The sequence below is a fragment of the Scyliorhinus canicula genome, chromosome 14, assembly GCF_902713615.1.
Source record: "Scyliorhinus canicula chromosome 14, sScyCan1.1, whole genome shotgun sequence".
Classification (NCBI taxonomy): domain Eukaryota; kingdom Metazoa; phylum Chordata; class Chondrichthyes; order Carcharhiniformes; family Scyliorhinidae; genus Scyliorhinus; species Scyliorhinus canicula.
In genome coordinates this window covers 137,163,376-137,235,464 of record NC_052159.1, presented here as the reverse complement: position 1 = coordinate 137,235,464, position 72,089 = coordinate 137,163,376, and the positions used below count along the sequence as shown (strand labels likewise).

At 45.0% G+C, this 72,089-nt stretch overlaps 1 protein-coding gene across 1 annotated transcript; it reads right to left on the bottom strand.

Moving 5' to 3' along the window:
• Positions 1-54,372: 54,372 nt before the first annotated feature.
• Positions 54,373-59,006, bottom strand: LOC119977515 (SLIT and NTRK-like protein 1). The gene is made up of 2 exons (XM_038818552.1): positions 57,711-59,006; positions 54,373-56,895 (listed from the first exon to the last, which is right to left on the bottom strand). Exons 1-2 carry the CDS (start codon positions 58,405-58,407, stop codon positions 55,511-55,513), a joined length of 2,082 nt encoding a protein of 693 aa, XP_038674480.1. The 5' UTR covers positions 58,408-59,006; the 3' UTR covers positions 54,373-55,510.
• Between the last annotated feature and the right edge of the window lie 13,083 nt (positions 59,007-72,089).

Genomic DNA, 72,089 nt, shown 5'->3' with positions numbered 1-72,089 from the left:
TGATTGGAAATAATAGTACGCTTCTCAACTTTTGAGCATCCAAACTGCGCTGTTACTAAATCTTTCAATGTACCGATTGTAAAATCTGGTACTCTTCTCATCTCTGCCTGGATTCTATTGAGGATTCAATAGCCTGAAGATAATGATGATGTTTGTCTTTGTGACAGTAATACCTGATCCTGGCCTCTACGTATTTGGTTTTAATAGATAGATAAGCTGAGCTCATTAATCATTATGCAAAACATTAGCTCACACTAAATATTTTCATTACCTCTTCATATGTAAAATACATCATTACATATACACATCCCTTACAATATATTTAGCCAGAAAATCTGCAATATGATGGAATAGCATGTAAATGTTTCATGATGCATAGTTTATACTTGGGTTATTAAGCTACACCAACTCAGTATGTGCCTATTAATTGATCATTTATAAACAGAGATTGGATGGACAAAATTATGTGATATTTTCTGGAATTATAGTACATGTTTTACTAAAAGTGTAACTGTTAAACAGGTTATTGAACAGTAAATGGATAATTGAAGCACAGTAATGGCACACATTAATTTTTGCTCTCGTTATAGATGTAACAATCTCTCCTCAAATTGGTAGAACATAGCTATTGTGGCTCCTGGGTTAAACCACACCGTAAACTTCCATTTATCTGGAGTTTTTGTTTGTTAGCTTTGCATGGGGTCTGTTTGGTTTTTGCTCGTGTAAATATTTTATTCTTTCATGAGATGTGGGCAATGCTGGCAAGGACAGCAAATGAAATGAAATGAAATGAAAATGAAAATCGCTTATTGTCATGAGTAGGCTTCAATGAAGTTATTGTGAAAAGCCCCTAGTCGCCACATTCCGGCGCCTGTCCGAGAAGGCTGGTACGGGAATCGAACCGTGCTGCTGGCCTGCTTGGTCTGCTTTAAAAGCCAGCGATTTAGCCTGGTGAGCTAAACCAGCCCCTATGTTGTCCATCGCTAATCCTTCTTGAACTGACTGGCTTGTCAGGGCATTTAGGAGTCCATCATGTTGCTCAGGATACCGAGTCACGTGTAGACCAGACCAGTTAAGGACAGCTGGGTCTGAACATTTTGCCCGTTGACACACTCGGCAGGCCCAAGAGGCGGGCATGAAACGCATTTTTGGCCGTGATGGGCTCCACAGCACGATTTCATGCTGGTTGGCCAGTTAACGGTCAGCCAGCATAAATCATGCATTCTGAAAGGCTGAGCGATGCCGGGGTGGGCAAGATAAGTGATGGTGCAGGCGGGTGTTTCCAACGAGCTCTCTGAAGGCTGACAGCTGCCTCAGGGATCTGCAGTACTGTTGCAATGACATTTGCACCTCAAAGAAAATCCTGCAAACTCTCTCTACCATGCTGAATCAAGCAACTGTCAGTCTAATACATAACACCTCACGCCTCAAACATTTTCTTTTCTTTTGTTTCATCCCACACATTTGACCTCACCCTAGAAGGAGAAATCTGAAAACAACATGAAAACTGTTTGCTGATTGTCCTCTCTGCATGGGCCATGTAAAGTTAGGACCAATTGCTTCTTTCATGGGCTTTACTGGCCTTTCAATTGTCAGTGGACGCACTTCTGACTGTCCCACATACCTGCCGACTAAAATATTGCACCAGGGCACAATGACGTCCGGACATGCGTCCAATGTACATAGAACATAGAACAGTACAGGCCCTTCGGCCCTCGATGTTGTGCCGAGCCATGATCACCCTACTCAAACCCACGTATCCACCCTATACCCGTAACCCAAACAACCCCCCCTTAACCTTACTTTTTAGGACACTACGGGCAATTTAGCATGGCCAATCCACCTAACCCGCACATCTTTGGACTGTGGGAGGAAACCGGAGCACCCGGAGGAAACCCATGCACACACGGGGAGGACGTGCAGACTCCGCACAGACAGTGACCCAAGCCGGAATCGAACCTGGGGCCCTGGAGCTGTGAAGCATTTATGCTAACCACCATGCTACCGTACTGCCCGTGCCGTACTGCTACGTACATCTGCATGATATCACGTGAGTTCCGGACAGGTACTCACCCGCTCTGTAAAATTCTGTCCCAGATTTCTTTTTCTAAAGGACATTAGTGAAACAGGTGGGATTTTACAACAATTCATAATAGCTTCAAGGTCATCATCATTGAGGCTAGTTTTTTTAATTCCAGATTTATTCTTGAATTTAAATTCCACCAGCTGTCATGGTGGGATTTGAATCAATACCCTCAGAGCATCTGGATTACGAGAGCAATAACATTCCCAATATAAGTGTGAGGTGGTTCACTTTGGAAGGAGTAACAGAAATGCAGAGTACTGGGCTAATGGCACGATTCTTGGTAGTGTAGATGAACAGAGAGATCTCGGCATCCAGGTACATAAATCCCTGAAAGTTGCCACCCAGGTTAATAGGGCTGTTAAGAAGGCATATGGTGTGCTAGACTTTATCAGTAGGGGGATTGAGTTTTGGAGCCACAAGGTCATGCTGCAGCTGTACAAAACTCTGGTGCGGCCGCACCTGGAGTACTGCGTGCAGTTCTGGTCACCACATTATAGGAAGGATGTAGAAGCTTTGGAAAGGGTTCAGAGGAGATTTACTAGGATGTTGGGGCAGCACGGTAGCATGGTGGTTAGCATAAATGCTTCACAGCTCCAGGGTCCCAGGTTCAGTTCCCGGCTGGGTCACTGTCTGTGCGGAGTCTGCACGTCCTCCCCGTGTGTGCGTGGGTTTCCTCCGGGTGCTCCGGTTTCCTCCCACAGTCCAAAGATGTGCAGGTTAGATGGATTGGCCATGCTAAATTGCCCGTAGTGTCCTAAAAAGTAAGGTTAGGGGGGGGGGGGGGATTGTTGGGTTACGGGTATAGGGTGGATACGTGGGTTTGAGTAGGGTGATCATTTGCTCGGCACAACATCGAGGGCCGAAGGGCCTGTTCTGTGCTGTACTGTTCTATGTTCTATGTTGCCTGGTATGGAGGGAAGGTCTTACGAGGAAAGGCTGAGGGACTTGAGGTTGTTTTCGTTAGAGAGGGGAAGGCTGAGAGGTGACTTAATAGAGACATATAAGATAGTCAGAGGGTTAGATAGGGTGGACTGTGAGAGTCTTTTTCCTCGGATGGTGATGACCAACACGAGGGGACATAGCTTTAAATTGAGGGGTGATAGATATAGGATAGATGTCAGAGGCAGTTTCTTTACTCAGAGAGTAGTAGGTGTGTGGAACGCCCTGCCTGCAACAGTAGTAGACTTGCTAAATTTAAGGGCATTTAAGTGGTCACTGGATAGACATATGGATGAAAATGGAATAGTGTAGGTCAGATAGGCTTCAGATGGTTTCACAGGTCGGCGCAACATCGAGGGCTGAAGGGCCCGTACTGCGCTGTAATGTTCTATGTTCTATGTTCTATGTTCTATGCCACCGCATCTCCCTTATTGTCCAGTGGCTCCAGGACAGTGCTATTGAGGCAGGGAACACTTTCCTTCGTGTGATATAACTTCCTATTTTTCACTGTTTTGCATTTTGTGTTCTCTCGCCGGCTTAACTTGAAGGAGTTTTGTGGTTTCAGTTTACTGGCGGCATTTAATACTTTAATAAATTCAACTCGTGGCAATCCATTTTGTACCTGGCAAACAGACAGTTTGGAGTTTGATGTGAAGGAGGAGACGTCTCAGTCTCTTTAGTTGATTTGGGCAGCAGGCTGACACATGAAATAATTACTCGACTGGCAAATCGCCTGCTTCTGGCTCAAACCCAACTTCTACCTCTTTATATTTGATGAGTGCCGCCTCCAAACTTTTCTGCAGGCTGCAGTGTTTAAACCTTCCCCTTTTATTCACCAGAAGCCACCCTATTTTCACACTCGACCATTGCTATGCCTTTCCCACACATCAACTCGAATGCATGCGCATCGCTTTGGAAATGTGAAGAATGGAGTTGCACTCGGAAATGTAGGCTGGGATTTTTCGGCCCCATTATGGGGGGACCTGCTGTGGGAAATTCAGCAGCCCAGCCAAATGTCCATTGATGTTTCGTGGGACAGGATGATCCTAGTAGAGGGCTGGAATGGAAAATCCCGCCCATTGTCTCGCCAATGCATTGTAAATAAAAAAGAGAAAACGCTGGATAAAGGTAGCAGCTCTGGCAGCTGTGTCGAGAGAGAAGCAGAGTTAACGTTTCGAGTCCTCATGGCTCTTCTTCAGAGCTGAAGAGAGCTATGAATGTGAAGGATTTTAGACTGTTGAAGATAGGGTGGAGCAAAATAGAAGGTCCATACATTGTAAAGATCATTAATCAGAGAAGGGACAGTGCAGGTGGGCATTTCCTTAGCTTCCTACTGATTAATGTTACATTTTAGTGTTTTTAGCTGGTGTCACATGATCGAGTATGTTGGGGCTTCATGCACTGAGGCTAGTGTCCAATACACAATTGCCATCTATTGATTTTAATTTACAAACTTTTCTCAGGAGAGCTGATCTCTATGTATGAATTCCCAAGTTTGTTAAATCAGAATATTATCCAAAACATCTACTGTTCTGGCTATGCATCCCAGCTCTTTACCATGATTGCACCCTGCACACTTCTCACATTCGGATGTACCACATCCCAATCAGTCAGGACTCACACTTACCATCCTTACACAACACCTACCAATGCTGGGAGCTACAGAGCCGCCTTCTTTCCAGTTATTCAGCCATTGAAGGCACATCATCCAAACACGCTGAAATAGTTACTGACATGCTTCTCTCACTCTTGCAGGAGAAGGTCAGTCACAATAGTTGTGAGAGAGACAGATGACTCGCAGAGGACCACCAAGAATCCATACCCTTCACACTCTTGAGCGGAAGGTTCCCAGCATCATAAGAGTCACGAAGGTATAGTCACCAGACGCTGATATGGCCTGAATGAGAGCGGGTTGCTGCCTTTTGCAACCTCTTTACTCACTCCCCACGCTCATGCTGAAAGGTGCCGTGAAATGGAGCTGCAGATGAAGTGACCCTGACTCTTCAACTTTCTTCCCGAAATCCCTTCCTTCAGCCCCACCATGTTCTTTTATTTTTGTGCTTTTAGATGGTCAAGAGGTCCCAGTTGTTCAACCCCCGCAGCCTCGCCTAGAACAAGAGGATGAAGAGGTCTCTGAGGAAGAAGCATTATCACTCACCTTAACATATTGTGGGCATTTGCTCAGACATTTGCCCTGTATGCACATTTAAACTAGTTGAGAGTTGGGTATTAGTGGGTCACCAGGCATGAATGGAATAGAACCAAGCTATGGCAAAAATGTGTATGTGTAACAACCTGGGGAGCGAGGTGACAGACCAATTCTGCTGCATGGGAGTCAGATGAAGACTTCATTGTGGTGGGGTACAGGAGAACATTGATGAACATACACACCAAAGTGTTCGGTGCATTATTGGTGGCCTGATAGATAACCTCCGGCCACTGGCTCAGGGTATAGAGACCAGCTTCAAAGTGGCTGCATGCTTCACACAGAACTTGGAGGACATCCTTTCCACTGTGAAGATAGTGCCACCTCCATTGCCAGCATCACCAAAATACCCCTTACTAGTGCATCTAATGGCTGTTACCTCAGCCTCCACTCCAGCACAAGTGGAGTCCTGTCAATGTATCGGTGGCCCAGTGAAAGTTAAGACAGAGGTTATGAGATCTCTGGCTTATTCCATCCTGGAAGTCTATCTCAATGCTTGAACGGACATGCTAGCTCTCATTACAGAGCTTCCTCTCCAGCAGATTTCGAGGATTGCAGAGGTGCTGTCCCATGGGAGTGGCAGTGGTACTGTCGAGCACAAACCTGCGGTCCTCCCTCAGGACGACATCACTCATACTCCCATCACTGCCCCTCAGCCCGTCAGCTGAGACTGCTGTTGTCCATGCTGAGGTGGTGCAGTCTGCAGTCAGGCCCCCAGGATACAGGGCTGCTAACAGACATCTTCCAACGCCAGCTATAGTCAGTGTTACGTTCTTGTGCTTGGCCGGTAGGAATGATGCACAGAAGAATGTCTGGTTCTTGACTTGTTAAAGTGTTTTGTTATAAAATAAATGTGTGCTAAAGATAACTATAAGAAATATATTACAAACTAATAATACTGATACATTATCCACGAACTACTGCAAGTATAACCATCCATTAACACGACTAACTCCCAACTCCTCGAGGTACAGAGTCATGTGGTAGACTTGCATTGCCACCTGCTGGTCGGAGGTCATTTCCATCATTATATACATGAGTGCTTGTGCATATCATTGCACTCAGAACCTTTCACTTGCCAGTCAAAGGGTGGCATTGCATTGGAACACTGGACTAGATAGGGACACCTGCAAGAAAGTAATTAGAAGGCACCACGAGGCTGATGAGATCATTTCTTTAATAGTTGATATATTGCTGGGCAAATATATGGCAGATGCAGTATAATGTGAAGTCATCCACTTCAGACAGAGAAACGGAAAGGCAGAGTATTATTTAAACAATGATAGATTCAGAAGTGTTGACATACAAATGGACCTCGGGACCCTTGTACCCAGTTACAGAAAGCAAGCATGCAGATATCGCAAGCAGTTAGGGTCAGTTGGCCTTTATTGCAAAAGGACTTGCGTACAGGAGCAAGGATGTCTTACTGCAGCTGTACAGGGCCGTAGAATTTACAGTGTAGAAGGAGGCCATTCGGCCCATTGTGTCTGCCCCAGCCCTTGGAAACAGCACCTCACCCAAGCCCACACATCCACCCTGTCCACGTAACCCAGTAACCCCACCCAACCTTTTTGGACACTTAGGGCAATTTAGCATGGTCAATCTACCTAACCTGCACATCTTTGGACTGTGGGAGGAAACCGGAGCACCCGGAGGAAACCCATGCAGGCACGGGGAGAACATGCAGACTCTGCACAGACAGTGACCCAAGCAGGGAATCGAACCTGGCACCCTGGAGCTGCGAAGCAACTGTGCTAACCACTGTGCTACCATGCCGCCACAGTGGGACCACGTCTGGGGTATTCTGTGCAGTTTTGCCCTCCTTGTCTGAGAAAACATGTACTTGCCACAAAGGGAGCGCAGTAAAGGTTCGCCAGACTGATTCCAGAGATGGCAGGATTGCCATATTGTATCGACTGGGTTTGTATTCACTGGAGTTTAGAAGAATGAGAGGGGATCTCATTGAAATGTATAAAATTCTGACAGAGCTGGACAGGATGGATGCAGGAATGTTGGTTCGTCTGGGTGGGGGTTGTCCGGAACAAGGGGTCACAATCTGAGGATAAGGGGTAGGTCATTTAGGACTGAGAGGAGAAACCTCTTAACTCAGATGGCAGCGAACCAATGGGATTTTCTGCCACAGAAAGCTGTGGAGGCCAATTCACTGATTATACTTAAGAAGGAAATAGATAGATTTCTAGGTATTCAACAACTATGAGGAGAGTGAGGAGTGCAGTTTTGAGATAGAGGGACAGCCATGATCATGTTGAATGGTGGAGAGGGCTGAAGCACCAAATGGTCTACACCTGCTCCTGTTTTCTATGAGCCTATCCTGTTTAAGGTTATTGTGTGAAGGATTTTGCTGATAATCTCTTGAGTGATGTATGCCTATATATGGGACTATATGATGTGATATCTGAAACTAATGCACCATAAATTAATTATGAGTTCATGTTGTGGGTGGGATAGTTCCTTTTAATTGAAGCAAAGCCTCGGCCATCATCCAATTGCCTGTGATGCAGGTGGCCTCCTCCCTTCCTCCTCATTGTTGAGCTCCCTGGAAGTAGTGCCTGGGCGCTCATACATGTAGAGGCTGCATCACACAACCACAAACACCAGGACCCTCTGATGTGTATGCGGTAGGGACTCTCGCTGACCAATCTAAACAGTGAAATCTCTTAGGAGCCCAATGGCTTGCTCCGTGGTTATTTGCGTGAGTCCAGAGCTCCCATTCTAGGGCCTCAAACCTTGTGTGGTGGGAAGGTGGAAGTTGTTCATGAGGAATGTGTGGAGGGAGTATTGCTCCCTGCCCGAGCCACCACCATGTTGTCTGCCTTGGAGGCTTCAAGGTGGCGGGACTGTTGCGGGATAAAAGCATTGTGGGCACTGCCAGGAAGGAGGGCATTAGCTAAAATTAATTTTTCGTGTGGTCCCACACCAACTGAATGTCGACTTAGTAATTGACCTCACAGTTGGAATATTGCTAACTGTTGACGTAAGGGACCAGCAGAACCACATGTGTGCAGTCAGTGGTACCCTGCTTTATCCAAAGGCCACTCTCCGAGTGAAAGCATGAGATTTATCACCTTAATCTTTCCTTCTCTTGGAGAAGAGAATTGCCCTTTTATCCTTGTTATGGGCCAGGGCTTAGAAACTCCAAAGTGTATCATGGAGTTCATCTGACCGACAACCTTTATGTTGAATTTGGTTAGGATGAGCACAAAAGCCTTTGCCTCAGGTGTGATTCATCAGACTCTTAGACACTTCAATCGAAACCTGGAGCTGGATTCTCCGATTCTGAGATTATGTCCCTAAGCCAGCATGGGAACGGTGGCGTTTTCCGACAGAAAATATGGCGTAAAACGGCCATCGATCCTCCCTTTGGCCGGTGGCTTGCATGCCAGCAGCGTAGAGCTCCCGGCTCTAGCTGCCGATATGGCCTAGAGAATTTCCGGGTCCATGGCCACGCATGCGCACGCCGGCGGCCTGCAGCGTCTGTGCCCTGCTACATGGCGGAGGCAGCTCGCGGACCCGGCCCGCAAAATAATCCGCCCCTTCAACCGGCTTGCGTCCCCCAGACCACCTCCCCCACACAGTGCCCCCAACCCCTGCAGATGTCTCTCCATGCCTGAGGACTGAGTCCGCAGCCGCCACGCCGAGATCCCGACAGATGAGACCACATGCGACCGACGCCGTGAGAACACAGCCAGTCAGGGGCAGAACATCAGGGGACGGGCCTCAGGCAATTTCCTGAGGCCGTCGATACATCGCGCTGCTTACTCTCCGAGTATGCCGTTTTGGAGAGGGCGAGCATTGCAAAAGCAGCGCAACCCCCGACTTGGTCGGAATCTTTGATTCTGCGGCCGATCGCTGAACGCAATATAGGCATCAGCGACCGGAGAATCCAGCACAAGGTTTATTCTAAGAATATAGTTAACATTATATATATATAAACACACAAGAATTGTTATCAATTACAAACATAACGACCCCAGTAATCTATGTATAATACTTCAGGAATTCCCCCTTAACTGTTCCAATTCAACAAAACAATCCCAAAAAACAAAATCCCTATTCAAGGGCGTGGCCCAGCACACTGCATTCTCACTTGAATGGGACCGGTCCTTTCCCCAAGTTTCTGATCCAGTCTCAACCAGCAGATTCAAACTCCTTTCGGAAAGCAAACTATATCTTTAAAGTTCCCAAAGCAGATAGCCACAACCAATGTTTTTCACTGGAACAGTTTTTACAATGAAAATAGAGAAAGACAGGGAAAAACACTTCGTACTTCTTCTGAGTCCAAAACTGAAACTGAAACCCAAAAACCTCAGATTCCATCTCCACCCACAAAAATAACATCACTGAAGCCGTGTGATAAGCCGAAAACCTTTCTTCAAGGGACAGTCACATGACATCCTATAGAGGGAGTGCCTCACTTTCCTGAAGCTTCTGTGGACCACAAATTGAGACACATTGCTTATCCACTGCCAGGAAGGGAGGTTGAAAGGATGACTCTAATCTTCACAGTCACTGGGCAGGCCGCCCTCATCCTAATTTGAGGCTCCAGGACCTTGTGAAGAAGTTGACACAACTCTGTCATTCCTTCCTTACTACAATGCAGCCTCCTTAGGCATTGCTCCTAGCTCATCAACAGCTTTAAGACTATTGCTGTGAGGAAACCTTCTCTAGCTGGGGTGCTTTAAAGAGGGTCCTCATTCTCCTCCCTTCTTCCAGAAGTTTCTCTCTCTCCATGTTTACTCATCTTGCGGTGCAAATGGCGTCGCAACGTTTGGGTCCGAAACGATACAATGTAATGTTATTTTTTTAGTGATCTGCAGTAACCTGCAAAATCCATCAGCAACTCACCACAGCGTTCTGCCCAACTGAGCCTGAGCACACCAATTCAAAAGCACCTCAGTTGCAAATTGTTGAATGGCCCTTTTAAACAGCCCAGAACCAGCTGATTTTGGACGGGATTCTCCAGTCCCCCAGCCACGTGTCTCATTGGCTAGTGACATGATTCTCTCTTCCCGTCACTTGTCAATGGGAGTTCCCAGTGACGCCACGTCATGCCACTGGGAAGCCTGTGGGGGGGGGGGGGGGGGCGGTGCTGCCGGTGGGAACAGAGGATCTCAATAACTGGAGAATTCCCACGTTTGTTTCCTGACCCTTGTTATTTCAGGAGTGATTAAGGAAGGTACTTTCATATTCATTGGCCAGTTTTGTTACCGTAGCATTGCATGAGCCTGTTTGAGTATGTTCAGCAACTTTGATGGCCGGACGGGAGGCTAAAATCAGATCTCTGCAGATGAATTCAATAAACGAAGAGTTTTATCTAAATAACCAAGATGATTCAGCTTTAACCGTCGACTTGTTTGGCTTTGTGACTGCACTTTATATTCCTGGCAGTGGCTGTTATTCGATTTTCATGCACAAAAAAACACAGAGGCACAGCGTCTCGGAGTTCAGCATGCTGTGAGATGGAATATTTCAATGTCAGTTTGTTCTTACGGATTCCCACAAAGTGCATTCCAGATCACAGCTGGCGAGGTGGTTGAGAAGAAGCCAGTTACTTTATAAAGTGATGAGATCAGGCAAGGGGTGAAGTGAAAGACACATTTGGACCATTCTTTTGCCTCTGCCAGTAGCTTGTTGATATTGCCAAAGGCGCACTAACAGAAAGCTTACCGGTCACCTCAGGCTTCAGTGGTGTAAAGAATATGAAAACGAGGAAAGACAAATAAAGGAGCAAAATGAAGGAATAACATTTAAAACCCACAAAACAAAATAATATTGTGGCAAAGTTGTGAATTAAATGTAAAGATGCAGATACGCGGAACTGCATAAATGGGTGAACGTATGACCAGTCAACAAATGTGCCAATTGCTTCATATTAATTCTATTCTATTATTTTATAACTTGCTCAGCATTGATAAATCCGATCCCAAAGTGCAATTCTTTAAAACGCTACCACAGGCAGCCTTGTTAGAACCGGGGCCTACTTTTCGTTATTTTTAATGATTATTTTCCGACTCATTTTCCTCATACATTTATTGATTTTGCCATTGATTTATTTTACAAGATCAATTTTCAATTTATTTATCTTTTTGGCTGCCAGGATCTGTGTTTGAAACCGTTGTTTTGCCTTCCCTTCATTTAAAAAAATAAATTTAGAGTACCCAATTCATTTTTTCCAATTAAGGGGCAATTTAGTGTGGCCAATCCACCTAGCCTGCACATCTTTGGGCTGTGGGGGGGGGGGGGGGGGGGGGGGGGCAAAACCCATGCAGACACGGGGAGAATGTGCAAACTCCACGCAGACAGTGACCCAGAGCCGGGATCGAACCTGAGACCTCGGTGCCATGAGGCAGCAGGGCTAACCCACTGCGCCACCGTGCTGCCTTCCTTCCCTTCATTTTATTACCTTCTCTTCCCTCGTTAGGCCTTGATTTATTCATACCATAAACCCGAGACGCTATTGTAATGAATTTTTCAACTTCAGTACTATCTCGCGCTGAGGTGGAGGATTTGGTTGTCTCCATTCCCCAGGGAGCCCCAAACAAACTCTCTATTAACCTTTAGTCAGTAGATCCAAGGCCTCCCTCACTCTTTATACTTTGCGAATGTTGGAACCATATGAAAAGTAGCATTCATTTAATTTGGTCTGTGGTAACGTGCCCCTTTAAGGGGCAACACCTCGGAGGGTCATGTGACCCATTCGGCCTATCGGGCCAGAGGGCGCGTTTCCTGGGGCTGAGTGCGGGTTTTCCCTGGCAGTTTGGAGTCTGGAGTCGTGGAGTACAGTATCCCTTGTCGCACTCTTTGTAAATAGTCTCTTGCCTTAATAAACTGTGATGTACCATCGATTGCACGCGAGGCGAGTGATTTACCAAAGTCTGGCTTTAATTAACTAGAACACAGCTCTGCGATCGTCTACAGTGGAAAGGGACGATCGTCAGGCGTTTGAGCATTTATACCTCGTTAATAGAGGCGTGGTTAACTCAGCCTCTCGGCCAATCGGTCGAGAGGCACATGACCGACCAGGGCCAATGGTAAGCCGACGTTCTGGCCCAATGGCAGACGAGTATGCAGATCATATCATCACAAACTGTTTAATCATTGATCTACTTGGTGGTCACCAGTCTTTCAAGATAATACAAGGTCACTTGATGTTTTTGACAACATGGTAGTAGGGACAAGTGATATTAACAATGACAGTGTATATATGTATATATATATATATATATATCAGCCAGCACACAGAAGTCAGATACTACAGAGTCATTATTGTTAGTCGAGGTGGGCATTTGGGCTGGAAACCTATCCCAGCGTTTTATTGGCAGGAGGCATAACTATTGCATGATAAATTTACATTGGAAAATCCAGATTAAAAAATGGACATTGTAAGGTTGACACAAACAGCAGTACACAAATGTGAAACAGAAAGCCAAATGGTGCTAAAATGAAGGGCTTGCCACGTAATCTTTCAATATGATAAATATTCTCCCCTAATTAAATATGGCAGAGTAGTAAAACATGGAGAATACAATGTGACAAACAAGAAATGTCTATTCATGTTCCACATTTAATAGCTTGTTCACGGTGGTTGACCCTCCTTCATTAGCATAACAAAATGGTTCCTTCATCTGCAGAATAAATGAAAGCAAAACACATTGAACATAAAAGCGAGACTGTTAATCAAACCAAAAATAAAGCAGAGCAACAGCAGGAAGAGAATAAAAAACAAAATACTCAACGATCTAAGAATGGACTGAAAATATAGAATTATTCATTATCTAACCTTGACAGATTGCAAGCCATGGAATAATCACCATCTAAGGGCAATGGACTGTGAGTTCAGAATAATTCATTACCTCAGAGTGGATTTTAAATATAGAATAATTTGTTATCTAACTGTTACAGACTGTAACTATGCAATAAATTATCTGAGAATAGACTTGTCTTTGATGTGAACTCCCCAATGCCTTTTATTTAGATATACAAATTATCAGCAGCACTCCCTCCAATCCAAGGTTAAAATGTAATTCTTGTTTCTACTTCAAAGGGAGAGAAACTGACGAGTTCTGTTAATGAGATTAAAAAGTACAAAGTCTAAATGCCAGACCCCCAATATAACTGGGTTTTGTGAGGTCCTCTGGGAACTTGGTGACAGGCAGGTCTGTAAATAGGACAAGCGATCCATTGTCCACTGCAATTTGTGATGTGTGATTATGGAGCACAGAAAGAGCTCTGCGCAAGTCTGATTGACATGCAAGATGACATAGCTACAAAGTAAACTCGTTTGCAGGTGCACATCGTGTCTATGTAAAATGGGTACACTGGGAGTCTTGGGAGCTGGCCTGCTAAGCAGATTTCTTTCGAGCAAGATGACAGGTTGAAGAACAAATGGCTCGGGTAAAATCTCTGCAGTCGTTTCCTGATCTCCCGCCAGAACCTTGGCAGAGGGTTGGTGAAAATCCCTCGAGTAACAGCGTCATTGATCTTGGATTCTGCACACTTGCCTCTCAAGCTAAGGCAGGTGATTGGAACATCCAACATGGAAATTGCTAGCATTTGTTAAAATGAAATACTACTGCGCTTCACTGAACTTTGCTTGAAGTATTGTTTGATTTTGCTGTTTGTGTTTCACCTTGATTTCCTTTGTTACGTTTGTCTGCTATATTCACTTACATGGCATCATACTAAGTGTGGAAGATGAGAATTCCTTTGGATAATGGGTAACATGGAGTCACAGGACAAAATATTCCATCTTGGTTTGCCGCTGGGATTATCCAGTGCTGCTGAGAGTGAATGGAGCTTTTGACTGCAATGCCAAATTTTCCATTCTTGCTCGCAACGGGTTCCGCCAAGGACGAGGCTAGGGCATTCCGCCCATAGAATCATGAAATTATCGAACAATATCGCACAGGAGGCCATTCGATCCATTGTGCCTGTGCCTGCCCTTTGGGAAAATCTTTCAATCAGTCCAATTCCCTTGCTCATTCTTCATGGCCCTGTGATATTTGCTCCTATTCAGTTATTTTTCCAGATTGTCATTTCAGTGTTACGACTGAATTTTCTGCAATTGTCCTTTTAAGGTAGTGCATCCCAGGTCATAACAGCTCACTGTATAAAAATCATCTATTTGGATTTTGTCAATCAACTTAAATCTGTGTCCTCTGGTTACTGACGTCTTTGCCGTTTTATTTCTTCCATCCGAACTATTCATTATTTTGAACACCTCACTGAAATCCCCTCATAGCATTCTCTTTTCTAAGGAGAATAACTTTAACTTCTCTTGTATCTTCACATAACGGAAGCACTTTACCTCTGCCAAATCTCTTCTGCTCTCTCAGTAAGGACTTGGGAGGTGGAGGGAGAGTTTGTGTAGGGTGGGATGGGAAGGAAGGGTGGTGTTGGAATGTAAGTCAAGAGTGGGATCACTTTGACCAGAGATCCCACTTCCATATCCCCATTCCCCATATTCCCTCTCATAGCCCACCCACGCCTCCCTGATAGCAAAGAGTCTGGGAGAACTTTGAGATTTTGAATGGCCAAAACAAGGTTTTGCTCCATCCTATTTAAATGACAGACTGAGGTCCAGCATGCATCTGGTGGCTGGCCACAGGAAATGGCCACTCGTTCATTAGAGCTGGACACCAATGCAAAGGCCTGAAACACAGGATGGCGGGGGATTCCTCCAATCCCTCGCCGAAGGGACATAGTGCCTCTGACGATGCTGTGATCTGCTCACACAATTCCTGTTGCTGCACCCAGCGTTGTGCCATTGGTTTAGGTGACTTCCCACTCACCCCATGGCCGATGCTCAGCATCTGCATCCAGCTGAACAGCAGGGACACTCAGGTACTATCCCGGTCTCCTCCACCTCCTCCTGCTCACTTTGGGTGTGTGGCTCACCATGTGACTAATCCACTCCCTGCCTTGCATGGCCAATGGAAATGTACCTGAGCTGGGGAAGGATGCGCATGGGTCATGTGGCAGTGCATCCTTAGAGCGCGTGACCTCCTCTTAGGAATCCTCCATTACCACTAGCACCAACTCCTGCATTATTCTTGAAGGAGTTGAGTTAGAGCTAACAAGGGGAAAATATTTCAAAGTCATCATTGTGCTTATGATAATCACTTGCAGAAGACACCACATCAACATGAGTAATTGCAAAAACATTAAATTGTGGATACTCAGCAGATCAGGCAGCAGCTGTGGAGAGAGAAACAGAGTTAACATTTGATGACGCTCCTGACAGAAAGAGAAAAGTTTAGAAATATGATAGATCTTAAGCAGGAGAAAGGGAAGAGAGTGGGAAAGGAAAGAGCGAAAGACAAGAGACATTACATGACAAAAGGATTAATGTGCAGAATTTGCTCACAATGTATTCCAAAGATGTGCAAGTTAGTTGGATTGCCCATGCTAAATTGCCCCTTAGTGTTCAAAAAAGGTTAGGTGGGGTAACTGGGTTATGGGGACAGGGTGGAGTTGTGGGCTTAAGTAGGGTGTTCTTTCCAGGGTTTGATGCAGACTCGATGGGCCGAATGTCCTCCTCCTGCACTGTAAATTCGATGATGATTCTATGCTATGCACAGGGAGCGACCACATGCAAATTGAGCGACTGCTTTGCGGAACACCTTCATTCATTCGACATAAAATGACTTTCACCATCTCTTCAGTCATGCAGAAGAAAAAAATGATAGATGAGACAGCAAACAGGGGGTTGGGAAAGGATAGGATTGGGCTCACCTCTCTTATTTTGGTTAACAAAATAGCATGTTGACAGTCTTGGGTCACACTTGAAAGGTGGTCACCTTTGAGAGGTACTGGAAGCTGCAGGAACAATGTTGCTTTAAGGCTGTCATGAGTTATGTTCAGGAGATGAAAGAAGCAAAGGTGGAAGAAAGATTTAAAAATTTGTTTGAAGTCAACTTGGCAGTACACATTCATTGGTTCCACTGTCATCCAGTAATTGCTCTGTGAGAGCATGTGGATTTTTCATACGTCCATTGGCTGCTTCTGAGATCTGCTCATTGATTTCTTAAGAGACTGATTGCCAAATTTATCATGGACAATTTTGAGGTGTTGCCTTCTGTTCTCCATAATTGTTTGTATGTGTACGTGACCATGGATATTTTTATTACCCTTGGAGTGAGAGAGTCCATTTTAAATAATCCAGCAGCAAGCCTTTTGTATCTTAAAAAGAAAGAAAGGTTCGTTTTTTTTCTTCCACACCTGCAAATTTTAAACAAAACTTAAGAGCCGGACTCACCCCGGCGTGTTTTACGCTGGTGGTCTGCCATTGGCCAGCGGCGGGAACATGCAGTGTCACCATTCCGATCCCGCCAACAGGAAGGGTCGGAAAATTTCGGCTCAGGTCGCACTCACTCTCTCACTCACACACACACATGTCATGACACCCTGGGCTAGTGGATGGTCAATTTCATCCCCACTTCACCCAGAGTCACAAACAGAGGTGAAATTAGATTTTATTTGAAATACCCAAGTTCCTTGGTTGAGCCCAATTAACTATTCACCAGGTTTCTGACTTTAAAACACAGGTAACCTTCTATTATGTGTACAATTACAATTAAACGGACAGAAAATGTAACTGACTATCTAATACACCTTTTCATATACAAACACACACATTCAGTCAAACAACACCGAGGGAAAAGGGTGGTGGAAAGGGAAAAAAATATTTTTTTAAAGAAAAAGAATAAGGACACTTGATAAACTGGGATGACTTACAGTTGTCATGGGAGAGGTGTTTTCACAACCCCAAAATGTATCATGGAGTCCAAGCAACCCCCCCCCTCCCCCCCCATTTAATGGGTTGTTGCTTTTGAAGTACACGGCTTCTTCCCTAGGTGTGGCATTACAATTATGGACAAGTGGTTTTTAAAACAAAACAATGTTTATTCCATGAACTCAACTTAACCTTTTAAAATAAACATTGGATCTCTCAGCACCCCTTACTTCAAAGATAACCCCAAAAATAATACATCACTACCCAATCCTGCAAACTGTTCTTTTAAACCTCTAAAAGACTTCAACCCTTCAAAAATAGGAGCACAACAGGTTACATTCAATATATTTATAGTCTTTGGATTTGCAGAAATCACCAGACCAGCTCTTTTCCTTAGAACATAGAACATAGAACAGTACAGCACAGAACAGGCCCTTCAGCCCTCGATGTTGTGCCGAGCAATGATCACCCTGCTCAAACCCATGTATCCACCCTATACCCGTAACCCAACAACCCCCCCCCCCCCCCCTAACCTTACTTTTTAGGACACTACGGGCAATTTATCAGGGCCAATCCACCTAACCCACACATCTTTGGACTGTGGGAGGAAACCGGAGCACCTGGAGGAAACCCACGCACACACGGGGAGGACGTGCAGACTCCGCACAGACAGTGACCCAGCCGGGAACCGAACCTGGGACCCTGGAGCTGTGAAGCATTTATGCTAGCCACCATGCTACTGTCCTGCAGCTCTCAGCAAACCAGCCAGGCACATTTCAGCTGCTCTCTCAAAACTGAAACTAAAAATGGCTGAGCTAAAGGCCCAGCTCCACCCACACTCTAACCTCACTGCATTTCTTAAAGATACATTGCTTAAACATCCATTTCTTAAAGGCACTCTCACATGACACATTCAATGTCTTTCTGATGTTCAGGCTTTTGTTTCGGTACTTCTTCCTTCTAGGCTTGAGATGATTTTCTCTGGCAAGGTTGTCTACCTTCTCTTCAGACTCAGTATCGTTTCAGGTTCACAGCAAAGGATGTGCCAACACTCAGTGCTTTCAGAACAATGGAGCAGTTCTTTCACTTAAGCAAGCAGAAGAGAGAGACTTCCTTTCACATCCACGGCTAAACACTTTTCCTAAGTTCTCGAAGAAAGCATCACGCAGGAACCAATCACTGAATGTTGTCAGGGAGAACACTGTCCCTGGCCAACCCTCCCGTTGCCAGATGATCAATCGAACCGAGTCCCTCGAAAGTTGGTTCCCAAGATTCATTCGGTGTTGAGGACTCTGGTTTCCACTCTGCAAAATACAGAACACAGTATCCTGGCAAGCAAGCTGTTTTAACTTCATCTCCTGGTAAAAGGCACATCCTGATTATGGGTCCACGGACCAAAAATAATAAAATAAAATAAATGGGAATGACTCCTACACACAAACAAAACTAGGTATGGGGGAAAATAAAACAACACTTTTAAAAATGGAATCAACTTCTCTGTCTACTTTGGAGCAGACTGGTTTTGCAGGCTAGTTGTTAGACAAAGTGAAGGCTTTGAAATTGCAGGGATGGCTCAGCAGATGCACTGATTTCTTTAGTCAACCTGCTAGAGGTTTGTTGCACAGGTAAGCTTGAAGATGGGATGAAATATGGGAAAGAGAGATTGCTTCTTTCCTTTCCAAAGTGACGAACCTTAGCTACGGAATCAACGATAGAAGGGGCTTTTTACTGAACACCTCCCTTCCCGTCATATGGAGTGTGAAGAAAGTCTCCAATTTTCTCACAGGTGGCCTTTCTTGCTATGTTACTGCAGGGAGCAAAGATAGACGCTGTATAATGTGACCTGGACGAAAGTGGCAAGTCATCTTCCAAATAAGGCAGTGTGAGTAATTTAATTACATTCTGAAATCTTATCCCAACTGTTGTGGTGGTTTTGCACAATTTAAGATGCCTCATCAGCGAACTTATTCTGAGTTTGGAGGATGACATTCAGTCAATCGCAACACCAAAGGAAGATTCACTGAATTCTGAGTTGTCTTTCATGTCTGGGAATTTCACTTTCTCTCCTCAGGAAGAAAAGGAAAGTGGTCCAATCCATAGAGCATCTGGTGATCTCCCTGAGTCTATGTTGTCTCACAGTTCATTTTTGGAACATAACTGTATTAGCCTGTCCCTTTAAGGGGCGGGTTCTCGGAGGGCCATGTGACCCGTTTGGCCAACCACGTTGCAGTGCGAAAAGCTTGGGGCTGAGCACAGGTTTTCCTTGCCAGTTTGGAGTCTGGAGTCATGGGAAACCTGAGCTATTCAACCGCAACATGGATCAGTGGGTGCTTTCTGTCAAATACCTGTATTATTTTCTTAAGACCAATGAACATTTGGGGGAAGAGAAGCAGCAGGGAATCCTATTAACAGTCTGCAGGGCTCTGATCTATAACCTGATGAACATAGAACATAGAACATAGAACAGTACAGCACAGAACAGGCCCTTCGGCCCTCAATGTTGTGCCGAGCCATGATCACCCTACTCAAACCCACGTATCCACCCTATACCCGTAACCCAACAACACCCCCCTTAACCTTACTTTTATTAGGACACTACGGGCAATTTAGCATGGCCAATCCACCTAACCCGCACATCTTTGGACTGTGGGAGGAAACCGGAGCACCCGGAGGAAACCCACGCACACACGGGGAGGACGTGCAGACTCCACACAGACAGTGACCCAGCCAGGAATTGAACCTGGGACCCTGGAGCTGTGAAGCATTTATGCTAACCACCATGCTACCGTGCTGCCCCAATGATGAAGGGTTTGACTTCTCCAAATGCCCATAAGTCCAAAACATTTGAGGAGCTTCTGGAATTAGTCAAGGGGCATTATCACCTGAAGCCCTCGATGACAATGTAACATTCCAAATTTTTTGTTGACGACAGAAACCCAGAGAAGATGATAGCGGCGTTGTGGTGCACCTAATACAAATGGCTGAAAAATTTGAGTTCAGGTTTGCACTCAACGACATGTTGAAAGACAGGCTATCTATGTTGTTAACAACAAGGCCATACAAAATATATTATTAGCAGAGGTAGAGATTAGCTTAAAGTAGGCATAGATATCGTCCAGGCTATGGGAAGTGCCAAAAGGGGTGTGTGTGTGGGGGGGGGGGGGGGGGGGGGGGGGTTGGTGGTGGCAATGGAACTGCAAAGGGGGCAAGCAGGCGAGGTCCACCATGTTTGGTCGGAAGCCCCTTGTAGTCATGATGCCAGGGATGAGGGTGCAGAAAGTAATGAACAAAGAGGCTTGGAGCAAAAGAGAGTGCTTGGAGGTACAGAGAAATTGGTCCACAGACCCGGGGCAATGAAGAATACTGCCAGTTTGGGGGAGATCGCCCACAGGAGAGGTCTGCATTCGGGGAAGTTGTATGTGATGCCTGCAATAGGAGGGTGTGCATTAGGAGCAAGTGAAAGACTAAGCTAAGCCTGTCGGAGTCCATCAAAAAAAATTCCGACTCCAGTGCACAGTGTTGTGAATAACCCTGCAAATGGATATGAAGTATAGAGGTTAAACAACATTACAGTAGGCAATCACAACTAAGTTGATGGCAAATGTTCAGTCACTCAGAATGAAGATGGACACTGGTGCCTCCACGACAGTTTTAAGAGAATAAACATATTGGGCGCGATTCTCCCAAAACGGGAGAAATCGTAAAGCTGGCGTCAAACCCGGGCGGGTTTGACGCCAGCGCGCCCCTTCCCGACCGGGAACCGATTCTGGTCCCCGGTCGGGGCTAGCAGCCCGACGCCGTAGGCTCGGCATGACGGGCTTAACGAATATCGTTAAGCCCGCTTGCCGGAGTTAGCGCCGGCTGACGCGTCATATGACGTCAGCCGCGCATGCGCGGATTGGAAGACTCCACTCCAACCCGCGCATGCGCGGATGACGTCATCGCGTATTTGCGCGAAACCCGCACATGCGCGGGCCGGGTTGCCCCTCAGCCGCCCCGTGAATGGATACTGCGGGGCGGCGGAAGGAGAAAGAGTGCGCGGGCATCGGGCCCGCTGCCCGCGATCGGTGGGCACCGATCGCGGGCCCATGGCACCCTTGGCACGGCCGTGGTACTGCCGTGCCAATCGGTGCCATGGTTATAAAAAGCGAGTTTGTGACGCCGTTTTTACGAACGGCCAGACCAGGTGTGTTTGCCGTTCGTAAAAACGGCGTAAAGGGCTGGGACTTCGGCCCATCGAACAGCTGTGAATCGCTGCCGGCCGTAAAAAAACGGCGGCAGCGATTCGGGTCGGGAGTTGGGCGGGGGGTGGGGGAGAATAGCGGGAGGGCGGGAAAAATGTCGGGAAGGCCCTCCCGCTATTCTCCGACCCGTCGTGGGGGTCGGAGAATTTCGCCCATTGTTGTTTGCAAGGAAGTGGGGGGTTCCAGCCACTGAAGTTAAAAAGCATGACAGCCAGGCATGCCACATGCACTGGGGAAGCTTTAAGTATCTTAGGAAGAACAACAACAATGCCCCGAATGCTGCTGGCATGAGTCAGCTCAACTGCCTATAATAGTAGTGGGATAGTGGGATGGGGGTGTGGGGGGGGGGGGGGGTTCAGATTTGGTGGGCCAAGATTGGTTTCACTAAATTAGATTAAATTGGCTAGAATTTTTAAACATTAACACAGGGGATTTTTGTGACATCTTAAAAAGTACCAGCAGGTGTTCCAGAATAAGTTAGGCAAGGTACAGGACCTCAAAGCAAAACGTTGCATGGATGCTGAGGCCAAAGCCAGGTTTTACAGAGCCTGACATGTGCCCAATGCTTTACATGAGATGACTGAGTTTGAATTCAAACCATTGGGAAAATTACGCATCATTAGGCTTTATAGTTTTTAGAGTGGGTGACTCCCATTGTGCCAGTGGTTAAGCCAGATAGAACCAAGATGATATGCAGGGACTATAAATTAACTATGAATCAAGCAGCTAAATTGAACTGATACCCAATACCAAGAATTGAAGATTTATATGCTAAATTAGCAGGAGGATTAATTTACAGAAAACCTGATGTGAGCCATGTGTACCAAAAAATAGAATTAGATGAGGAATCAAGAGAATGTGTTACTATAAAGACCCACAACAACTTATATAGAACATAGAACATTACAGCGCAGTGCGGGCCCCTCGGCCCTCGATGTTGCGCTGACCCGTGAAACCAGCTGAAGCCTATCTGACCTACACTATTCCATTTTCATCCATACTAGTATACCTGGCCAATTTATTAGGGTCTCGTTGGGGTATGCGATTTTCCAGCGCATGATGGAAAACTTAACACAGGACCTACCGAAGGTGGTTTTCTATCTGGGTGATGGACTGATTACAGGAGCATCCAAAGAGGAACACCGAGAAAACCTCAAATAAGTTTGAAGAAGATTTAAGAAAGGTGGAGTAAAGCTAAAAAAGGAAAAGTTTATGTTCTAGGCTCATAAAGTGATGTGCTTGAGGTTTAGAGTAGATGCCCAAGAGGAGAAAATAAACACAATTGAGAAAGTACCGGCCCCCAATAATATGTCAGAATTTAAATATTTTATAGGGATGGTGAATTACTAGGAAAATTTATTTCTAATCCTTCTACAACGTTGGCACACCAACAGACACTTCTTAAGAAGCACCCGAGCTGGCATTGGAGACAGCAGCAGAAAGAAGCCTTTGAACGGGTTCAACACGCTATGCAGTAATCCAGTCTCTTGGTTCATTTTGACTCCTCAGAAGAGATAAGAACATAAGAACTAGGAGCAGGGGTCTGGCCCCTTGAGCCTGCTCCGCCATTCAATGAGATCATGGCTGATCTTTTTTTGGACTCAGCTCCACTTTCCGGCCCGAACACCATACCCCTTAATCCCTGTATTCTTCAAAAAACTATCTATCTTTATCTTAAAAACATTTCATGAAGAAGCCTCAACTGCTTCACTGGGCAAGGAATTCCATAGATTCACAACCCTTTGGGTGAAGAAGTTCCTCCTAAGGTCAAGCCTAAATTTACTTCCCCTTATTTTGAGGCTATGCCCCCTAGTTCTGCTTTCACCCGCCAGTGGAAACAACCTGTCCACATCTATTCTATCTATTCCCTTCATAACTTTATATGTTTCTATAACATCCTCCCGCATCCTTCTAAATTCCAACGAGTACAGTCCCAGTCTACACAACCTCTCCTCGTAATCCAACCCCTTCAGCTCTGGGATTAACCTCGTGAAACTCCTCTGCACACCTTCCAGCGCCAGTACGTCCTTCCTCAGGTAAGGAGACCAATACTGAAGACAATACTCCAGGTGTAGCCTCACTAACACTTTATACAATTGCAGCATAACCTCGCAAGTCTTAAACTGCATCCCTCTTGCAGTGCAGGACAAAACTCCATTTGCCTTCTTAAATCACCTGTTGCACCTGTAAATCAACTTTTTGCGACTTATGCACTAGCACACCCAGGTCTCTCTGCACAGCAGTATGTTTTAATATTTTATCATTTAAATAATAATCCCTTTTGCTATTATCCCCACCAAAATGGATAACCTCACATTTGTCAACATTTTATTCCATCTGCCAGACCCTAGCCCATTCACTTAACCTATCCAAATCCCTCTGCAAACTTCCGGTATACTCTGCACTTTTTGCTTTACTACTCATCTTAGTGTCGTCTGCAAACTTGGACACATTGCACTTGGTCCCCAACTCCAAATCATCTCTGTGAATTGTGAACAATTGTGGGCCCAACACTGATCCCTGAGGGACACCACTAGCTACTGATTGCCAATCAGACAAATACGCATTAATCCCCACTCTTTGCTTTCTATTAATTAACCAATCTTCTATCCATGCTACTACGTTACCCAGAATGCCATGCATCTTTAACTTATGCAGCAATCTTTTGTGTGGCACCTTGTCAAAAGCTTTCTGGAAATCGAGATATACGACATCCATTGACTCCCCGTTATCTACCGCACTGGTAATGTCCTCAAAAAATTCCACTAAATTCGTTAGGCATGACATGCCCTTTATGAACCCATGCTGCGTCTGCCCAATGGGACAATTTCCATCCAGATGCCTCGCTATTTCTTCCTTGATGATCGATTCCAGCATCTTCCCTACTACTGAAGTTAAGCTAACTGGCCTATAATTTCTTGCTTTCTGCCAACCTCCTTTTTTAAACAGTGGTGTCATGTTTGCTAATTTCCAATCCGCCGGGACCACCCCAGAGTCTTGTGATTTTTGGTAAATTATCATGAGTGCATTTGCAATTTCCCTAGCCATCTCTTTGAGCACTCTGGGATGCATTCCATCGGGGCCAGGAGACTTGTCTACCTTTGGCCCCATTAGTTTACCCATCACTACTTCCTTAGTGATAACAATCATCTCAAGATCCTCACCTGTCATAGCCTCATTTTCATCAGTCACTGGCATGTTATTTGTGTCTTCCGCTGTGAAGACCGACCCAAAAAACCTGTTCAGTTCCTCAGCCATTTCCTCATCTCCCATTATTAAATCTCCCGTCTCATCCTCTAAAGGACCAATATTTCCCTTAGCCACTCTTTCTTGTTTTATATATTTGTAGAAACTTTTACTGTCTGTTTTTATATTCTGAGCAAGTTTACTGTCATAATCTATCCTACTCTTCTTTATAGCTTTTTTTAGTAGCTTTCTGTTGCCCCCTAAAGATATCCCAGTCCTCTAGTCTCCCACCAATCTTTGTCATTTTGTATCCTTTTTCCTTCAATTTGGTACTCTCCCTTATTTCCTTAGATATCCACGGTCGATTTTCCCTCTTTCTACCATCCTTCTTGTTTGTTGGTATCAACCTTTGCTGAGCACTGTGAAAAATCGCTTGGAAGGTTCTCCACTGTTCCTCAACTGTTTCACCATAAAGTCTTTGCTCCCAGTCTACTTTAGCTAGCTATTCTCTCATCCCATTGTAATCTCCTTTGTTTAAGCACAAAACACTTGTGTTTGATTTTACCTTCTCACCCTCCACCTGTGCTTTAAATTCCATCATATTATGATCGCTCCTTCCAAGAGGATCCCTAACTATGAGATAATTCTTATCTGCATTGCACGAGATGTAAGATGGTGCAGAAAGACCTATCGCCTAGGCCTCAAGAGCTCTGACCAATGCTGAAAAAGCTTATATTCAAATTGAAAAAGAGGGGCTAGCCATAATCTTTGGAGTGAAAAAGTTCCATCAATACGCTTATCGACGACACTTCACAGCAGTTACTAACCACAGACCCCTGATGGGCTTATTTAGGGAGGATGAGGCCATCCCTCCAACAGCTTCAGCTGGGGTCCAATCCTGGGCTCTATTATTAGCAACCTACGAGTATACTTTGCAGCATAGCCCGGATACACACATATCAAACGCAAACACGTTAAGACTTTCCCCTATCGGAAAGTTCACCATTATCACTGGAAACGGTTGTTGCTCTAAATCTTCTCAATACATTTTCTGTCTCAATGTGACAGATCAAGTTTTGAACCCAGGAGTATTATCTATTGTTAAGCATATGGCCCTCCACAGCTGGCATTAAGATAACAAGTCTGAGCAATTAACACCCGTTTGTGAGTGTTCTCTGCTTTCTTGGTCAGGATGGCTTTGATGTGTTGTGTTCAACAAAGAACATCAAGCTATGTTGATTAACATACTTCTTACTAGATTTGAATGTCTTACTAAAGTACAAAGGTTGCTAAATAAACTATGCTATGACTATATCTACAGAAAACATACGGCTACTCTCTCACGCCTCAACACCTTTTCCCCAAAGCAAGGCTGTCACATGTTCCATGTGACTGCTCTTGATCACCATCTGGTGGTTGGATGTATTTACATAGAATTGTCAACCCTTAATTTACCATACAGTATCCATATTGTCACACCGTTCAGATGAGAAAAGTCAAGTCAAGTTGTGAAGACAGTGTATCGTTATGGGGAATAAGACTGGTCATTCCCACACCCGCTAGAAAGTTACTATTTCATCCTGGGATGACAACAATGAAAATTCCCGCATGCAGGTGGTGGCCCGGGATGGATTCCAGCATAGAGAATGCAACAAAAATTGCTGTCTGCAGCCCTAATTACACTTATCAGGTCAACAATTGATTTTGCGAACCTATTTTTGGGCACCGTGCCCATGCTTATAATAGACGTGCACTCCAAGTGGTTGAACATACACAAAATGAGGTCCATGACCTCATCAGCAATGGTAGAGAAAATGTGACAGACATTTGTGGTGTTGTTTGTGTTTCTAAATTCAGGATTTTGGTTGGCATAGTGTCACAAAGACCACAAAATAGCTTTAACTTGAACAAAGCTATAAAGTTATTGACACTACTCATTTGGATTCGACATGTACTCTTAAATAATAGTTGACAATTGATATGTAATCCACACTCATCTACAACTAATCTCTACACTATTATAAACTATGATCTGCTCTTACACTATCTTTCCTTCAGTCTGTACTCTATCTCCTTCACTTCTCTCCCCACGAGGCTTAGCATCAATGTCTTATATACTTGTAACTCTAGGTCCCTCTAATGGCTGATGTAGACATTTCATTAACCATTGCAGTTCTTATATTTATGACAATGCCACAACATTCACTACCCAGGAGTCGCCCAAGGTTCTAGTCTCGAATAATTGGCCTGCATTCACTCGTAAAGAATTCCAGCAATTCATGAAAACGAACGGTGTTTAGCATCTTCAAACCGTTCCCTACCACCCTGCTTCAAATGGACCGGCTGAGAGAACCGTCCATTCAAATCCACCGTGAAGAAACAGTTCTCAGCTTCTCCACTAAGCAAAGTGGCCTGTTTCCTGCTCAGCGATCGAATAACACCTCATGTCACCATGAGTGTTGCATCTGCCAAATTGCTAATGCACAAACGTATTAGAACAAGGTTGCATCTGGTATTTCCAAATTTGGTGGGGAGTACAGAGGCAACACAAAACAGACAAAATAGTCATTACGACTCGCAAAAAACAAGCAAAGGTTTGAAGTGGGCAACATGATGTTTGAGAATTATTTTACTGCTGGTCCAAATTGGATCTCTGCAATGGTTGCAGCCAGAATAGGTCCAGATGTGCAAGCTAAAACACCTGGACCATTTGCGAAGAAGAAACTCTCACACAAAAACCTGTGGGGCAGTCCGCTCCTATTCTGCCTGTCAGGGATATTGCTACGGATGAAAGTAACGCTGCAGCAGCTATCTTGAGGAAAAGGCCAGTAATGTTCCTTTGGGAACTGGAGACGTTATCTACACTGACAGACCTTCGCAAGTCGAGATTTGACCCTTGGAGGTTCAAACCGAATTTACAGCTACTGCTGAAGCAGCCACTAGCGAAACACGTTGCTTGCATAGGATCAGGACATCCATATCCTTATAAGCGACTGTGTTGAGGTTCATTTATTGCATAATATGATAAATGGTACCACTGTTATTGTAATGTGTCAATCAGGAACTTAAAGGGGGAATGATGTGGTATGATGTCCATTGAGGCGCTAGTTCTCGGAGTGTCGTGTGACCCATTCCCCCGACTGAGCAGGAGTCCACGAATCCTGGGACTGAGCGTGGGTTTGCCCTGGCAGTTTGGAGGCTGGAGTTGTGCAGTATGGTGTCCTTTATCTCACTCTGTAAATAGTTACTCACCTTAATAAACTATTTATTCATTAATCTATATGGTGGTCACCGGCCTCACAGGACACAACATCAACCTTTAAAATACAGCGCTGCAGATTTATAACATTGTCATGACGTGTGTTTCATTTACCAAATATATAGGTTCATTGGAAACAGTGTCACTAAATTGCAGACGGCAAACACATATTTAAAAAAGCAAACACATGAATGAATATGAAGAACCTTCCCATGCTAAGATCATGAAGAATGAAAACATGACAGCATCCAACATCTGGTTGGAAGTGGGGGAAAATCCAGCTCAGATCCTCTCTTTGCTTCCACAGCTTGATGACAAACGCAATGTTGTGACTGCAATCTTTAATTAAGGGACTTTTTTTTAAAAAATCTTGATTTTCTAACACAGTGCTGCTTGGAGCATGTGGGAGTAAGTGCATTTTTATCACAGAATATGTAAGAAATGCTGACAATTACTATTCCAACTATTACTGTACTCGGAATGATTTTATGCTGTCCAGGCAAGGCCCTGGATGAGAAGCCCACCCGTTCCCAATTGAGGCCTTTAAATGGCCAACTGTTGGCCAGTTATGGGTCACTTCCCGCATCGATGTTTGAGCTGACAAGAGATTTGAGACTCCATGGGGAAAGGCCATAAATGATCCAAGTTAGATCTAAGGGAGGGAAGGGTGCCTTCGGCAGATTTTATTTTAATTTTTACCTTGTGCTTATTGCATTTCACTTTGCAGTTGCCCCCTTCCTTATCATCGTCACATGAAGAAATTACCTTTCCTCTAATTGCCCACTCAATGTTACTGGGGAGGTGTTTTTTCACTGATTACTGCACTTTTTTGCACCTCTACCAACCCAATGGGAGCTCTTGCAAAATACTGGGTAGCGTCCCCACCTCTGAACCGGAGCTCTGGGTTTGAATCACACACCAGGACTCGGTGGCAAAGGACTTGATTATAACACAGGCAAATAGGTTGAGCATCCCTCCTAATGGTCACACCAATGGCTGGCAGTAAAAGCAGAAGAGAATCCTAGGAAGAATTCATATGAAGGAATAAAAGTTGGAGCCTCTGCCATCACTATCTGTAGCTCGAGACTAGAACATGCATGTAAACATGTGTGTTGTCACAGTGACTCAGATCTCCCTGAGTAAGCTGTAACACACCACCACCAACTACCTAGTATTTCCACTGTGGCATCTGGGGGATCCATCCTTTAATGTTGCGCCTCTGCATCCTTTCCCCACCCCAGGCGAGTATGACCTCTTCATTAGCCATTGCACATGTTTTAATTATGAGGAGGACGAAGTACAAGGTAAACAAAGTCTAGGTTTGCTTAGGATTAGTGCTCATAAAACAAAATTTTGTTCGACATGGTAGATACGGACAAACATGAGTGATACCTTCAGCGAATTAACTGCTGTGCTTACTGCTATCTCAGTCCAGAACTCATAGTTCCTTTCAGACATAGGTTCAATCATCCACGTAACAATCATCATGTCAGAGAATTGTTTGGACCAATTCTCCAGCAAACTGTGTTGGAAACAAGAATTCCATTAACATTGTGATTGATATGGCAGTCTGATGATTGCACCGTATTTATGGATAGATTTGTTCATTGTCACGTGTACCGAGGTAGAGTGAAAAGTATTTTTCTGTGAGTAGCTCAAACAGATCATTTAGTACATGAAAATGAAATAAAAAGAAAATACATAACAGGGCAACACAAGGTACACAATATAAATACATAGACACCGGCACCGGGTGAAGCATACAGGAGTGTAGTATTATCAGGTCAGTCCATAAGGGAGTCATTTCGGAGTTCAGTAACAACGGGGAAGAAGCTGTTTTTGAATCCGTTTGTGTGTGTTCTCAGACTTTTGTATCTCCTGCCCGATAGAAGAAGTTGGAAGAGTGAGTAGGCTTGGTGGGAGGGGTCTTTGCTTATGCTGCCCGCTTTCCCAAGGCAGCGGGAGTTGTAGATGACTCAATAATATTCTGTAAATAATTAGGAATTCAGAATATTGTCTGTCAGAAGATTGACAGTGTGGCACTCCCTCAGCACCACACTGGAACATCAACCTAAGTTTTTGTGCTCAAGTCTGGGGACTTAAATCCACAACTTTTCAACTCAGAGAAAAAATTTCTATCAACTGACCCACTGTTGACACCAAATGCCATTTCATTGAAGTCGTCATCTACTCTAAATGAACACCCTCGCACTGAGGGTGAAAATAGTTAATTTTTGTTTTGATGGCCATTTGCGCACTTGCTGTTTCTGCATCTATCCATTGGAACACATATATTCCCCTGGTTGAGGGTACATCACCTTTCTCTGGATCCGCTGTCACTCCTCTGCTGAATCACCGGAGTGCAGTAGGACAGGAACACATCTGTGTGCCTCTTCCACCCTCCGCTTTATGGAGTTTAGGGACCACAATGTATTGGTGTAACTGAACGTAATGGGGCTGTGATGTTAGCAGTTAAAGTACAAATGATCTTGTTGTGATATTCTGCAAGTAATCAGGAATTCAGAAGATTGTCTGTTATTGATGAAGATCTCACACTTATTGTGTTGGTATATTTTTGATTTATTTCTTACTCTGAACAGTCAAGAAGTAAAACAGTGCATCAGACACTTAAGTAACCTAATCTAGTGTAGAGGAATGAGAATAATGCACACAGGCAGTCAGGCAGCAAAAGGCTGCAAATAATGGATAAGTGCGGGGGTAGAAGGTATTATCCTGACTGAAGGACAGAAAAGTCTGACTGAGGAAAAGAGTATTCGAGGATCAGGATCTCAAACCTGAGACTAACATCAGGATTTACCGGAATCAGTGATTCCTGGGCTCCTATCTGCTTCGGAGTCTTGGACAAGCTACTGCGGACACTGGAAAGCTGGTTCAACAGCCGTATACTCTCCCAAGCCACATGTCCAGCAACGAGACGTTAATTGTGCAATACCTGCTTCGCTGGGCAGGATATGGTGCTTGTATGTCTGACACCATGGGCCGGATTATCATCACCTCATGGAGACAGGGTTTGGCTTGCAAAATGCAGATTTGTTCCTTTTGCAGGAGACACTGGCCGGGACTTTCTAAAAACGCGGCTGAGTGTTGACGTCGGCGTAAACACCGAGTGCTTCACGCGATGCTCTAGCCCACAGGGGGCCAGCACGACACTGGAGTGATTTGTGCTGCTCCAGCTGCCATGCACAGCCCTGCACTGTTTACTGCGGGTCCGCGCATGTGCGTGACGGCTGGCTGTGGTTCTGCGCATGCACACGGAGGCCACTTCCTCCCCGGCGCCGTGCAACATGGCGGAGCCACACAGCGGCCCGGCGCGGAAGAAGGTAGCCCTCCCCCAGGTCGCGCGTACCCGCCGATCAGTGGCCCCCAATCGCCGGCATGGCCGCCATGGAGGCCCCCCCACCCCCCGGAGACTGATCCTCTCGCTCCCCCCCCCCACCAGGACGGCCACTGCAGCCGCGACACTGAGCTCCCAACGGGTGGAACCATACGTGAACCACGTCGACGGTAACCTGGCCAGTCGACTGCAGAGAATCGCCGCTTTCAACGGCCCCCAACGGTGGCGCATCCACCCCGTGCGCGCGACTGCTGTCGATTCACCGGTCGCCGTAGAATCGCGTCCTGGTGTCGGACCCGATCGCGGGCCTGAGGCCCCATTGTTCTGCCCCGCGCCGAGAACCATTTCGGCGCGGAGTCTCGGAGAATCCCGGCCATAATTTTCCAATGCCTTCCCCACCCCAGGCTATTTTTGGGTGTCCTTTAATTGGAGGCGGGGTAGGGCTAGGGTGCATAATGCTTACGCACCTCTTCTCAAGTCAGCATCCCCATTGTGAGGACAACAGGACAATTGTATTCCCTCCCTCTCACAATTTCTGTGTGCTGGTCTCCTCCCACACACTATTTTCCTGTGCGGGTGTGGATTTGTAAACCCAAAAAAGTGCCACATTGGAGATTTCAGGAGAAAACCTACTGAGGAGTTGGGAACATTCTGAAAGGGAAGTACAAAATGGTTTCATACCTTCATTTTCACCATCAGAGGTTTTCTTGCAAATGTGGTGTTATTGTAAAGTAGATGTGTTTTTAATGCAATGAGTCATCATAAGGCTGCTCCTGCAAAGGTAAGTTTAACATTACATTGACCAGTATGATGTAAGTGCTGACATGCATTATAGTACTTTTTCAATTGGGGAAATGCCATAATACATTTAAAATGTAGAAAAGGTAATCACTTCTTGTCATGACTGGACTTGGAATTGAAACATATAAGCAGCTCTAACTTTTTTAAATATCAAAAATATCCTGCATTTGAAAAGCGAAAAGAGAGGACACCTGCTCCCATCTACTGACAGTTGTGTTTGAAATCGAGAGCAAGCGAGAGCTAAGATTTGCTGACAACACCCTGCTGCCAGGATTTTTCAGACCCGCAGAAAATAAATGGACTTTTGGCTGGCTTGCCCCATCCCCTGTGGAGGGTCCCACGATAGCAAGGTTGGAAAATGTCGGCCCATCCTTTTTTTTTAACTTCAGGTTCTTGGAGGTGTAATAATGTTTTAATAGCTGAGTTTTTTTATCAATTTTTGGCTACGGGGTGACATGGTGGTGTAGTGGTTAGCACTGCTGCCTCAATGCATCGAGGACCCGGGTTCAATCCTGGCTCTGGTTCACTGTTTGTGTGGAGTTTGCACATTCTCCCTGTATCTGCGTGGGTGTCACCTCCAAAACCCAAAGATGTGCAAGGTTGGGGGACTGGCCATGTTAAATTTCCCCTTAATTGGAAATTTTTTTTTAAAAATTAGAAAAGAAATGGTTATGAATTCTTGGCTGATTTCCAAAAGAAGTGTTGCTGCATTCAGCTCACTCTGATGATACGATTTTAGAGGGCAATGAATAACAGTTTTACAAGGTTGTAATAACACATTCTGCCATTGATCTGTATGTTTCCAATAATTAACAGCCACTTATAGGATTAACCTTTTTCTTCAGAGAGAAGATTTTTTTTGCAATATCAATGACAGATTTTTGAATGAGAATTTCATTAGATTAAAATAGGATTTTTTTAATGTTTGAATGTAAAATAATTCTTATTGCTAGTGCATGGTTCCTGAGGTGTGTTCACTGTGGAGGATGGGTGATTGGCTATGGACGATACATGGGGGGCATGGAGGAGGCATGGGCATTCTGAAGGGGCATGTGGTGGTATTGGGGATGGGAGGTGAGAGATGTTGTTCGGGGGCTGTTCTGCTATTTCTGAGGACTGTGGTGAGCCTTCGAAACAGCCTGTCTCTGCAAAAAACCTCCTCATGCATTCCATCGTGGTGCAAACTGCACTGCAAACCCAAATTCTGCGTGAAAAATCAAAAATCCAGAGCAAAAACCACACGAATTGGATGTGTGTTTTGGAAGCAGCAAAAATGCTCAATGAGGTTCTCAGGTCCCTAAAGGAAATAGGGACCCAGATTCTCAAAGCAACTGCTCTACTTTGAACTTGGTCACATTAGAGATGCCCTGGAGGACAGCACGGATGTCTCCAAGTATTCCAAAGTGGTCAAACATCCCCACAGACTCTTGGGAGCCTCTGACCTGTGATCAACCAAAATTGAGAAGTTCCATTCGATAAGCCAAGCCAAACCACGAATCGTATCTAAGAGGCTTTGCTGAGAAGCATACAGAGCCAAAAACTGAGGTGTTGATGAGAGCGAGTGTACAAATCGCCAAGCAGCTCCTCTACCCCAGCCATCAAGCACCACTTGTCCTGCATGTGGAAGAGTCGGCAGATTTCATGTTGAACTCATCAACCATCTCAGAATCCATCGAACTGGACTGGAAGCAAGCCACCCTCGATCCCCAGAGGCTGCCTAAAAAGAAGAAAAGGATTCAATGTGGAGGGGCTACAGCACTCAAACTAAGGAAGGTGACCCGATGAAGTGGACAGGTGCATCTTCATTATTTCCATCTGACCACATGGAGATAATTGACTAAGTGAATCGAATCATAACATTTGCTTTGGACATTTGTGTTATTGTTTCAGAAAGATTTCTTTCTAATACTGAAGAATGTATCTACGTTTATTTCCGTAACGCACAATTGATCATTTATTCCCACGTCATGATTGTGAGCCATGCAGTTAATCTAATGGTAAACTCCCATGAAACGACATGTTCCATGTTTCCTTCATCGAAGACTTTATCCCAAAATTATCATTTGGTGTCTCAGTTATGTATAAAATCGGTACCATCTCTAAACTGCAACTTGGTTATTTTAAACATGTCTACGCCATTAACTGAAGCACCAACCGGTTTAAAATAAGTGAGTGGATACATTTATTACAACAACAGAAACCCATTAACATGCTCATTGCTGATACCATGCAATGTGATTTCCAAGCTACAGTTGTGACAAATCTTGACCTCACCTAAACAAGTCTCTTTTTCAAATGCAGAGTAGTGACCTGGGCTTTTTTAAATTGTGCTTTGAACCGAAATACATTAGCTCGGTCACCTAAAACACGGGTCACAGAGGGCAGAAAGACTGATTGCTGTCTGTGACAAGCTGATTGTTCGGGCAGAATCCAATTCTGTCAGGATCCTGACTATCTAAACTGTCCTTTCAAATTCGTACAAGCAGGACGTGAATCATTATTTTTGTTCTGCCTCCCTACAGTAGGGGAGTGTGCCTGTGGGAATTTCCAGGCTTCTTCAAGAAAATTACAACCTTTGGCGCACTCCTCGTGCTTCAGTGTTGAGGCCTGTAAATAACGGCTTCAAACATTTACCAGTTGAAAAGCAGTAGATCCGAGAATCATAGAATTTACAGTGCAAAAGGAGGCCATTCGGCCCATTGAGTCTGCACCGGCCCTTGGAAAGATCACCCTACTTAAGCCCACATCTCTACCCTATCCCTGTAACCCAGAGATTGACTATGTCCCTAAACAGACCTATTTGTTTTTTCAGGAAAAGGAAATATGAAGGAGTTTCTGCCGGGTGCTCTGGTTTCCTCCCACAGTCTAATGATGTGCAGGTTAGGTGGATTGGCCATGCTAAATTACCCCTTAGTGTCCAAAGATGCATAGGTTAGGTGGGGTTATGGGGAAAGGGGCTGGTTTAGCACAGGGCTAAATAGCTGGCTTTTAAAGCAGATCATGGAAGGCCAGCAGCGCAGGTTCAATTCCCGTACCAGCCTCCCCGAACAGGCCCTGGAATGTGGTGACTAGGGGCTTTTCACAGTATCTTTATTGAAGCCTACTTGTGACAATAAGCAATTTTTATTTCATTTCATATGGTAAGGATGTGGGCCCAGGTAGGGTGCTCCTTCGGAGGGCTGGTGCAGAGCCAATGGGCCAAGTGGCCTCCTTCTGCACTCCTCCCTCCCCAGGAAACTGGGGTCCTTGGTGATTTAAAATTTGGAAATTACACTATTTCAGATTTGCATTCGAGTATTTATATTGTTCTCCATTGGCCATAATGTTAGCCTCGAAACCAGCAACATTAGTGGAACAAAACTAAAAACTTAAATGGTTAAAAATTGAGTTGGCCTGTTTTTTCGGCAGAGTGGAGCCACCTGTATCCATGCAATCTGAGATTGGCATCTCACAATTTTGGTGCACAATCTGCAGTGTAATGCAACAGTATTTGCAGTGCCGTCTTGTGTTGTAGTGTTGGCTTGAGCCTGCGTCAGTACAGTTGTCTGCTCCTTAAGGTAAAGTACACAATTGCAAAGTTCGCAGAGTGATGGCTGTGGCACTGAAACCTCTTGTGGTGAATATAGGCAGGAGAGAGATCCCATGGCTCCCTGGCCGCTCACGAACCATCCTCTGAAGGGAATGGGAGCACCTGGCCAGAAAGGCTAGCTCTCAAACTCTGGGCCCAAGGACATGGGTGCGTTGCGACCAGAAGCCTAAGGAGCTCATGTGACTGGTGAAGGTCAAGTTCACATGAAATTTCCTATCAGCCACAGCACCGGCTGCTCAATGCACCCCCCCCACCCCCATCACTCATCCAGCGGCACTCCCTAACATTCAGGGTTCACGCCTAACATTCAGATACTCCACATCATCCTTATACACTCACCAAAGCTTCCAGCCTCACACCCACATCTCACTGCCTCCACATACCTCCAGCAGGCCGGCTGTGGCAGCTCATCCCAAACATTAACATTGTCTGCATCTCCTGAGCTCCAAGGCGGTGGTGATTCTCTGTGTCATGGAACCAGCTGCAATAGGTTCCATTACATCCAATGCCACTGAGAAGATTGAGGATGCTGGCAACGTCCGCTTAAACTTTCAGTTCAGCCTCATCCTGCTGTCTGGCAATGCGAGCAAACACCATCGGCACATAGACACCACCACGTCGCCAGGAGCATTGTCTGGCCTGCTCTCCTGACACTGTCAAAGAGCATGAAGGTGTCTGACTTCAACTTGATAGTGGGCATGGCAACCAAGTCCCTCTCTGCAGCCTCTGCTCCATTTCCCTGCTTTGCGGCAGACCAGAAGCTCTGCCACTGCTGATCTTATACCTGTTACAGTCTTCATGCGAACAGGTCCCCATCTCCCCTGCTATCCCTGTGAGGATGCCACAATATTCCAGCCAATGCAGAAACTCCCCAAAAGACCTTCAAAAGCTCACAAGGTACCTTCAGAAACATTGAAACAGAAAAGTTTTTAAAAATATCACCTTACCTTCAATTTGGGTTGCTGACCCTTGAAGTTACATTCATGCTGGGTCCATCTTGCAGCTTTGCACTTGTTGTTTGCAGGGTGAACACCAAAGACACATGACTGCGTATTCATTCTTCAAGTTAGAAATCCTGGCCACTTGGGCTGTGGCATGTGAGGATGACATCCATTCAACCCCCTCCCCAGGGGTCGCACAGAAAGCACATAACATCTCAGACAACACACAGAGATGAGCACAAAATATCCGTATACGAGCGGTGCTCTGCGAGGCAATTTCTCACCAAAAGGTTTTTGTGTTAATATCATCATCAATCACTTATAAGCTTATAGACCTCTTGCTTGAAGAGACGTGTTGCATAGTCAGCGCTTGCAATGTCATTATTAATGATCACTGAGATTGCTGAAAAAAACCTGATTGCCTCAGTTACTGTGCTATTCAGCAATAAGGGAATAAAAAGGTCAATCAATCTAAGTGCTTGTAGCCACAGTTTTCATTTATTTAGTGGTTTAGCTGTTTAGTTTTCATTTTAAGTAAAGGGTAAATTATTGAAAAGGGTAAGTAAAAAAAAAAACATTTTCAAGAAAACTGCAAAACCTGAAGAGCTACTGAACAGGTTAAATTCTGTTCAAATGAGAAATCGATACAAGCATTTCGATTACACATACCCGTCACGTGGCAGACTACTTTTCAAATTTCTTGGAGATGGCAACACAATTGAGGACAAGCAGGAAGGTAAAAATATTGTTTCAAATTTCAGCGTACTATCGTTGAAATCACTGCAATCTGCATGAGTTACGTTTGTCGCTCTCATTAACTTAATTGAATTGTCTACTTAACTAGTGGTAGAAGTAGAACGTCTGGTGAAGAACCTAAGTTGTCCCATCTGTGATACTGACCAAAGCGCAGGTCCTTTGCGACATCAGATGATTCTTAAGGTTGAAATGATAATCACCTTTTGTTTTCAGTGCATAACAACATTAGAAATAGGAGTGAGCCTGCTGCGGCATTCAGGAAGATAATGGCCAACTTCTCCCTCAGCTAAATCTTCCTGCGCTATCCCCATATCTTTTCATTCTTTCAGTATCCAAAAATCTATTGATCTTTGACTTCAAACATATTAAATGACATAACATTTAAAGTTCTCTGCAGTAAAGCCTTCCAGCAGTTCACAACCCACTGAGTAGAAAAATGTCTCCTCATCTCAGTCCTCAATGGCCAACCCTTTATTTGAAATTGTGATTGAATTATATTGCAAGGTCAGAGCATTTTGTTATCTTGCCCTCTCTGCTGGGGAGGTGTAAATAAAGTTGTTCAGTAATGGCTACCTGCGGATCAGCATTTGTTAGCCTTACACAGTGCAATACAAAGCAGATGATGGCGAGGATGGGATGGAATTTTCTTTGATGCTTCATTTGGGAAATTAAAGACTGAAGAAAAGTGTGGCACGTTTTTTTTAAATTCCTAAAGTTAATTTTGAGGAAGCAATTTGAAAGATTGCGTTGAGTGCACATCGTATTTGGTTCCTGGGCGCATTTGAATATCCTCCTCGCAACCGACTGGGTGACGCACCGGGGCCGTTAAATCTCGCACGAGGCCGCTCGTGGGATTTGCGATGCTCGCAACGTCTCGCAAGATTTAACGAGATCGCGTGGCATGTCGCAATGGCGAGATCCAGATTTACATATTTAAGTGAGCCATTATGGCTCATTTGACCAGCTGACCTCGTCATGTGCAGGAAGTGAGGTAAGTGGGGCAGAGCGTTCCTTGCCGAGGGCAAAAAAAGTCCAGTTTGATAGCGGGTGATTCTCAGCGTTTGCAACGCTACAGAATATGTTGAAATTTATTACATTTTGGGGTTCATATTATGGCAAAACTAAGAGTGAAATTGCACTGAAAATTGTTTTCTCTGAAAGGAAGCTGCTGCAGATTACATTCTCGAATTAAAGAAACTCTCCCGTACGTGTGACTATGGTGCAAACTTAGAAGTTGACCTCAGTGACATGATTTTAAGAACCATAGAATTCCTACAGTGCAGAAGGAGGCCATTCGGCCCATCGAATCTGCACTGACCCTCTAAAAGGACACCCTACCTATGCCCACTCTCCCACCCTATCCGCATAACGCCACACCTTTGGATACTGAGGGGCAATTTAGCATGACCAATCCACCTGACCTGCACTTCTTTGGACAACATAATTTTTTGGAGGCCAAATGAGTAGTAAATCCAGGTCAAACCCTTGAACAAAGACAATAAACTGAGGTGGAAGGATACCTTTGATGGGGCCACAGACACAGAAGCAACAGATTGCAAGGAAGTCCTCTTCTTGAGCAGGCACAGGAGGTCCACCAGGTTTCAGTGAGATGCAGGCCACAGAAGCCAGGTTCACAGTCTCAGAGTCGGAATTTCAGATGCCACTGTTGCCATAAAGCGACCAGCCATTTAAATATCCCCATTTTTAGTCTAATTGTAATGCCAGTAGAGAAATATTGGCTGTACCTAGCAGGTGAGGAAACAGCATAGAACAGCTTCAGGTTCCTGTCGAGGACCAAGTCACAGCAATACACGGAGGTCATGTTAGATCGAAAGCTATTTCAGGAGTCTGGAAATCCTCGAAGACGCACATGATAGATATTGAGCAGGAAGATCAACATTTCTACTCAGAAAGCAAAACAAAAACAGCATATGGAAGATGAGAGGGTTGAAGATAAATTTCCAGCACCCACAGTCAAAATAAATGTTTGAGATTTCCAACTTACTCTCATTGATATATCTCTCGCCATGTCTGTCCTTTCAGAAGGAGGGGAGATGTTATTTAGTCACATTCCCGATGCAAAATCAGTGTCAAACTGATTCACTGGTCAGGATTTTTCAGACCACCCCCACCCCCTGCTCAGTAGCCGGTTTTCCCATGGCAGAGATGGCTCGCCATTGACCGCCCATGGAATTGTCTGCTCTTGCTTTAGTCAATGACAATCTGCATGGCTCGCCCATCTGACTGCTGGGGAACCATGGCGGGGCTAGATTTCGGCGGGAATGGAAGATCCCACCATTAGGATCGGCCGCAAAATTCCACCCTTACTCCAATAACAGTATCACTGTGTCAGATAAAGTACATGTTATAGTGGAATACGTATATGATGATAAATCTTATTACTTGCCAATAGTAGTAGTAGAAGGGTGAAAAGTCTTCTGATGGAAAGGAATGGAAGGAAATGCATTTGAAATGGGGTGAGCTATTTACGGTGGGGTTAGTAAGAATATGTCTGACATTGAGGGAGTGCTGAGAGCTCAAAGTGGTCTGTGAGCAAGGAGGACCAAATGATGAAATTAGGCATTGCAAGGCTGAAGTCAAGATAAAGGACAACATACAGTTGACAGTCAGCAGGTTAGTCCAACGGTCTTACACAGAGTTAGAAGTACTAAGTAAAGAGTTGGTGAAAGAAGTTGCGAAGTGTGTCAAAACATGACAAATGATTCATTCCAGATTCCTTTCATTCCATGGTCAAACAGAAAAAAAAACATGGCAATGAGTAAATGTCAATTTAGTCATTTGTTAAACAGAACTTGAGTATTGTTAAAAAACAGGCAAGTTGTCAAAGCGTTTCGTCTTGCACGCATCAGAACAATTGCAAGAATACTAATGTCAGGGGCAGGAACAACTTTCCATTGTATGAGAAGGGAGTGCTGATTGGTTGGCAAGTGGGCTCTGATTGGTGGAAATATTACCGTGGCGAATAGTTAATGGTGATGGCCATTCACGGTTCATTACTCAGGGCTATGCCCTAACCACTTCCATTCAAGCTGCCTTGTTTAAATTTTCAAACAAAGCTTGGCAGTTAACTGTCAGTCCCCATTCACTGGTACATTCCCCATGGCAATACCTCGACTAAACAGGGACCATTTGCCAACCAATCAGCACTCTCTTCTCATATGGTATATGAAGTTGCTGGGCGGGATTCTGCATCCCACCAGCCGGTCAATGGGATTTCCATTGTGGGCAGCCCCACGCCATCGAGTAATGCCCGGGCGTGAGTGGACTGCCAGTGCAATGGGAAATCCAGACAGCGGAGAATCCAGCCTTTGTTTCTTGTGATTGTACTGATGAGTGCAAGAGAAAAAGCTTTGACAAAATGTATTTTTTCAGCAATACATGTTGATTTCTTTGAGAAAAGAGGCAAAGGGTTTCTTGTTTTGGTCACTATCTATCACAGTTGAATAAATGTGAGTCAATGCACAATACCACAAGCACCAAAACTATTGTGGTTTTGAGAACTGATTTTAGGCTGCAGAGATTTTGGTATCAGATAATAGTCCGCAATTTGTGTCAGAAAAAATATATTCCTGAGTAAGAAGGGGTAAAAGATACGCTAATAAGATCTTAACACCAAGTGACGAATGGTGCTGCATAATAAGTGTGAAGGTTGTGAAGAGGTCTTTGCAAAAATCTTTGCAAAGCAACAGGTTGGGCAGCAATTTTCATATTTTTCTTTGACACAAGTTAGACAATTTTCTGCTCTTTTACTAAATAATCCCACAATCTAGAACAAGTCTTTAATCTTAAAAAATAGTGTTTAGACATACTCCTGCGAGTTTGTTTGTTTCAGATGAATATCAACAGGAAAACAATACAAAGTGACACTAAACCAGGATACCCAAGGGATGAAACTTCAGAGAGTTCAGCACTGGTCAGAAGGTCAGGGTAGAGAACAACCAACATGATAAGTGTGTGGCTGGAGTTGTTGTGCAGAGATTCTGTGCATTCACACACTATTGAAGACTGGAGAGAGATTGTCTCAGTTTTGATGTAAATCATTTACTTGAAAGAAAATGTGACAAAGGGTGAACATGATAAATCTCCTATAGTCCAAATTCTTCCCACAGTCTAAAGTGAAAGTCAAAGGCTAACTCAAGTTTGTTGGCATCACTGAATCTAACCATCGCCCCTTGACATTCAATGGCATTGCCGTTGCCGAATCCCCCAAAATCAACACCCTGGGAATTACCATTGATCAGAAACTGAATCGGACTAGCCACATAATACTGCGGCTACCAGGGCAGGTCAAAAGCTAGGACTCGTACCTTGACCAACCTATCCCCGACGCCCCCAAAACCACAAGGCACATGTCAGGAGTGTAATGGAATATTCTCCATTTGCCTGGAGGTGTGCAGCTCCATCAACACTCAAGAAGCTGGGCACCATCCAAGACAAAGCAGCCCACTTGATTGGTCCTCCTTCGACAAACATTCAAACCCTCCACCACCGACAAACAGTGGAACCATGTGTACCATTTACAAGATGCACTGCAGTAACTCACCAAGGTTCCTTAGACAGCACTTTCCAAACCCACAACCATTACCATCTAGAAGGACAAAAGCAGTAGACACCTGGCAACCTCACCACCTAGAGGTGGCCCTCCAAGTCACTCACCACCCCAACTTGGAAATATGTTGCCATTCCTTCACTGTTGCTGGAACTCCCTCCCTTCCAGCACAGTGAGTGTACCTACACATGTAGGAATGCAGCGGTTCAAGAAGGCAACTTATCACCACCTTGTGAAGGGCAACTAGTGATGGGCAATAAATGCTGGTCTAACCAGCGACACCCACATCCCGTAAATGAATAAAAAAAGGAATCCCACCTGTGGAGCAAAGTCAGGGGGTGGGATTTTCTGGCAGGAATGACTGGTCCCGCTGACGGTGAGCCCTGTGCCATGGGATCTCTGGTGGCGAAGGGTTCGGATAACAGCAAAACCCATTGATAGCGGCGCAACCGGAAGCCGCTGGCCAATGGCACGCCGCCATGGGGGACAGAAAGACAAGACAAATAATGTTGCAAACCCAACCATTAAGTGGTGTTGGCTGTCAAACTTCAGGCTTCGCACAGTCAGAGATGTAGTGAGAGGAGAGTAAAGCCAACCGAATGGTCTGAAAATGATTTTGCAGGGTGTGCATGTTGCTGGCTAAGCCGGCATTTATTGCCCATCCTGAACTGCCCGTGGGAAGATGATGCTGTGCTGCCTTCTTGAACCGCTGCAGTCCATGTGACGTACGTACGTCCACAGTGTTGTTCGAAAGTGTTTCCAGGATTTTGACCCAGGTAACAAATACTCAGATAGAAAGAGAAAGATGCCAGATGGGTTCATTAGACATATGCAGGCTGGAAGAGGGAAAAATTGGTCCTTTTCAGGCGGGATTCTCCATCCGTTCACGACAGCGGGATTCTCCGATTCCGCAGCGGTGAAAAGGAGATTTGACCGAGAGCCAAATTCTCCATCCTCACTAGGAGCAGTAGAATCAGAGATAGAATCATAGAATTTACAGTGCAGAAGGAGGCCATTCGGCCCATCGAGTCAGCACCGGCTCCTGGAAAGAGCACCCTACCCAAGCCCACACCTCCACCCTCTCCCCATAACCCAGTAACCCCACCCAACACTAAAGGCAATTCTGGACGCTACGGGCAATTTATCGCAGCCAATCCACCTAACCTGCACATCTTTGGACTGTGGGAGGAAACCGGAGCACCCGGAGGAAACCCGCGCACACACGGGGAGAACGTGCAGACTCCGCAGATAGTGACCCAAACCAGGAATCAAACCTGGAACCCGGGAATTGTGAAACAATTGTGCTAACCACTATGCTATTGTGCTGCCCAGCAGCAGGTCGACTCGCAACCAAGAACTCTGGCCTTGATAACTGCTTGCCAGTTGATGACACATAGGGCGCAATTCTCCGGCCACATTGGGCTCTTGCTCAAGCATAACGAGGCCGGTGAATAGAGGAGAGGCCAAAACTAGATCTGCGTCAGGCGGCAAACAGTTTGGGATGCAACCGGCCCACTCCTGTAGACGTAATAGAAATTTTGCCGTAACGTGCCGAGAAACCAATTATCACCACTTAAGCCCATTTCCACAGAATTAACGAGAGCAACCCCTTACCCAATAGCATCCCATCATTTAGCCGCCTCCCCAGTAAGTGTTTACGCTGGCGCCGTTTCGTACTCCTGTTGAAAAACGTGTACCTTGCGGAAGGACTTCTATGGGGAGTCGAGGAGGTGAGTAGCAATCTTTGCCACAGACAAAGAGACCGGGGGCACTGGGTTTTCCATCCCAGTGCTCGGCTAGGGTAGGGGGACCCTCGGCTGGTGGTGGGGGTCCCTTCGAAGGTGGGGGGATGGGTGGAAGGCGCTGAGGGGGCCAACGAGAGGGCAAACGCTCGTGGCACCAACATGCCAACCCTGGATCATGGTTACCCATTCCGAGGGCAACACTTCTTCCTGCCTGTCTGCCCCAACGACCACCCGTAACCCTCACCGACCGCTGAGACCTCTGGCTGCACGGCTGAAGGCTATTCACAATAGGGAATTGGTAATCATGGTTAACTCAGCACTTCACACATGTCATGTGGATTCCCGTGGGTGGGCGGGCCATGTAGCATGTGGGAGTCATTGCCTAGCATCCCAGTCACACCTTGATATCTGGACATTGTGCTTGAACACTGCAGAAGGCAACACCGCACACGCAATATCCAAACATCCAGGAAATGGGACACAGCTCCGGGGACATGTGCTCGAACGGAGGCTGGGTGGGTGCCACAGAGAAAGGGGGATGCCTGGAGAGATGGGAAAACGGTCAATATGTCAGCCTGCATTGCAGAAGAAAGGGATAATAATCTTTAATAATGTTTATTGGTGTAACAAGTAGGCTTACATTAACACTGCAATGAAGTTCCTGTGAAAATCCCCTCGTCACCCCAGTCCAGCGCCTATTCGGGTACACTGAGGGAGAATTCAGAATGTTCAATTTACCTTATGTACGTCTTTCGGGACTTATGGAAGGAAACAGGACAACCCGTAGGAAACCAACGCAAACACCGGGAGAACGTGCAGACTTCACACAGACAGTAAACCGGGGTTCCTGAAGCCACAGTGCGATCAACTGTGCTATCGTGCCGCCATAACAGAGGCATCATAATGGTTGTGCAAAATGGAGTTTAATGTGCCATAAAGTACCCCACTCCTGATGGTGCCACACTCTCACACCAACCCCCCTCCCCCCGGTGCCCTCAGTGATGCTCAATGTGACTGGCACTCCTAGATCTACCACTACATCTAGGTGCTTCCCCAGGATCCACATCTCAGTGGAGATGCCTACCTCGTCCCGTGGCCCTCGATGCCTCTGGCGGGCGTCCTCTGGGGCCAGAGGGCCCCGGCGCACGAGCCGGTGGCACGTGCAGAGTCGTGCTGCCCTGTCCCATGTGCTGACCTTGACACACAGCTTCATCAGAGGGGTGGAACTCAGGGAGCTGGTGTCTACCATGGCAAGCAGTGCCCCATCCTCCCACTCGGTGCCCAAAGGGCCCTGGGGTTCACCTTGGGTTAGGGGGGCAGCAGATTCGAGCCCCGACTGCCCCTGCGTCCTCTGGCTCTGTCAGCCCTGGCAGATCCTCAATATCTGCACCATGGTGCTGATACCCTCAGCGATGCTCCTCACTGAATGGGTCATGCACTGTAGTGCCATGGCAATGCCCACCTGCAACTGGGACACGCTCCGCAATGCCTCGGCCGTGCCCATCTGAGTGCGGGGCAATCTCACAGAACCTCAACAAGGTTAGCCTAGTACTGTCTACTAATACCCTGATCCCTCCTTTCCTCATATCCCTTGATCCCTTTTGCCCCAAGAGCTATGTCTAATTCCTTCTTGAAGTTGCACAATGTTTTGGCTTCAACCACTTCCTGTGATAGCGAAGTCCACAGTTTCACCTTTTTCTGGGTAAAGAAGTTTCTCCTCACCTCAGTCCTAAAAGGTTTACCCCATATCCGCATATGACCCCTAGTTCTGGACTCCCCCACCATCAGGAACATTCTGTCTGAATCTACCCAGTCTGATCATGTTAGGATTTTTAAAGTTTCTATGCGATCCCCTCTCATTCTTCTAAACTCCAATGAATATAATCCTAACCGACTTAGAATCAGCCTGGTAAAACTTTGCTGCGCTCCCTCCATAGCAAGAAGATCCTTCCTCAGATAAGAAAACCAAAACCGCACGTAATACTCCAGGTGTGGCCTCACCAATGCCCAATACAATTGCAGTAAACGTCTCTATTCCTATACTCAAATCCTCTTGCTATGAAGGCCAACATACCATTTGTCTTCATTAATGTCAACTGTACCTGCGCGCTTACTTTTAGTGACTGATGCACAAGGACACCAAGGTCTCGCTGAGTATCACCTCTCTCAATTTATACCCATTCAAATAATAATCTGCCTTCCTATTTTTGCTACTGAAGTGGATACCCTAATATTTATCCGCATTATACTGCACCTACCATGCACATGTCCACTCATTCAGCCTATCCAAAACAAGCTGAAACTTCTCTGCATCCTCCTTATAGATCACCCTCCCAATCAACTTTGTATCATCTACAAATTTGAGATAATACATTTTGTTCCCTCGTCCAAATCATTAATCTATAATGTGAGCAGTTGGAGTCCTAACAGAGGTCCCTGCGGTATCCCACTAGTCACTGCCTTCCAATCGGAAAAAGACCCATTTATTCCAACTTTTGACTTCCTGGCTGCTAACCGATTATCTATCCATCTCAACACACTACTCACAATCCCATGCACTTTAAGAGACCTTGAGAGCCTTCTGAAAGTCTAAATAAAAAACATCCAGCAGTCCTCTCTGGTCAACTCTACTAGTTATATCGTGAAAGAATTCCAGTAAATTTGTCAAGCATGATTTCCCTTTCATAAATCCGTGCTGACTTTGTCTGATTATACCACTGCTTTCCAAATGCTGTGCTATGAAATCCTTGATAATGGACTCCAGCAACCTCCCTGCTACCGATGTTAGGCTCACTGGTCTATAGTTCCCTGTTTTCTCTCCACTTCTCTTTTTGAATAGTGGTCTTATATTAGCAACCCTCCAATCTGTAGGAACCATTCCAGAGTCTGAAGGATTTTGGAAAATGACCACCAATGGATCTACTATTTCGAGGGCCACTTCTTTGAGACAGCGTCCATCTAATCCAGTAAACAGTCACTATTAAGCAATTTATAAATATTTTAAAATATTTTGCAGGGCAATAATTCCAAACAATCCCAAACCAATTTTTTTATTTTTCAATATTTCTAAAACCATTAACATACTTGTATTTATAGAAAGGACTGCCACATGAATTGTTTTCTAATGTATATCATAACTTCAGTCTGTTTGACCATTTTGCAAATTCATAGGAAAACTCTTGAGCAAAATCACATTTTGTTTCATATCAACATACGTAATGGTGCGATATTGCATTCTTTCAAGCTGATTTTACTTCTATTCCCTGCACAAAGCAGAGCAAATGAGATTTATTTAAATAAATGCAAAAAGCTCTGCTCACAGTCTTTATGTTTGGGTTAAATTTCCAATGTTTGGAAAGAATTCACAGAACAGTCGGTGTTCTCCCAACATTAGAAATGTAATAGGTAGGTTTAGTACCCAACGGGAACAAGATAGCAACTGCCCACATATTGTTCATCGACAACCAACAGAAAGAGTGCCGTTTTCTAACAGGAATTAGCACTGGATCTGAACGCAGATCACACATGTGAAACGGCATTGTGCTCACTCACTGTGATAGCCAGATCTCAGTTACAGATTATTTCTGACTGATAAGTGTCAGAAGGAAACAACTTATTCGTATCGTTACACAAATATTTTCAAATTACAAGATGTATAAAGTAAGCCAGGATAAAGTTGTGAAATCACTCTGAATAACTTTGTATCATCTGGGAAAAAATGACGGTGAGGAAAAGCCAGTAAAAGGTGGGATTCTGGTAGTGATCCAAACTGGTCTTGCAGAACTTGAAATGAGATTCCAGTTTGGAACAGGACCAATCAGTTTCGAGTTTCACTGTTCCTTCTGAATTCGCCCTTTTCAAGACATGTGTCTCCTTTATATTGGCCTGAGTGAGGGTGTGGCACCAAATTTACTTGGTCTCAGCATTTCTAAAAGGTGACGTGAGCTACTTTTGGAGAGAGTTGAAATATAATATTAACTCAATATAAAAATAAGTACCAAAATATTTGACAGACACATAAACAACAGAATCAAAATTAGGTTCAGAATGGGGACACTGAGAGTTACACACAATAGACACACAGGCATTGTGTGGTAAACCACTGTTGCACCTCTATTAGGTGATGTATGGTAGGACCTGTACTGCAGGTACATTGGTAGTCCCTGCCTGCTGGCTCAGTATAAATATGTGTGTCCCCATGCTGCAGCCATTTTGCCAGCTGCTGTGAGAGGCCACACATCTTAGAGCAAAAAAGCCTCAGTTGTATCTAACTCAAGTCTTTGTGCAATTGATCGTGCATCACATTGATACTGAAATAACACAGAACGATTGAATCATGACTTTGCCTCCGCATTTACCAATGAGACTAACATGGTCTACGTGACATTAGAAGAGATCAAAAATATTACAAAGATGTTTAAAATCCAAAGGAGATAATTGATAAGTGATTAAACTCAGTGAGGATAAAACCCCTGATCCGCTAGACAGAGCAATCTTAACGTTAATGGCAAGGTAGTGAAATCCTAACTGAAGGAGGAGGAAGAAAAATCTAGTGCTGAACTCCACAAAGCGCCAGATTTCCTGACCTCCACTTGAAAGCAAGAGGTGGGAGAACACACTGAGGGGAAGAGGTGGGCCATCAGATGCCAGTCATTGGATTTCACAACCCCTCCCTGCCAGACTTCTGTCAGGAAGCGTTAAATCCAGTACCTGGATAAAATAATGAATAATTAGCATGGATTTCCAAATGGGAGTTCGTTCTGGACTCATCTTCTTGAATTCTTGGAAGAAGTAACAGAGAAGATGGTTAACAATAATTTCGTAAAATTTAACTAAAAATGCCTTCAATAAGTTACTAGTCACCGTTTTAATTCAGGAAACGCAGTCGTTATTCCACTCAGCGCAAGGTACTTTGAACAGCAGTACAATACTAACCAGATAATTTACTTATTTTAGTGCCATGAAGTCAGAGACACCGAAAAGATGCCTTGGTTCAATGTGGCAACATGCAAATTCTGTGCGCAAAATGGGAAACGGAGGACGCTTGGTGTGACTGTTGATTTCCCCACATCGCTGTGGTGCACAAGGCAAATTTCCATCTGTTCCCAAAGCTAGTTTTTCCTGAAACAGGTTACTAGTCTGTCGCCAGAGACTTATAGCTTGAGAGGCACCAACACTCCACATCAGCCATGGCTGACTGGGGATCGGGGGGAGGGGGGGTGGGGGGTGGTGTGCGGTTTCTGGTTGTTCTCACCAGTGGTATCTTCCACCAGCAAGGGATGGATCCTAAGGGAAATCCCACTGACAGCAGCAGGATCAGAAAATCCCACCACCGAGAAACATGCACAGGGGTACGGACATCCCCCCGCCCCTCCTACCTCTCTGTCCCCAGGAGTCTCTTGTGCGATTGTCACCTGCCATTGACTTGCAGGAAGGCTTTTGCAAGCCAGTACTCAACCTGCGGCTGTGGTATGGGCGCAACTTCCTTGACGATCAAGACCTGGGTGGAACTCAAACCGGGAGCTCCTGGCTCAGAGGCAAGTACACTACCCACTGCGCGACATGACCTCCATATTTGTTGCAATGCCACCCACATATTTAAGTAGCTGGCTATAGTACACTATCTTTATTCATCCAGTATAATGGTCCTTTGGATGAGGTGAATATTATATCATCAATATTCAATGCCTTCAGAAGATAAAGGGAGAAATGTAAGAAAAATTCCAGACAGACAGTGACCCAGGCTGCGAATCGAACCTGGGACCCTGGCGCTGTGAAACAAACTGTGCTACCATGCCGCCTCAGTGCTAAATTGAAAGCCATTATGTAGACCTTATCATTACCTAACCTGTATTACTTGAGTATACGTATGTATAAAATAGGAAAATTAAATGTAAACCAAGAAAAGAATGGAAAATAACAATTGCAATGTCTAAGAAGTAAAAAGTGCCCAATTGTTTGCTAACGTTATCATAGAATTTACAGTGCAGAAGGCCATTCGGCCCATCGAGTTTGCACCGGCCCTTAGAAAGAGCACCCCACCTAAGCCCACGCCTCCATTCTATCCCCGTAACCTCATAACCCAGTAACCCTATCCAACCTTTTTGGACACTAGGTCCAATTTACCATGGCATGTCATGTTTTAGGAAGTTTTGGACTATGCACAAAAAAAGATTTGAAAGGAAAAAGAATTACTGTTAAATATTGGATTTGTAAAGCAAAGTACATTCTCAGAATGCTAATGCGCCATCTCTAATGATGGTTTAGATTGAAGGAGGGGTAAAGTCACTGAGGGAGGAAAAATTAAAGGTAACAATGACCAAGTGACAGAAACAGGAGAGAAATGGGTGAGGGAGACAGGAATAATGGCTTGGTTCTGGAGGAACACCTAAATTGCGCATACACCTGGACAAAGAGAAAATTTGTATTAAGAGGCATAGAAGAGATTAGCAGAGGTTCATTGAGGTCATGAACAAAGGCCAACAATGTCTACACTTATAAGCGTACACTTATGTTACACCTGCTCCATCTATGCAATAAAACATCAATTGGTATTTATGAAAGATATTTAGTATATCAAGTCCATTCTCACTACCAGCCACATACAACCTCTGTCCACTTATTTCACCTGGTGATGGAAATTTCTACGAATACTTTCAGATCCCAAAATTTAATTCCTTAAAACCAGAATATTCATTCCACCACTCATTGCTGAGTCCCTGGACATACTGCCTTCACATGCACCCACTCCATTCCTTAATGTAATATCCATAGACAACTTTATACAGTTCCCCCAATTTATCCCAACAGTAACCAAATTTGTATTCCATTACATATCTGATCATCTTGGTCTACACTGCTCCCTATATCTTTGATCAAAATATAAATCTCCTTAATTCTAGGTTTGAATCACATGATGGTGGCTGGTTAAATTCTGAAATAAACTTTCAATCCTTCACAGCATTCTGTAAGGTAAATGCAAAATGATAAGAAAAGAGAAACTACACCCCAACTAGTCACATATTTGTCCTCTGTGCTTTAAGTGCCTTTAATTTCTCTTGTTGTGTCAATATTAATAGCGTTAATATTCCTGGCTATTTCGCAACCACTTTGCAAGTCATTCTTCATGTCTGCGTGTGTGTTTTTCCCTTCACCTTCCTTGTATTCTGCTCTTTTCTCGATGCTGTTCATCTGTATTATCGTCCTGTTCTGAAGAAGGGTCCAGTTGATGTGTAAGCCTGCCTGTTCTCTCTGCAGTTGTGCTAAATAGGGCCATTTCTCAAAAACCAATGGATTCCCAGTACATTAAACCAAGACTGATTGATTTTTCCTCAATGGAAACAATTTGACAAATAGGACAATTTCATTTCAACCATGGTGTCCCAATTAATAGTCTTTTGCTATCAATGCGTTCTGAAAATTATGATACTGTGAACAGACAAAAACAGTCAGATCTATCCCCATTTCATTACAAAAAAAATCAGAACATCACTAATTCCCTAATTGGTAATGAAATGTCGAATTAACAAAGGAAGCCAATTATCCGAAGAAATTCTACTTTTCTCGAAAAGCTCTACTGCAGCGTTGTTAAGGAGGACAGAGCTTCGTCACAAGCTTTGAAAATCTGACAACTTTCTACGACCAGCGAGGAAACCCGGGGCCATTTTGGGCAGGAAAATCAGTGTATATCACGTCGGCCGATTCCTATCGTAATCCTCCCGCACTTAGCCATTTTATTTGGAGGGGAGGTGTGGGCGTGACTGCCACGGCATTGAGAGGGGCAGAGCCCAAACATACTGGCAGGTCCAGCTCCTCAGAGAACGGAGAGCCAATTTTAAATCCCCCCCTCCCCCCGGTATCAGAATAATGCTGCAGACCCCCTTCCCCCCCTTCTCACCGGCATCAGGTCCCTCCCAGTCACCAGCATAAGGCCCACACCAAATTGCCAGCATTACGCCCCTCCCCCCAGTCACTGGCACCAGTGTAACCCCCCCACCAGTTGAGTGACATCCTGTCAAGGGGTTGTCAGGTCCCCCCTGGCTATGCCAACCAAGTCGGCATTGCTAGGCCCCAGGGCCTACTGCATGGTTATCACATCTGGGGCTGGATTCTCCACAACCCCGCCCAAAATCGCATTTGGGGCGGGGGTGGAGAATCCCCATTTACGTAGAGATCGTAGTCGGCGCCGTTTATTTCTGAAAAATACTGCAGAAGAAATTAAATCATGCCCACGCCTCTGCATAAGCCCCTCCTCACATATACCTGCCCGGGTCCTCCACACAACACATTCTCTCCCCCCCCCCCAAATAACACCCTCTCCTCCACACATATACCTGCTCCCCAACAACGCCCTCTTAAATTCCCCCTGCTCCACAACCCTCTTCACGTATTACAGTACTGCCACTGTATTACAGGTACCACACCTCCCCTACACCCGGCATTGTCAAACTCGGGGGGCGCAACCCACGGTTGCGTCACGGGCAGGTGTCGGGACAGTCGCAGAGCCGTCCGTCGCGGCGCTCCTGATCGCGCAAATCTGCGCGCAAAAACCGTAGCAGCCGGCTGTTAATAACGCCGGCTACAAGCGGCCTTCAAAATGGCCGCAAACATGTAAAAAAAAATGCAGCCGCACGCCGCATGCGTGCCAGATCATCGTCGCGCAGGCCCAAAACAGATCGGGCACGCATGCGCAGTGCGGCCGTTTTTTTTTAAAAGGCTGCATCTTTTTGTTTTACAAGTTCGGGTCAGTTTTATTCATTTTATTTGTTTATTTTATTCATTTAATTTTTATTTTTTTCATTTATTTTATTTTTACTTTTTTTTACAAGTTCGGGGGGGGGGGTTTATTTGACAATGTTTTACAGGGAACAAATGCAGAACTTTGGACAGATGGAGACCCCATACTTTCCGACACTGGAAGGCTTCACCTTCATCCAACAGGTTCCATTGGAGGAGCGTGTACGAGGGCCAAAGGGACCCAAAACCATTTCCTCCATACTTGTCAGCAGCGAACAAGGTAAGAGAAAATGATGGGTCGCCCATCGGCCAGCGTGGGTTGCGAAGGTCGGCCGGGCTGGGTCTCGAAGGTTGGCCGGTTGGTAAAAATGGGTCCCCGGAAAAAAAATTTGAGGAACACTGCTCGACACTACCTGCGCAACCCATTTCCCACAAATATCCCCTGCACATGTGCACACGCCTCTCTTTGACAGAGATCACGGTCCTTCGTCACATGCACCACCCCCTCCCAAGCACACACTGCCCACCTTCACATACCCAGCTGCCTTCACATACACCCACTCCATTCCTTTATGCAGTTTTCTGTTGTGGAAATAGCAGCAACAGCTGCAAACACTGACGTACCTTAAGAGCAGCAGAACAGAAATGCAAGAAGGTCAAATTAAGAAAAGAACCATTAAACACAAATAGCTCATCTATTCATTTGAACTCATATGTTACATTTGCTCAAAATAGTTTTCATTTCTCTCAAGGCCATGTCCTGATATTCCCTGTTTAATCAGGAATACCTCTACCTCATTTTTTTTAATTCAATGTCTCGGTACACATTTTCTGCTCGGGAAAGAAATCTAATTTGAGCATTGATTTTAAATTATACACAGCTCCAACTTTCTCAGATTATAATAAGGTCCTTTAGGATTCCTCTCCCCATCTCTAAAATAATTTAAAAATGTAATATAATACTTGAGATTATGCTGTGTACATATTGTGATATAAATACACTGCACATTTGGATAAAACTTATTTGTCTGATATTTTAGCAGAGTAATTAAAACAGTTGAATAGTTATTAGTGTAGCAGAAGGGAATTACATTCAAATGTATTAGTCACACAATAACACAATAATTTTCACACTGCATAATTTCAAGATCATGTTGCCAAAGATAAGTACACAATCTAAGACATATTCCTATTTGTACAAAAAATAGCTTTATAATATCAAATTAGAAAAGAATTACTCCTAGTACGATTGATTTTTCATGAGGTAACGAGTATGCCTGGTGCAGTATGGAGCCCTGCTGAACAGGAATGTCTCAGAATTTAGTCTCTGCTCTGTGTTGGTTTGCTGATCTCAATAAGGCAGCCATAGCAGCAGCACGTTGGCCTAAAAATTGGTTTGGGGAAAAGATAAAATCAGCCAGGATTCCTGCTCCAAGGCCAGTTACTAATGAGAATATGAGAACATGGATATCAGATGATAAAAGGGCACAGCACACTTCTGATACTCCCCAAGGCTCCACAGCTTGAAAACAACAATGTCTGGACTCACACAAGAGGTAGAATGATTTTAGCTCATTAATGTCGGTTAATCAGTGGTTTTAAAACCATATTGCTATATCAGTCACCATTTTTGATGTTAAAATTTAGCTGTTCTATATAAATGGAATATTAAATAAAGGTTATCCGACTGATGCTTGACTGACTTCTCAAGAAAACAGAGGACATAGTTCAAGTCTGCTTGGTTATACATTTCTGAGCATTGCAACAACGTGGTTTGTTTTAAAACAAAGAAGGAATATTATGAGCCGAAGCACCATTTACTGCCAACAGATTCTATTAACAAGGGTAGCTGGTGCCAAGACTGCCAGCACTTTGCACTGTCAGTCCAATGTGCTGACCACTTAAGTGACACTGTCGTTCACAGATCAATGCGGAACCAGATGATCATTACTTGAGCATCCCGTGTGGAGCTTTGGATGATTGCAGTCACTTCAATGCACCTTGGATGCTACTAGTTTCTTTATTCAGGGAAAAAAAACACCACGGTCCCTTCAGAACATTTGAAAAATCTCAGGGTCTCCTAAAGTTTAAAAGCTGCAAAACGTTCAAATAAAATGGTGATTGATAAATATTTCAGGCCTGTGCAATGCTCTTCGTACAGATGGGAATCCTGCCGTCATGATGGCTAAATAACTAAATCAGCCTTCAGATTAAACCAGTCATTTTAATGTTGAAAAATTTGCCATTATAAAACTCTAAAATAATCCTATTAAATGTCCTCTAAGTGTGACCTCTGTAGTATTTTCTGTTTTATTATGTTACATAACGATGACTTGAACAGAACAGTTTACATCATATCAGTGATGCAGCTTGAGCAACTGAGTGACATTAATTGGTCATGCTTATGTGTACTTTATATATTTATTCCCCCCAAATTGTTTTTTAAAAAAATGAATATTCCATTGGTCATTTTAACTCCTTTACCACGGTACAAAACATAGTAGCTACTCTGAAAATTTAGATGGAAATAGGCATTAGCAAATATAAAATAACACCCAAAACATGGAAAAATTCATAATATAAAATAAATAGTTACTAACCATGCACAAACAAATATGGTCGAAAACAAGAAGAACTTGCAGCTTACACCTTATCTAAGCAATAATAGCACAAACTGCACAATTTATAATCACAGGAAAAATAAACAGGGAAGGTCACCATGATCAATACTGGATACATGACTTCATAGAATACAATTAGTACTCATGAATGGAGCATAGTAATAGTTATTTCCTCCAGCTATGTGATGTATCCCTGTGGTGTTGAGTTCATGCATGACATGCATCACTTGTTTCTAATTAGACAGTTCTGTACAATACATTCATGCGTTCGTGCAAATTTACAACCGTCAAACCTAAATGCTGTAATCTATTTCCTCTTTCTGTGTATTCTTTTTACAATTCTCCCATATCTCCAAATGACAACAAATCTTCTTTATATTTTTTTTATACAACTGATTAATTGTCATTTACATCTGGAATATCAGCATGAAAAGAGCACGAAAAAGCACATTATTGTCCGTGCTTTCTTTCAGAACACATGTATGTTTCACAGCGGGAGAGAAATTGTTAGTTCTAAAAGTTATATGCACTTCCTCAGCATGTGCACTTTCTATTTTCATTAGAAAGCTGAGTTCAACATTCGGTCGCAGGATTTTTAGCAGAAGCCTATGGTATCATTATTTACATCAGGGGCTTAACCGCCGCTCTCAAGGTCCTCATCTCCGCATAATATGCTGTTTTAAATCACACGCTATATTTTCAGCATTTCACTTCAGGAAGCCTAGTCTGAAAGGGAGTGCGTGACACAATCGTATACTCTGTGAGGTCCCTCTGCGTGGTAAGGCCCATTGTGCCAGTACGAATCGCACACTGTTTGCAAGGAGTTAATTTCTGAAGCCGAAGAGTTGTTATCCCTTTTTCTTGATCTCTTGCGGTTTCTCAAGATAAACACCAGCATTCCAACAACTGTAAAGGCAGACGTAACAAAGACAAGTAAAAGGCCAGGTACCAGCACTGAAATTGAAACTCTGCTGGTCTCCAAATAGGGATTTACATGAGTCCCTGTCTCTGTTGTTATGGTAATGTTACTTGATGAGGAAAACGTTAGATGGATTTTTGAGTACAATTCCGGGCACATCAGCTCATTGCTTATAGACTTAATATCTCTGTCCCAGAATTGTTCAGGAGATGCACATTTTAATTCACTGAGAACCACATCAGTGCCCATCCTGTCAACCCACTGCTTGAAAGCTATGATGTTACAAGAACATTCCCACGGATTTCCATGAAGGTCGATTTGCACAACCGATGTTAGCTGATTCAAAACACCAGTAACTGGGAGATACATAAAATAGTTGGTGTGTAAACTTAACTTGGAGAGGGAGACAGTAGAAAACACATCGACAGGCAAAGACTTCAACAGATTGTTATGTAAAAACAATTCTCTCAGATTTGGAATCCCATTAAACGTGCCTGGTAGGATTAACTGAATTAAATTGAACTCCAAATTCAGGTACTCTGTATTTTGCAGACCCGCAAACATATCTGGCATGAGTGTTTCCAAGTTATTATTATCCAGGTACAGCCAACGCAAATCAGTGAGATTAAGGAACGTGTTGTTTTCTATTAACCTTATGGCATTATTTCCCAAATCCAACAAAGTCAACCTGCTGTAGTCCAGGAAGTGAGTCTTCCTAATGATTTCTATATTGTTCTGCCTCAGAAAGAGTTCCTGTGCTTGAACTGGTCTGGGCTGAAGGTCAGCCATACTCTCAAGTTTGCTGCCCCTGCAGTTTATCTGAAGACCCGATTCAGGACTATTGATAGAACAGCTACAGGCTGTTGGGCATCCCGCTAATAAAAGGGGGTCACTACTGCCATTTGGTACAACGGAATTGGCTGAAGGTCTTGTCCTCTGCAGGTTGCCGCGTGGATTTGATTGATTTGACGCTGAAGTTGGCGACCTGGGATGCTGAAAGGCAGGAGTTGGGGGCAGCCCAGAAGCCCCTTGAGCAGGTGGAGCAACAAGACTTAAATCATTATCCATCTTCCAGGGACATAAATCATATTTGGATGTTTCATTCAGGTCGTTTCCTTGTAATCGTAAGGGTGCCTCGCAAACTACTCTTCCGATCAAGGCTGAATAAGAGTTGAGTTCCAGCCATTCTTGAAGGGAAAAAACAATACAGGTTGGAGATGATCCTGATAGTTTGTTACAACAGCCATTGTTATTTTGTTGCCATTTTCTTAAAAGGCATCACAAAAGTATCTTATCAAAATGAATGTGCAAAGTATTGACATAAAGGGTTCACATTACACTCCAATGTCAATTCTGACTGTAATTAACACAATTTAATCCTAGTCAAACTTGCAATAGATTGGGGCATTCAGGACCTTGGAGGTTTCATCACCCCGACTCTCAGTTTTACCTTTGATGACAAGTGGCAAAAGTAACAAAGCATGAAATGAAAACTATGGAGAGGGAGATGTAGAATATCACAGGAAAATGGCAGAAAGAGCATAAAGCTACAACTTGAGCATGGTACGTGTGCTGTATTGCTGCCTAGCGTCACGGCTAGAAGAGGCATCTCCAGAGAAGGCTACATACAATTGAAACTCTTGCATGTTCGGAGCTGGAGCTGAACGGTCTCGATTGACTGATCTGCCCTTTATCCCTCACAACCCATTCTGGGTGAACAGTGTGCGGGTCAGTTAAGACTGTATTGTTCTGTGCTGCGAACTCGTGTTCACTTCAGACTTGGCACAGATTGTCAGGACTTAATGCGGCCCCACCACCACCCCACTCTCCCCAGCTGCCTTCACTGAACACAAACAGACCACACTGAGCAGCTCAGAATTCCACCAATTTTACCCAACTCTGCCATCTAGTGTATCCAATTGTTAATCATCGTTATTAGCCCTCTACCTCTCTCACTCTCATCCACCCCCATTTAATTGCAAGGCCAGACTTCCCACCTCACCTTTAAGGGGCAGCAGATCACAAGTGCAGTCCCATGGGTTGTCCTCCAGCAGAATCTCGGCCACCCGGGGGATCAGCTCCAAGATGCCTTCGTGGGGCAGGGTCTTGAGCCTGTTGCCCCGCAGGTCCAGGTGGGTGATGGGCACGTGGTAGAAGAGGTTGGCGGGAAGCGAGGTGATGAGGTTGTCGTTGAGGATCAGCACCTCCAGCGCGTTGAGGTCGCGGAAGGCCTCGGGGTCGATGTCCCGGAGCAGGTTGAAGTCCGCCTGCAGGTACTCCATGTCGTCCAGCCCCAGGAAGGTGTGCCTCCGGAAGCCTTTGATCTTGTTGTTGTTGATGTGCAGCCGCTTGACCAGCTGCAGCCCCAGGAAGGCGCCGGGGATGATGTCGTGCAGCCCGTTGTTCTCCAGGTGCAGGGTGACGGCGTTGTAGAAGTTGGCGAACTCGTTGGGGAAGAGTTTGGACAGGGAGTTACTGTGCAGGAAGAGCTGGTAGAAGCGGGAGGTGGGCGCGCTGAAATGCTGCACGTTGGAGAGCCCCCTCCTCTCGCAGTCGATGTGCAGCACCCCCTCCACCTCGACGCAGGAGCACAGCTTCTCGCACAGATCCGTCGTCCTGTTGCCCCAAGCCAGCCCCAGCACGATTTGCACCCGCACAAACCACGACAGCATTTTCACACCGCGACACTTGGCTCCCATTTCATGCCATGAAATTGATTCAACTGCTGCACCACCTCCCTCCCGAAAAACAAAATGCAATGCAACAGATCCGAGGCTGGGGAGGTCTGGAACAGTTGCTTTATCAATGCAGCCGGCAGTGTGCCGGTATGCAACGCAAACCTTCCTGAGAAGGATAGGCACAAGCAAATAAGCAAAAAAAAACTGCAAGTACACAAATCAGGCGTTGCAATCCATTCTGTTCACACTTTTTTCTGTTGGTTCCCTCGATTCTTCGCCCTGTTTCCCCCTCCCTCTCCTGCAAGGCGATAAGCAGCAGGTCATCCAGATTCTCTCAGTTGCACTTGGCTCCTGGTCGCATGTCCCAGACGTTTCGCTGACCGTTCAGCACAGCGCGCCCGAGAGAGAAATTCTGCAATCTCCGCATATTCCGCCAGCCTCCTTCCCTCCACTCTCTCTCTCTTTCTGTGTGTGTGCAGGGGAAGTCGCGAATAAACCCTCCTCTGAATCGTTCCGTTCCACTTTGGTGCCTGCTCGAAGAACTGACACCCTTCTGCCGGTGTTGGCTACAAGAGAGAGAGAGACAGAGAATAATTCCTGTCTGGGCGGTGGGGGGAAGGTTTGGGGGGGAGGGGGTGGGGAATCAATGCAAACACAGATCCAGCCAACACTACCACCAAAACTGTGGATCCGGTTTTTTTTTCTTATCCTAAACCGATTTGGAGCAGAACAGCTTTCCCCAGCTCCCGTCACCCCTGCGATCTTTGCTGACACAGTAGATATTGGACGATGTGTTATTTGATCCAGAACTCCGGTTCAATTAAAGAGACAACGCGTCAACTGAGTCTCAGTCAGGGGTAATTATCTCTCTCTGTTTAATACAGAAAACTCCTTTTGATCTCACCCCCTCTCTCTCTCTCTGTCACACTACCTCTCTCCCGGACACTTTCCGCAATGGTCTGGATCAGAAGGGATCCTTTGATAAAAGGACAACCCAGAGAGACTGTTAACACAGCTCTCAGCACGTACGTGTGTCTAGCTCTGGTATGTGCCTATGTACATTGGCTGGAATGCGTACACGCAGTTGTGCATTCGTTACGTACAACACTCCAGACGTGTGTCAGTCCCACTTCCCCCACCCCATACCTAAACTAGACGCCTCCCCCACGTAACTTTAAAAAAAAACCCGCTGTGTTGGAGGGGAAGAGGTGCAATGACGCTGCTGCAACAACTTTTCTTTGTGATTGGGGAAGGTGGGATGAGAGCCTGTCTTGCAATCGCCGCGAAACTTCACTTTGCTTTAAAAAAAAAGCAGGGTTTGAGCTGGACGCTGATCCGGCAGCTCCGCTCTTGCAGAGAATCGCAACGCAATGGGGACACCGGCTGGAGAACGGAGCGAACAAAAGCTCCAATTGTGTGTGTCTGTTTTTTTAAAAAAAAACTGGGATCCACGGCGGGAAAGGGCTCAATCGCTCAGTCTGCGAGAACACAGCTGGATGTTCAGTTCGATGTCTTTGCTCTCTGTCTTTCTCAGTCGCTCTCGCTCTGTTTTTTTCTCTCTCTGCCTCTTTGCCTCTCTTTCCCTGTCTCTCTCTGTCTTTCTCTGCCTCTCTCTGACTGTTTGACCCTCTCACCGCCTATCTGTCTCTCTGTGTATGTCTGTCTCGCTCCCTGCCTCTGTCTGTCCCTCTCTGCCTCTGCCTGTCTCTCTCTCTCTGCCTCTCTCTGTCTGTCCCTCTCTGCCTCTCTCTCTGTCTGTCTGTGCGTGTCTCTCTCTCTCTGCCTCTGTCTGTGTGTCTCTCTCTGTCTTTCTCTCTCTCTCTGTCTGTTTGTCTCTCTCTCTCTGCCTGTCTCTCTCTCTCTCTCTCTGTTTGTCTCTCTCTCTGTCTGTCTCTCTTTCTGTTTCTCTCTCTCTCGCTTTTTTGCCATGATATTGGAAGGATTTCCCCATCGCCCGTCCCTTCTCCGAAAGCCGAATTAGCCGTTGTGCAGCCAGGGAGATTATTGATGTAACTGAATTGTAGCGAATTACTGCCGCCTTCCATTGGAGGCCGGACAGTTAAAAAGCTGATGAAAATGGCAGGGACCCCGCTCCCAACCAACTCTTGCAACGTGCTAATAAGGGTTCCTGTGCAACAACCGTCTGATCGCTTCTCTTCCTGGTCTAAATTGCATCGTGGCGCTCGAACGAGAAGGGCAAAAAATACCAATTAAGTATTCCCTCCCCAACCGAGTTAAATTGAATCTATTTATTTAATGCTGTCATTTTTCGTAAACTGCAAGGTTGCTATTTTCATCTTTGAAATCTGGAGGGGGGGGGGAATGAGATTGGTTCTTACTGTCGGTGTGTCGACCATCGGATCTGGAATCTGTAAGGCAGGCGAGAGATCGCTATAAATGCAGAACGAAAATGTGGCGATTGGGGAAACACGGGCAGGCTGTATTTAATAATCCGAACTGGACGAGGGAAGAATTTGCAGGAATCCTGATTTCCGATGTGCGGGTACAGTTTGCAGGGTTGGGGGGGAGGTGTAGAATGATATCGTTTGCTGAAAATAATTGTCTGCAAATGATATTCAATCAGAACTGCTGAATGCAAAATGCCCTATTAGCAGCAAACTCACCAGTTACAAAAAATAATAAAGCGTGGACATTCCTCCGCATTAATGGCAATTCGTCAAAAATAAAGTCACTTTCATCAGCCTCCCTGGAGTTTCTTTCCATTAAAAGTTGAGCTAATTAACACAAAACGTTAAAAAAAACTCGCCTAAGTTTTTGTTTTCAAAATAGCCATATTACTAATTTACTTTACTGAAGGTTCTTTAGCATTTGGTCAATATATTGACACGCACCACAAGTTAATCCGCCGAGTAGATTATTTATAGTTTTGAAGTCCTACCCCATTTGGCCAAAAATGCCTTTTGCCTTTCTAATCCCGCACTTGAGATTTGCTACAAATCACTCAACATATTTCACAGATGCGGAGAATTCCTGATCTACAATAAAAATGCTGCGGGTGAGAATAGATTCCAGAAGACAGAGAGATGCCCTAGGAGCCTACACCATCCCGCTGCAGCAACGGCAAAGGCAACCTGAACCAAATGAAGATTGATGACAAACAAGGAAAGTTAATAATGAGAGGGTAGAGGCTGATACAGCACATGCAGCCTGCACAAGAGCGATCCATACAGGAAGGAAGCTTTCGCCACCTCTGCATTACTCAGCTCTTTCCACCTTATGCATGTGACTCGAGCTGAACAAAAATATACATATTGTTTGTTTAAAAAACACAGTCTCGTTCTCTGCAAAACCAGCCTCCTGGTAAACACCGCGCGCATTATTAAAATGTAGTCTGCTGCAAAAGTCATCATGCTTGATGCAAATGGTTTATTGAATTGGCTCATGAAGCAGTCTGCTGAAATTAACCATGACTACGGTCTATATTTAACTAATTTCAGAGCTGATGCTTTATATTGCCAAAGGCAGCTAATGTGTTTCACTTTATTTCACCCCACACTGTACGCAGATCAGCGAGTATTTGTAGGATTAATTATAGTCAAGCTACTCCCCTTTTGAGATGCTACAAAAACTTGCATTGAAGAGGCTCTTTGCTGCAATATTGGATTTAAGACAGAACGCTCGCATTTTGATTTGGGCCCGCTACTGGCGTTTTTATTTGGAATAGCAGGAGGGAGGGAGGTAGAAGTCACTTGTGTGGGGGAAAAAAAACAACTAACGCTCCCTATTTGCACAGTGTAAAAATACTTCCTGGTGACACGACAAATATAGTAACAGTAAGGATGGTATCGTCCATTGCGCCAATCGAGGAAGATACTCTGGACATGAGGGGAAAACATGGAGGTAAATGGGACGGAACTTTAAAGTAACTTTTACCTTCATAGAATCCCTACAGTGCAGAATTCAGCCCATCGAATCTGCACTGGCTCTCTGAAAGACCACCCTATCCAGGCCCACTCCCCCCAACACCCCATAACTCCACCTAACATTTGGACACTAAGGGGCAATGTAGCATGGCCAATTTCTTACTGTTGGGTTACCCGGTTCAAATGGACTCTTTTGTGTTTCTGCTTTCTCAGCATAGGCTGTTGATTGCTCAGCAAAAGCTTTTTTGCTTCATTACAATGCAGGCAAAGTTTAAAGTGAAACTAAATCTATAGATCTACAGGCATCTTCGTTTAACATGAAGCTAAACTGAAGTTTTAACCCTTTCTTAGCACACAAATGTAGAAGCACAAAAAATAAACATACACCCTCTATCAAACACACAATAAATTACTTAAAGTATCTATATTCCTTAACGTAAGTTACTTGTTAATAATTCTACATATATTTTTTAAGCCATTTTCAGTTGTTCAGAATCAGGTTATTCACTGGATGCAGACTAGGCATTGGCTAAAAATTCGTATTTTTTGTGATAAAGTCATTTTCAACTGTAGTAATAAGACTGAACTGGCTACCATTCTTAAACATAATAAGGAATATTTCAATGCAATTTAAAACAAAAAGTATTTTCAAAACATGGCCCCAATTGTGTTAATTCGTAGAAGATTTAAGGTTCACTTAGTTCAAAACATGTCATATTATTTTATATCTCTCGATCAATTCTTTCAAAGGAAGTCCTCCCGCTTCAATTGGCTTACATTGTTCATCGGTGGCACAGTAGCACAGTGGTTACCACTATTGCTTCACAGATCCAGGGTCCCATGTTTGATTCCCAGCTTGGGTCACTGACTGTGCGGAGTCTGCATATTCTCCCCTTGTCTACGGGTTTCTTCCGGGTGCTCCTGGTTTCCTACCACAGTCCAAAGATGTGCAGTTTAGGTAGATTGGCCGTGCTAAATTTCCTTTAGTGTCCAAAAAGATGAGGTGGGGTTACTGGATTACAGGGATAGGGTGGAAATGGATGAATTAAGTTAGGTGCTCTTTCCAAGGGCCGGTGCAGACTCGATGTGCAGAATGGCCTCCTTCTCCACTGCAAGTTCTATGATTCTATATGATCCCAACTCCTCCCATTGCTGGTCTATTCCACATCTCCATCATTTCATTTGTGAAACATTGATATCTAGACTGTCTCCCTGAGCTCGGGTTAATGCTTCACATTACAGAATATGTGGTTAGGCGTGGGGGGAGGGGAATGAAGACATTTCATGGCAGTCACCCTTAAAAAACAGTTAACATTTTCATGAATACTTAAATTTTATGATTCAACCTTTCAAGTTGCATGGGAGAAAAAAAGGCAAAATGAGCAGAGACATGGAACAAAAGCCCTGAGTTGAATGCTTGTCGGGACAGAAGTTTAGGGTGGGTAGTGAGATGAGAGGTAATCAGTCTGGACACTGGCGGCGTGAGACTAGGAGTAATGCACATCTCAGTCCTCATCTGGGTAAGCCCTATCAGTTTTCTTCCTGAACCCGATGGGCAGTTGGGATTAAAAGAACAGATACCAGCACTCAGGTAAGTGATTCTGAGGAGATTTGGGAGTGTCCCGGACCTCATGGTATGGGGAGTGGAAGCCCAGGATGGGGGATGCCGAAACATTCCCAGTGGGTGCAAAAGAAGATCTTGGCCCCACAGGAAGTTGGGGGGGGGGGGGGGGGGGGGGCAGCCCCAGCTCTTCTTTCCAAAAGGTTAGCCTAAAAGGCTTCCCGTTAAAACTGCAGTTATTCTCCAAGGAGTTAATTGGTACTTGAAGTGCGTAAATAATGAAGAACTCCTGAGCCTCTGGTTGGTGTCCCTCACGTCTGCTTATAAGAAAATGTTAAGATTGGAACCTGTTGGATGTCAGCAGGATTGGTGTGGATATGTTCAATGGATAATTTTAATTGCCCAGCTGGTTTATGCTGGATGAACAAAGTGAAAATCAATCCTCTGGTACTTGCACACCACTCAAACTCCCTGTATAGTGCCTCGTATAGAGATTCTGCTGCATGAGTTTAATACATGGAGGAATGCTTCCTTTGCCAATTCAGATATGGGTCTGGGGGAAAATACTGCAGCATGTTTAGTGAGACGTAGTAATTAACATCACTGCTGAATGCACTGCCAGCATATCTTGAGGCCAGATGCAGAAGATAATGACACTTCTTAAGAAAGCTATTCATTTGCGACTACCCAACAGTTCCAATTATCAGCTAGATTTCTACATTTGCAGAATGTGTTGTCTGTCAACCTGTTTCCCACTTTCTGCTAGTCCATGCTGAGCCCTCCCATTGCTCCCATCATTTTAGACCATGTATATCCATACTTCAGCAGAGTAAATCTTCAAGCTGTTGCTTACAATTGAAAGCCTTGTGAAATGAATGATTTCAAGGGGCTTTGCACCTACAAGGTTGTAACACAGCCTAACTACATGGTACTTAATGACTTATTGATACACAGGATGGGCTGCAGGTTCAGCACAAATCTGCGAGTGTACATGTGCTCCTTTAGGTTACAACACCTGAGGATCACTGGAAAACACAGAATACAAATGAAAGGAACCAAAGCTGGGGAAGGCTCAGATTTTACCTTCTGTTGAAAGAGATCTCTTGGGGACATCCTTGTATAGTCGAGCATGATCTGAATAGGACAAAGCAAGCCACAGATTTTTCTGAAGCTCAGGTGAGTATTCTGGTTCTGTATTTCTACCACAGGCAGCATTATGTAATACAACAGACTCTGCTTTATGTACCCTGGGGCTACTGTTCTGATTTTTCTCCCTTTTCTTTCAATGTATTAGCATCGCGAGAAGCCCAGAACTGGATAGCACGTAACAGCACCCTGCATCTCCAAATGCTTGTAAAGATCATTCTGGGGAATGCAGCTAATGAGCTGGAAGCAGTAGCACTGAGTAAGTCATGGTGTGTAGATGAGAAATATATGGTGGTGGCAGATGAAGAGTAAGGGATATGATGCTTGGATGGCACAAATGGCTAAATAACTACCAGGGATAGTGGAGGGAACTTGTGCCTAGATTCTGAGGAGATTAATATTTTGCTTCAGTATTCACTGGAGAATGGGACCTTGTTGCTCATGAGAACAGTGTGAACCAGGTTAATAGATTCAAACAGGTTGATATTAAGACGGAGGATGTGCTGGAAATTTTGAAAAGCATCAGAATAGATAAGTCCCCTGGGCCTGACAGGATATACCCAAGGTTACTACGGGAAGCAAGGGAGGAGATTGCTGCGCCATTGGCGATGATCTTTGCATCCCCACTCTCCACTGGAGTAGTACTGGATGATTGGAGGGAAGTGAATGTTGTTCCCCTATTCAAGAAAGGGAATAGGGAAATCCCTGGGAATTACAGACTCATCAGTCTTACGTCTGTGGTGAGCAAAATATTGGAAAGAATTCTGAGAGATTGGATTTATGATTATTTAGAAAAACATAGTTTGATTAAAGATAGTCAGCGTGGTTTGTAAGGGGCAGATCATGCCTCACAAGCCTCATTGAATTCTTTGAGGATGTGACGAGACACATTGATGAAGGTTGGGCAGTGGATATGGTGTATATGGATTTCAGTAAGGCATTTGATAAGGTTCCCCATGGTAGGCTCATATAGAAAGTTAGGGGGCATGGGATACAGGGAAATTTGGCTGTCTGCATACAGAATTGACTGGCCAAAAGAAGACAGCGAATGGTAGTGGATGGAAAGTATTCCGCCTGGAGGTCGGTGACCAGTGGTATCCTGCAAGGATCTGTTCTGGGACCTCTGCTCTTTGAGGTTCTTATAAATGACTTGGATGAGGAAGTGGAAGGGTGGGTTATTAAGTTTGCCGATGACACAAAGGTTGGGGGCGTTGTAGATAGTGTTGAGGGTTGTTGCAGGTGACAACAGGACATTGATAGGATGCAGAGCTGGGCTGAGAAGTGGCAGATGGAGTTCAACCTTGATAAATGTGAAGTGATTCATTTTGGAAGGTCAAATTTGAATGCTGAATACAGGGTTAAAGGCAGGATTCTTGGAAGTGTGGACGAATGGAGGGATCTTGGGGTCCACATACATAGATCCCTCGAAGGTGTCATTCAGGTTGATAGGGTTGTTAAGAAGTCGTATAGTATGTTGGCTTTCATTAACAGGGGGATTGAGTTTAAGAGCTGCGAGGTTTTGCTGCAGCTTTATAAAACTCTAGTTAGACCACACTTGGAATATTGCGCCCAGTTCTGGTCGCCTCATTATAGAAAGGATGTGAAAGCTTTGGAGAGGGTACAGAAAAGATTTACCAGGATGCTGCCTGGACTGGAGGGCATGTCTTATGAAGAAAGGTTGAGGGAGCTCGGCTTTTCTCACTGGAGCAAAGAAGGCAGAGAGGTGACGTGATAGAGATGTACAAGGTGATGAGAGGCATGGATAGAGTGGATAGCCAGAGACATTTCCCCAGGGTAGTTATGAGGGGACATAATTTTAAGGTAATTGGAAGAAGGTATGGGGGAGACGTCGGAGGTAGGTTCTTTACACAGATAGTGGTGGGTGTGTGAAATGCACTGACAGCAGAGGTGGTGGATTCAGAGTCATTAGGGACATTTAAGCGACTCTTAGACAGGCACATGGACAGCAATAAATTGAAGGGGTGTAGTTTTGGTTGATCTTAGATTAGGACTAATTGATGGCACAACATTGTGGGCTGAAGGGTCTGTACTGTGCTGTACTGTTCTGTGTGCTATGTTCCATAACTGACGTTTTGTTTATGAGAGATGTTACTGTATGGTGAAGTTGGCCAGCTGCATCATCTGCTCTTGTTCTACAGCAGACAAGCAGAAAGAACTATTGACTGCTTTCCTTGATGTATCAGTTCAATACATATATGGGCAACACTTTGGCTGATTTGCAGGTGATCAGTGATCCCTACACTGGTTGCAAGGAGATGGAGACACAAATGTTGAATGTGGTAGTGCATTTATCTGTTATCTGTCTCTGCTGGATTTTGGCTGTTGTAAATTTGCAAGAGATGGCATCGCTAGCCAACTGGCTTGGTGTTGACCTGGAGTTTGCCAGTTATTGGCCAGTGTCTGTGTTAATAGCTGCAGATGTGGTTGGTAGCATTATAGGTAGGTGTGGCATGGTGGCACAGTGATTAGCATTTCTGCCTCAAAGTGCCAGGACCTGGGTTCAATTCAGGCCTTGGGTCACTGTCTGCGTGGAGTTTGCATGTTCTCCCCTTGGATTTCCTCCGGGTGCTCCGGTTTCCTCCCAGAGTTCAAAGATGTGCGAGTTAGTTGATTGGCCATGGTAAATTGACCCTTAGTGTTACGAGATGTGCAGTTTAGGTTATGGGGTTACGGGGATGTAGTGGAGTCGACATGGATGGAGCATTCTTTCATAGGGTCAGTGCAGACTTGATGGCCGAATGGCCTCCTTCTGCATTGTAGGGATTCTATGATTCTATAGTGGGTTCCGACATATAGTGCCTTCTGACAAAAGCACCTGCTGATTTCTCTTGAGTGCTTTCCTTAATCTAGTCTACATTAACCTTGCAATCTGCAATGGGGCACTTCAAAAGCAACCCCTGTCATTAATGTGGAATTATCCTGCTAACGAGCATGGGTGTCAGATGCATGCAGATAGTTATCATTAAGCTGGAGGTAAAGTTTGTATTGTGAGAGCCCTTCTTACATGCACATTTTTCAAACCACTTTACTGTTCTGCTGACGTTTGGTAAATATTTTATGGAGTGGGATTCCAGGACTTTGCAAACAATATTCATCTCCTTGTGTAGCTGCGTAAAGATTCCAAACCAAAGAAATGTCCCGATGTCACAAAAAGCAAAACAATTTAATCAAATAAGAGGAAAAATGCATGAAATATAACAAAGGATTTTTTATAATGCAGAAAAAGCCACTGAGAAATAAATAATTCAACATGCCTTTTCCCCTTTACGAGCTGTTTCCGGGGGGAGCTTCTCTTCGACGTGCACAAGAGCAATCCTTTTGCAATCAACAGAAGTCATGTATGCTTGGATTTCCATACATTAGCATTTATTTAAATAGTAAAATAAATTCTTTCATATAATGTGGGCATCAAGACCTAGTGAAAAAGTGCATGTGGTGGGATTTGTGCAGGGAAAGGGGCAGAATGATACCGCATTGAATTGTTGGCCCCTGCTTACGCAGGTTTTACCAGCAGGAGCAAGGAAGCTGCCTGGAAAATTAATCTTTTCACATCACAGGTTGTATTATCGTACGGAAAACATAGAGTGAATCTATCAGCGTAGAAGTAGATGCTATCCTTATATATTGTATCAATCAAAGACAATTCATCCTTTGATAGTCCAATAAAGCATTTAACTGGGCTTGATGACCATTGTATGTATTAAACATCAAAGATCACTGTACATTAATTGAACAGTTCACTTTAAATCATGTTTCACGATTTGAAAATGTTCATAATGATAGCCTTCTAATTGTGGTACAGAAGCATTGAACACCAGTTAGTTTTTCTTACCATTTTTTGTTTTGATATTCATGTTTCCAGGGTGAATTATGTCAATTCATAGCTCGGTTGCAGCTTGCAGTGCTTTGTAGACGCACAGCATGACACTTTGCAGGAGGAGAAAACTGGCCCCTAACTGGTTTATTCTTGCCTTGATTTGTTTCTGTGTTATGATCCCAGGAGACCAATTATGGAGCTGCATTGACAAAGCATGTTGATCTGTCCACAGCCCTGGCCACATGGTGCCCCCTGGTGCTGTCTTTGGAAAGCAGTGGGCTGTTCGGCTTCCAGCCTTGTCCTGAATGAAGAAAATCATGATTTATCCTATCGAGGAAACGTGAACCATAATCAAGTCTTTAAACCAGTGAACTATAACACAGAGCACATTTCCTAACATCATAATAATCGTAGGGCTGGGTTTTACTGGCCAGCCAGGGAATGAGTTGGCTGGTGAGGGGGGGTGGTCTTTAAAATTGGGCACCATGACAGCCCATCCTCACCGCAAATTTTACCAGGAGCAGTTAATGGCCAATTAAGGGCCTCCCCAAACTGACGCTGGACTTTTACCCATGGTGCCCGGAGATCAGCATTGAATGTCAAGCTTGGCAGGTTTCACAGGCTGTGTTGGTGGCTGGTCTAAAGGTCAAGTGGTCCTTCCTTCATGGGCCCTTGGTGTCCATCGGAGGCCCCTCCCCAGGTTGTCGCACACCTGTGTTTCCTGCACTCTCCCCCTCACCCTTTGCGTTGTTCACCCTGCCTTCTCACCTCCCTTGCCAGAATTTGCCCGCCCGGCCCCAACAAATTCCCAGCCCTTTCTTAAAGTTCAGGTTCCATTGCAAAACACTTTCCTCTGGGACAGTTGCAGTGCCAGCAGTGGCCACCCCTCCCTCTGGCACGACTGCTTTAATTTTCAAAGTCCAGGCGCGGGCCACGGGCGGTTGTCGGGTCACGGAGCCATCAATCGCGGCGTTCCCGATCACGGGAATTAACGTGCAATGGCGCAGCAGCGGGCTTTTTAAAATGCCGATTGCAAGCGGCTTTTAAAACGAGGGCCGTGACCCGTTTTAAAAATGCAGGCGCACCCGCTCATCAGTGCGCATGCCCGGAGCCCAGAAAGAAGCACCGACTCCTCCTGACGTCAGTGCCATGCCTCAGGAGAAGGTTTTAAAAATTCAATCAATCTTCCTGCCTGGAGTGAGGCAGAGAGCAAGTCACGTGCCTGGAACACTGACGTCACATGCTCTGGGCGCGATGGTGATTCCTCCATTTTGTCAGCAGCAAACAAGCAATAGGGCTGAAAATTTTAAAATAAATCATTTTATAATAAGAAAGGGAGGTCCAGAGACACGAACAGGCCAGGATCTCAGAACTAACCTGCTGGAGAGAACGGCTCAGGAGAATCCACAACAGGACAAAGCAGTGCTGGTCTGAACTCCAGAACCTCTGATGAACAACCCATGCAGAAATGTAACGTTGACTGAGAAAACAAGTGAGATCGTGAGGACCAAGCAGGCTCACCTTTTACATAGAATTTACAGTGCAGAAGGAGGCCATTCGGCCCATCGAGTCTGCACCGGCTCTTGGAAAGAGCACCCTACCCAAGGTCAACACCTCCACCCTATCCCCAGAACCCAGTATCCCCACCCAACACTAAGGGAAATTTTGGACACTAAGGGCAATTTATCATGGCCAATCCACCTAACCTGCACATCTTTGTGACTGTGGGAGGAAACCGGAGCACCCGGAGGAAACCCATGCACACACGGGGAAGATGTGCAGACTCCGCACAGACAGTGGCCCAAACCAGAATCGAACCTGGGACCCTGGAGCTGTGAAGCGATTGTGCTATCCACAATGCTACCATGCTGCCCAAACAGGGCAACATTAAAGGTAAGCGAAAATGATGGGTCACAAAGTTTGGCCAGCGTGGGTCGCGACGGCCAGCTGGCATGCGTCCCGATTGTTGGCCGGTTGTTAAAAATGGGTCCCCAGAAAGAAAGTTTGAAAAACACTGCACTACTGTGAGCCATTTGATTGGCCAGCAGCTCTCGTAAACAGGTATTCCTCCCTAACGACTGAAGGATGGCTGCCTCAAGTCAAATGATGGCCATTAAATGACTGCAGGGTTGGCCGTCAAAGAAGCAGAAAGCTCACCTGTCATTTATGTGGGGGAGCCAGCATGTTTCCCAATGTAAAATCCAACTGGGGAAACTGAAGCACCTTGCACCCATTGTATAAGCGTAAAACAAGTTGCCAGTTGGCAACTAAACAGTAACCAGTTTTGACTAAGGTTGGCATGCTCGACTTGCTATATAATGTGGCTATTCGGGGTAAATTCATCCTGGCTCTGCACAGTGGCTTCTACTCAAGACTGTTGCTGTGGAAATGAGGATATGAAGACTGGACCCTTTCCCAGAGACAGAGAGGCATACTGGGAGGAAGTGTACTTTGCTGTTGAATACATCTTAGTGACCGGTTATCCAGCTAAACTGATGAGATTTGGGAATGAGTCCCTGCCAATACATTCAGCTCGGACATTATGGGTGTCATTGAGAAATATAGGGACATATTCACAGGTTGGATATTTTTCAGAATGGTGACTAAATACTATTTTGCACATAAATTATTATTATTTTATTTTTATTATTATTTTTATATTGTTTTTTAATTATTGATTATTATGTAATTATTTATTATTATTTATTAAAAAAAATTATTATTAAATTGATATGTTGATCTGTTGGAGACGAGGGGCGGAATTCTCCACTCCTCACGCCGGGTGGGAGAATCGCGGGAAGTCCGCTCTCGCACCTCACGCGATTCTCCCACCCCCCCCCCCCCCAAAATGGCGTGTCGCATTTTGCGACACGCCGCTCGGAGAATCGCGGGCCACCGTTCTTCACGGCGGCCCGCAATTTTCCAACCCGGGATGGGCCGAGCGGCCTGCCGTTCGCGACCGTTTCACGACGGCGGCAACCACACCTGGTCGCTGCCGTCATGAAGATGGCGTGAGATGCCCGTTTGGGGCTTGTGGAGGGCCTAGAGAGGACTGAGCATCACGACCGTCCTCGGGAGGGGACAGGCCCGCGATCGGTGCCCACCGATCGTCGGGCCGGCGTCTCAATGGGATGCACTCTTTCCCCTCCGCCGCCCTGCAAGACCAAGCCGCCACGCCTTGCGGGGCGGAGGAGGGGAAGACGGCAACCGCGCATGCGCGGGTTGGAGCCGGCCAACCTGCGCATGCGCGGCTGACGTCATTAGGCGCATCGGC

What these genes read in the sequence shown, in the direction of transcription:
- LOC119977515 (XM_038818552.1), bottom strand. Translation starts at nt 58,407, where the DNA reads ATGGGAGCCAAGTGTCGCGGTGTGAAAATGCTGTCGTGGTTTGTGCGG. An exon ending in TGATCTGCTGCCCCTTAAAG is followed by an intron (nt 56,896 to 57,710) that starts GTGAGGTGGGAA and finishes TTTCCCTTCAAG; the next exon opens with AATGGCTGGAACTCAACTCT.